Source organism: Bos grunniens, chromosome 4 (genome assembly GCF_055505025.1).
Source record: "Bos grunniens cultivar Pamir isolate PY7600 chromosome 4, Bosgru_T2T1.0, whole genome shotgun sequence".
NCBI lineage: Eukaryota > Metazoa > Chordata > Mammalia > Artiodactyla > Bovidae > Bos > Bos grunniens.
The window spans coordinates 10,775,144-10,847,232 of NC_141168.1; the positions used below are offsets into that span (position 1 = coordinate 10,775,144).

At 37.5% G+C, this 72,089-nt stretch overlaps 2 long non-coding RNA genes across 3 annotated transcripts; one reads left to right on the forward strand and one right to left on the reverse strand.

The window, feature by feature from the left end:
- The first annotated feature begins 19,551 nt into the window (after positions 1-19,551).
- Positions 19,552-40,726, forward strand: LOC147373534 (uncharacterized). 2 transcript variants are annotated; one of them, XR_015163096.1, is made up of 3 exons: positions 19,552-20,978; positions 37,987-38,611; positions 40,312-40,726. It is a non-coding gene; the product is annotated as an uncharacterized LOC147373534 (long non-coding RNA). The 2 variants fall into 2 exon arrangements; XR_015163097.1 differs by lacking the exon at positions 37,987-38,611 and adding an exon at positions 27,908-27,994 and having other exon boundaries at positions 19,608-20,978.
- Positions 40,727-43,867: 3,141 nt separating this feature from the next.
- On the reverse strand, positions 43,868-50,630 carry LOC147373535 (uncharacterized). The gene is made up of 3 exons (XR_015163051.1): positions 49,993-50,630; positions 46,273-46,312; positions 43,868-44,676 (listed from the first exon to the last, which is right to left on the reverse strand). It is a non-coding gene; the product is annotated as an uncharacterized LOC147373535 (long non-coding RNA).
- Between the last annotated feature and the right edge of the window lie 21,459 nt (positions 50,631-72,089).

Below are 72,089 nucleotides of genomic sequence, written 5' to 3' on the forward strand. Positions count from 1 at the left end.
GTCTTCTCCAACACCACAGTACAAAAGCATCAATTCTTCAGCACTCAGCCTTCTTCACAGTCCAACTCTCACATCCATACATGACCACAGGAAAAACCATAGCCTTGACTAGATGGACCTTTGTTGGCAAAGTCAACAAAATGTGCTTTTGAATATGCTATCTAGGTTGGACATAACTTTCCTTCCAAGGAGTAAGCGTCTTTTAATTTCATGGCTGCAGTCACCATCTGCAATGATTTTGGAGCCCCCCAAAATAAAGTCTGACACTGCTTCCATTGTTTCCCCGTCTATTTCCCATAAAGTGATGGGACTGGATGCCATGATCTTCATTTTCTGAACGTTGAGCTTTAAGCCAACTTTTTCACTCTCCACTTTCACTTTATACTACTACTAATACTAATAGTAGGTTTGTTTAACAACTGGCTCACTAAATCCCTGAATTTTTAACAGTTGACTCTTGCAAGTTGGGACAAGAAGTTTTTAACCCAGCACTGGATCACAAAGAAAGTCATTCTGGTTGATTGAAAGGTTTTCAACATATCTCCTCTCCTTAATTTTCTCTTGTTGTTGTGTATGTGTGTGTATGTAATATGTCATGAAATTGTTCTATGCCGGTCTCAAATCTGAGACAAGTGATGGCATAAACTGCAAAACTATTGATGTTAAAATGCATATCATTGCATAAAATTCCTGAAAGATCACCATTTTCTTAACAATATTTTAGCTCCTGTGCTTAAAAAACTAAATATAATATTCCTTCCTCTTGACTCTGGAAATTTCCAATCCTGCTTACTGCAGATAAACATCTGCTAAGAGTGAACCCTAGATTTTTCATGTGAAACGTTTTTGCCAATTAAACATAATACTTGCAACACAGAATTATTGCCCTACTAGCATGTACAAGAAAACTTGATTATGTTTAATAGCAAATCTGTAACCATATTGTCATTGTACTAGCTACGTATTAATGCTGCTTCATGTTATGAGCTGCATTGCTTTTCTAGATTCTATTTTGTTGTGACCATTTTGTGTTGAGTGAAAACATTTATTATATGGGCTGAGGTTTGATTTACATGGTTGAAAATTCATAATAGGTAAATTGATAATGGTAGAAACGATTGAATACATGCTTCTGACACCAAAGTGGAAAAAAAAAATTTGGAGTGATGAAAAAAGACCCTTAGAATGATAGCAACAACAAAGCCACCGATTAAAGACAGGTCTTCAGTACAGGTACGTAGAAAGGACTTTTACATAGGATGTGGCAATGGTGTGAGAGCTGGACAATAAAAATGGCTGAGCGCCGGAGAATTGATGTTTTTTGACTATGGTGGTGGAGAAGACTCTTGAAAGTCCCTGGACTGCAAGGAGATCCAACAAGTCAATCCTGAAGAAAGCCAGTCCTGAATATTCACTTGAAGGACTTATGCTGACGCTGATGCTCCAATACTTTGGCCGCCTGATACAAACAGCCAACTGATTGGAAACAATCCTGATACTGGGAAAGACTGAAGGCAGGAGGAGAAGGGGACCACAGAGGATGAGATGGTTGGATGGCATCACCAACTCAATGGACATGAGTTTGGGCAAGCTCTGGGAGTTGGTGAAGGACAGGGAAGCCAGGCGTGCTGCAGTCTATGGGATTGCAGAGTTGGACACAACTGAGCAACTGAACAACAAGAAGATACTTCTAGTAACTCTTCTCTGCTTAGTATGGAATGGTTGAGGGGATCACTAGAGAACTATGTGTAAGTATGCATCATGAATCTGGCTGGTTCATGAGCTAAGTACAACAATGTAGAGATAGTTTAATTAGTCATCAGATGGAGGGTTGGGAATTCCCAGGCGGTGCTAATGGTAAAGAAATCTGCCTGCCAGTGCCTGAGATGTGAGAGACTCGGGTTTGAACCCTGAGTCGGGAAGATCCCCTAGAGAAGGAAATGGCAACCCACTCCAGTATTCTTGCCTTGAAAATTCCATGGACAGAAGAACTTGGTGGACTATGGTCCATGAGGTTGCAAACAGGTGGACATGACTGAACAACTCAGCACACAGATAGGGGGTTATTGAGGAGACAAGTACATCAACCATTCTTGAAACTCTGGTAGCAAACACTAAACCTTTTAGAATCTGCTATAATTCTCCAACTCTAATTTCACTATATGGCTATTGGGATGATGATTACTATCTGGGGAGGCACTCCTAACGGGCCAGATGGTAAAACGAAACTGCATGCCCATGACTATGTGTGTGTGCGCGCATGTGTGCTCAGTCGGGTCCGACTCTTTAGCATTATGAAAAGGCAGATTGACAGCTCTCTCAGGGTCTCACAGGATTCTGCAAGGCCTGGAAAATCTAACAGCTGCACTTGGTGTGCTATCAAGTTTAAATTCCAAACATGAGAGATTTCTTTGTTTTGGCCTTGAAAGTGTATCCTAATAAAGATGCGGTAGAGAGGGGCAGAAAAGGAAAAGAGAAAGCTACATTAGTTATTCTCAACTAATAGCAGAGGGGAACTTTCCCTCCAAACCAGACAGTTATAGCAAAGAGAGCAAATCTCTTAACCCCTCAGCCTATATGGGTACTGGGTAGAAATGTGATGAATGGCCCAGCATAGACAATGCATTTTAAGTGGATCCAGGGATTGTCAGTCACTCCGTCATGTACAACTCTTTGAGACCCCATGGACTGCAGCACACGAGGCTTCCTCATCCTTCACCATTCCCCAGAGTTTCTCAAACTCATGTCCATTGAGTCAGTGATGCCATCCAACCATCTCATCCTCTGTCGTCCCTTCTCCTCCTGCCTTCAATCTTTCCTAGCATCAGGGTCTTTTCCAGTGAGGCAGCTATTCACATCAGGTGGCTAAAGTATTGGAGCTTCAGCTTCAGCATTAGTCCTTCCAATGAATGTTCAGGGCTGATTTCCTTCAAGATCGACTGGTTTGATCTTCTTGCTGTCCAAATGATTCTTAAGAGTCTTCTCAGCACCACAGTTCAAAAGCCTCAGTTCTTTGGTGCTCAGCCTTCTTTGTGGTTCAACTCTCACATCCATACATGACTACTGGAAAACCCATAGCTTGGACTAGATGGGACTTTATCAGCAAAGTTATGTCTCTGCTTTTTACTATGTTACCTAGGTTTGTTATAGCTTTTCTTCCAAGGAGAAGGCATATTTTAATTTTATGGCTTCAGTCACCATCTGCAGTGACTTTTGAGCCCAAGAAAATAAAGTCTGTCACTGTTTCCATTTTTTCCCCATCTATTTGCCATGAAGTCATGGGACTGGATGCCATGATCTTCGTGTTTTGAATGTTGAGTTTTAAGCCAGCTCTTTCACTCTAGTGGTAGATAATGGTCATATGGAATAAGGACTCATGATGCAGACTTTGACAAAGGGCTGGTCCTTTTTACAGGCGTTGATTAATTTGGTATCGCCAAAGAGATTTTCTTTAAATTTGTTCAGAGGAGTTTTTTGTGTGTCTCACAAAGTATTCAGATGGCAAAATGCATCTAGAAACTTTCTGACTACAGTATCAATAAGCACAAACAGTGTACACTTTATATTATGAAATGTAATGGATGATTTACATCCTTTGCAGAACAGATTCATACAAAATAAAAAGGAAAATTATACTAAATGTCCACGAGGTGGCGAGTTTGCTATGTAGTGTTCAGAGCACCTAGTTAAGGTGAAGCTGTTTCATCTCACACATCAAGGGGATCCTATCAGATTGTTTTGGGGCCAAACAGATGTCTGAAGTAGATTTTAGAAGCCAGATAAGAGTTTCCAATTATTATAGAGTAACTTGCTTTGTGAATTAAATGTCTTCCCTAAGCACTAAGCTGCATGAAGGGGCTGCTTCTTAGATCCTAGGTGTTTTAATACCATTGGTCACTACTAAGATGCTTTTGTATCTGAATTCTCTGTTCCAGTTACTCTCCTAATACCGTGAAATCAAGGGTTAAGAACTCCTTCCTGGGCTGCGGTTTCTTTCCTGCAATTTGCTATGTGATAAGCATTGTTAATCAACCAAATAGACCTGAGAGCCTCTTCCTCCAGCACTTTACAAGTCTTTGTTCTCTCTTTATAGCCTTCTTCTGTGAAGGACCACAATTTAAACACTACACACTGAGGATTAATAATTGCAGGGTTGGAAGAGAAGATGAAATGATCTGGGGAAGTGCAATAATCAAGGTTACTCTACAGTGAGGCTTCTCTCTCAGAAAACCTCTCGTTTATGAACCCTTTCTTGTGAAGGGGGAGTGATTTGCATTAAGTTGATAAGCCAATACAGGTCAATCTTTAGACTTTCTAAAGTGCATTTTCTTCCAATTTGACTGGCCTAACAAAAGTTGTTTTCTTCCCATCTTACAATGAACTCTAATAATGAATCTTATATCCTTTATTTTTTATGTCTGATTTATTATTGTTTAATTATAGAAAAAATACACAAATATCATAATTCTCATCTAATAGTGCTGAACTCTTTTTTCAAATGTTTCGACTGTACTATTGATCTTGATTCAAGTTATTCATATCTCCCTTTCTAAAGTTCATTAGGATTTTGCGTATTTGTGATTTCTAATACAAACTTTAATTTGTATCAAGCATTACATAAAAGTCAAAACATGAAAAATAAAAGATCATTTGGAAAATCAAGGTAGAAAAATAGCCACAATCTTACATAAGTCAATTATTAACTTAAATTTATGTCTGCATACATTTCATGAACCATGAATAGATAAAAATAATTTTTAGTCTTAAATCAGTTTTTCTAAACGTCAATTCTTCCTTGTAATTGGCTCTTATTTACTGGCCTTTTCTTCTCCGATAATATTTCCACTTTACGAGGATAGTGATGAATTCTTTCAGTTCGAAAGTAATGTGATAATCTACATTAATTTATTAATAGCTCATAATCTCATATTATTGCCCTTAATAATATCTACTTAAGAATAAAGAAAACACCTTAGTCCCCTAAATTTTTTTTCATCCATTGCATCTCTGACAACAATTAGAATATTCTTTCACAGCTTGATCGGTCTTACCATCCCAGCAAGTCAAGATGCAAGCAAGCTCTTTTAGTGATAGATTTTCTCCGGTGGCTCAGTAGTAAAGAATCTGCCTGCAAAGCCGAAGACCTGGGTTCAAGCCCTGGGTTGGGAAGATCCCCTGGAGAAGGGCATGGCAACTCAGTTTCTTGCCTGCAGAATCCCATGGACAGAGGAGCCTGGTGGGCTACAGTCCATGGGGTCACAAAGAGTCGGCCATGACTGAAGCAACTTAGCACGCATGCACAGGAGGCTTAGACCAGTGTGATAAAGTTGATTAGTTAGAATCTTTGTGCCATTATTTATTAGCTGAGTGATTTTGTACAAGATCCTTAATCTCTCTGAACCTCTGCTTCCTACTCTATTAAAACACAGATGACGAAGGGGGAGATAATAATGACTAATACATAGGATTGTATATGTATTAGTATATGTATGTATATGTTGGGGTTTGAAATGAGATAATACTTGCATTTAATACTTTGTTTGGTACAGAATAAGTTCTGAAGCAACAGTTGCATGACGCATTTTTCCTCCAGTGATGGAAGATGGCTCAGATGAAATGCTAAGAGGCAGGTTTATTATCATTGTGATTTAAAAAATTGATATTTATTCATTATTTGTTTGGCTGTGCTGGGTCTTATTTGCTACATGTGAGCTCTTAATTGTGGCATGTGGGATCTATTAACAATTCCCTGACCAGGGATGGAACCCAGGCCCCCCTGGATTAGGAGCTCATAGTCTTAGCCACTGTACCACCAGGGAAGTCCCAACATTGTAATTTGTTTACCAAATTTTCAAGGAAAATACATTTAAAACACTTCTAAACCTGTATTTTTTTAATTACTTACCTTGCAATGTAGACACGATGTACACAGTTTTTGTGATATTTTCATCTCAATTGAGCAGAGAGTCTTGTTATCAAACCACTGGATAACTAAAGACTGCCCTTTAGGCCTCATTTAGAGATATTAATTTCCCCAATATTCCCCACCACATCCCTTTATAGTCATTTAAGGCTTCTCTAAATATATCAAAAGCAATATGAAGAAAGTCTAATTTAAATAGTAACTGAATATATTTCAAGAAATGTATAATTTAACATTATATCTGAAAAACACAGAAAATGTTTTCATTATTGTGGATGATAAACTAATTCTGTACATTTTTTAAGAAGTTATAATCTAATAACATTGAATATGTTATTGAAAATAAACTTTATGTTTTAATAATACATATTGTCAAAAGTTTAATATTTTTAAGTAATATTTATTAGAAAGTAAACATACATCTAAAAATACATTCTAGAGATAAATAAATTATAGGCAATAAAGTCATCATGAAATTCATTATATAAATAAGTGTGCTGAATGATTATAAATTTTAAAATACTTGAGATTTATTTGGATTTGCCTTCCTGGACTTAGCAACAGTTTGCTTAATGAATGCTACTTAAACAACATGTCATGTTTTGATTTTAAAGTTTTTTCAGTGATATTTTCATACTTTAATAATATTTCACTTTTGAAAAAGACCACAAATTATTATGGAAATAATTTGTTAAAAAATATGTTGTTCAAATATCCATACAAATATAATGGCTTATTGAACTTCGTATTTTTATGAAATTATTATTGAAAAATTTGTGATTATTACAAAGAAACATTATCTGGTATACATGTTCAGAATTAAAAATAAGAAACTTCAGCTTACATATCTGATCCATCTCTCTCTACTTTATCTCCTAGGCTCTGTTTAAGCATTTGCCTCTCTCTGTTTCTCCCTAGGGACAAGAGTATCCTGTCATGTGATCTCCATGACAAATCACATGCATCTGCTGTGATCCAGATACATAGCCATCGGACCCCAGCAAAATGCCATGCAAACAAAATGCTGATGGCTGCAATCAAAAAGCTTGGCCTTTCAGAAATGCACCCACATACACACATAGTTCAATGTGAAATGACGTGGGATGATTCTCGAACTGTGATGATTGTTCTGTGTGCAAAGATAAGAAGCAAAAACCAGTGTGCTAGGAGAAAAAAGTGAAGGTGAGACAGAAGTCCAAAAATAAAAACGTTTACAGTCTTATTTCCAGGCTTTCTGAAGCTTGTGTAGTCCCCTTTTCCTTTGACTCCATGAGTACTCAGTATATTCCAATAGCAAATTTCTCTATTTTTGCTTTAGCTAACTCAAAGTGGGTTTCTTGTATATATACATTAGCAAATAATATTTCTTAGGAGTACATTGTCGCATTGGAAGTGCACAACATCCCTAAAATAAACTATATAAAAATATATTTTACTAAGCTAATCATACATGAAACTCCTTTAAAAATGATGCTACAACATGACTAAAGTACTGAAAATAAATTTTCTTAGATGTCAAAACTGTACAGATATAACTTTTTTTTCCCCAAGTAATTACGTACCACAAAATGGTAAAGTACAAATCATTGCTGAAGGAATTGTTTAATGAATATAATCAAATTAACCCAAGAATATCGTTTGTTTCAGATTTTTCTGTGTAATTAGGTACTCATTTTATATAAATAGGGACTAGCTTTTCTTAAATTTGTATCAGAAAAAAGACTTATGAAAGGCTAACGCTTAATATACCCTCTTAAATGATGGATGATTTTATTGATCATGCTGAATATTGAGATCCATATGCATTAATTATTATAGAATAGGAACTAAAATCGGAATTAAATAATCAACATTAAATAATATTTTACATGCTTCCTGGATCAAAGAAATTCATTTTCACCTAGTAGGTGTAGCCAATAATTTTGGCAACAAAGTGGAAGAATCATAAAAACAAAAAGGAAAACTAAACCCCGAAGAAATTTTGGATATATCGCAGATAAGAAAAAAATTGTAGAACATGAGGACATAATGTACCAAAGAAGTCAGCAATAGTACAATATTTTTTTGTACATAGTTTTGTGTTTTCTCAGTCACACAAAGTTCAGAAATTTTGGAAGTGGACTTCACTTTTTAAGACTTCTGGAGTTAACATTTCAGCATTTACTTACCAAATTCCATCTCGAGACAATTTTCTTCTGTGGTTAAGCTGTGACTTTGAAAAATATGCTGTTACACAAGTAAATTTGAACAAATAAGAAAATATGTTAATTTGAAATGCCTGAAAATGTGGCTTAAGCCATAAGAAATCGCCATTTCTTATTGATATATGTATGATAATAACATCATGCATGACTATGAACTAGATCTGAAAGTCAATTTGAAAAAACAAACATGTTTAAGAAGTAGAAGCAGCAGTGATTTTAAAAACTCCTTTCAAAGTTTATTTTAACTTTATAGACATGTCACATATATCTTTTAACAGCATACATTTTAGTTGAAATTATGGATAAATTTTTATGTTCAATTATTCTTCTAAAGAGCTTCATCCTGTTACTTGAAAATCTATTATTATGAAGCCAACACAAAGTTCTCCCATTCAGAATAGACAGTGACTTTTATATATAAGTGACTGTGTTCTTGCATAGCATTATTTTCATGGAATCTAGATTATTTTATAAAGAACAAATGTAATCTTGCTTATAGGTTATTCAGAGCTATGAGGTTAGCCTATATTTATTTAAATGAGTACCATTCGTTTTTTAAAGTTCTAGCAAAATCCTTTAGAAGCTTGAAACATTTCTTTGAGACAAGCCAGAGAAGCTACAGCTGGTATAAGTGATTACTAGTGGCTGACATAAATGCATTATTAATTCAGTGGATCGTACTTTTCAATATTAATTATCCATGGCGTGGGTTTTCAGATCCAGTCTTATTAATCACAGGCCCTGAGCCAGTATGTTAATTTGAAGACTATGTAAGAATTAGTACATATTTGTTCCTTGCTAATACAGTGATAAAACTGTGAACTAGAATATATCATATCTGAGAATTCTCTAGGGCCATATACTCAATAACCCTAATTAACTTGAAAAACCTTTCTTTTTCTGTAAAGCCTATAAACACCTTAATAGTTTGGAACAGATTATGAATTTGAATCAGAGAGTGATCTCCAGTTTCTTGCTTGTTTGGAAGTTTTCTTTCTTCCTTATTTGTTTTATAGCTTGGCAATTTCATTCAGTTAATTATCAATTAATTGACAGTTTGAAATATGAAATGTAATAAACTATATATGAGCCAGGACCTTTGTTAAGGAAGAATCACTCTCTTAATTACCAAGAAAAATATATAGGGAAAATGTCCTGACCTGTTCAATTGACTGTCATGTTTTATAAATAGCTGACACATTCCTGAGAAATTACTAAAGACTATAGGCAAGGAACTGGTTCTTGAGACATGGATTTGAAGACTTTCAGGTCATCATTCTTCTTGAATACTCTTCCCATATAAATTTGAATGTGTTTCTCAGGGAACTGCTTTTCTGTTCTTCCTTGAATTACATGTTGTCTACTCTGAGAGCCAAATACTTATAGAGTTTTGCTCTGGTTGAGCTGTTGCTGTTCAATCACTAAGTCATGTCTACTCTTTGTGACCCGATGGACTGAATCACGCCAGGCTTCAATGTCCTTCACTATCTCCTGGAGCTTGCTCAAACTCATGTCCATTGAGTTGAGGATGCCGTCCAACCATCTCATCTTCTGTAGTCCCCTTCTCCTCCTGCCCTCAATCTTTTCCAGCATCAGGGTCATTTCCAATGAGTTAGTTCTTCACATCAGGGGGCCAAACTATTGGAGCTTCAGCTTCAGCATCAGTCCTTCCAATGAATATTCAGGGTTGATTTCATTTAGGATTGACGGGTTTGATCTCCTTGCTGTCCAAGGGGCTCTCAAGAGTCTTCTCCAGCATCACAATTTGAAAGTGTTGATTCTTCAGTGCTCAGACTTCTTTATGGTCCAACTGTCACATATGTACATGACTAATGGAAAAACCATACCTTTGAATATATGGGCTTTTGTTGGCAAAATGATGTCTCTGCTTTTTAATATGCTGTTTAGGTTTGTTCTGGTTGAGTGGCTTCCTGTTAGCTTGGCAGACTAAACTGTGCCAGTGGATAGGAGTAGGTTAATATACTATTTCTCCAAGATGACTTATTTGCAAGTTAGTTGTGCTATAACTCAAAAAAGTGATTCTGGTAGAGAATATTTTACGTTGGCAAGTGGGGTATTTTTAGATAAGTGAGCCCATCAAAGATTTTATATAACATTGAACCTTCACTGTACTTTTTGATTCTTCAGTTGGTTTTGACTACATTTAATTTCTCAAATAATTGAGTCATATCATTGTGAAAGAAAGTGAAAGTGAAGTCGCTCGCTCAGTCATGTCTGACTCTTTGCGACCCCATGGACTGTAGCCTACCAGGCTCCTCTGTCCATGGGATTTTCCAGGCAAGAGTACTGCAGTGGATTGCCATTCTATTATTCCCTTTGAGTATGTTTTCATGTCTACATTTCTGAGTCCCATTTCTTTCATTTATAAAAATGGTCATTGTTGGTTTGTTTGTGCATTTGTTTATTTTTGATTTACACCTAACAGGAATTGTTACCAAACCAAACTTGGGTCAACTCACCCAACATGCAGGGAATCTGAGCTACTGACACCAGGTTGTGATGAAGGAAATTACAGCCTTCATTTCAAGGCAGCCAGCGTGGTGCCAAGCAAAGAGAATGGGCAGCTCATGCTCAAAATTACCAAATTCTCCTACGGCTTCGAAGGAAGGGCTTTCAGAGGCAACATGAGGAATAAGGGTTGCAAGGTTGTAACTGGCTGTGATTGGTTGGTGGTGAGGTAGCAGGGTAATGTTTGGGGAATGTCAATGATCAGTTCCCTGGCTTCAGAGAGTCTGAGGACTAAGAGCTGGTGATCAGCACCCAGTTAACTTCTTTCATCTGGTGGGGTTTTCATGTCCTCAAAACAATTCAAGTATATGGCTCAGAATATTTCCTATAGCCCTTGAGGAAGAACTAAAGGCCCTTGACTTTACTGGTAGCAAAACAATTATTATTTTGTCTGACTGTATTCCTTTGTATCTGCATTTCTTTGATTAAGTTTGCTCTTTGGAAGTCTGGAAGGCCTAGGAGGCTAAAGCTTTCTTATTAATATAAACAAGAGGTGAACACTGAGAGGTCTGTTCCTGGGAAGGTGGGGTTCTATTGGGTTTCAGGATTAGAAGGCCCATGGCACCCATTCCCTGCACTGCTTGCTAATGCTTTAATTTTCTGATCCCCTAAGAATTTCTTCTTGAAAATTTAGGCTTAGATAATGGCTTTGACAATTTAGCTCTCTCTCTTTGATGTCTAAATCTTAATTTTCCCAACGATTGATAATTCAAAAATGATCAAGGCACTTTATCAGCTCTCTTTGTTTATACTTCCAATCCTCCCAATTTTTTTTTCTTTTTCTTTTATTTTCCCTCATGTTAGAATCAGTTTTGGAAGAGGAACCAAGTAAACCTTTGTTGGATCTCCCCTGGTGGCTCAGATGGTAAAGAATCTGTTGGCAATGCAGGAGACCTGGGTTCAGTCCCTGGGTCGGGAAGATGCTCTGGAGAAGGGAATGGCTACTCACTCCAGTATTCTTGCCTGGAGAATTCCATGGACAGACTCAGGCTACAATCCACAGGGTCACAAAGAGTCAGACACAACTGAGCAACTAATACACTTTCAAACTTCTGTTATGTCCTGGCCTCAGTGACTTTGTAGAAATTATTTAGCATTTGTAAGCTTCAGATTATCCATTGATAAAATATGGTATATAGCCTAATCCCACAGAATTGTTGTGCCAAATAGAGTCATGAAGATACACAATTCTTTTCACAAAGTGACTCCGCAATTTTTGTTTTCTTTCTTATGAGGCTATTGCCATTGCTGACATTTGATAAATACATCACCAAAATACGGCTAGTTGTTACTCAGATGCTTTCTCACTAAAACACAGCTTAGCAAAGATCCTAGTTTTAGTTTATCTTAATAATGATTCCACTTCTTCCTGTTACAGATGATCGTTCAATCTACATACGACCACAACAAATCCTCAAGCTTTTGTGCTCTAAATTTTGCTCTCCCCCACTTAATTCTCCACATATTAGCTGAGGTGAATATAAATGTATGATATAATCATGTGTATAATTACATAAACAGAATCACAATAATGGTTTAACAGGTTTTTATTATTCATACATGATAAGACATATGCATATTAAAAATCTATTAAGCCGTCTATTTAAATAATTAAAAAATTTATAGTAAGCATTTTTTAAAAACTTAACAAAATAAGAAAAGAAATCACTGAGGAAAAAATCTTTTAAGAATAATTGATATCCCTTAATGTCTACTGCTGTCTTTAAAGTAAATGAGGAAGATGAACAATGCAATAGCTAAATGGAAAAAAAAATGAACTCAGCCAGATGTATGTGGTCAATGACATTATCACACAATATTTATTCTAGTCACAATTTAATAAAATTTAAATTAGAAAGGAATAAATTTAAAAAAATTTTTACATGTGAATTTGTGTGCTGTACTCAGTTGTGTTCAACTCTTTGTAATCACATGGACTGTAGCCCAGGGTCCTCTCTGTCCATGGCATTTTCCAGGCAAGAATACTGGAGTGGGTTGCCATTTTGAGGGGATCTTCTTGACCCAGAGATTGAACCTGCATTTTACATCTCCTGCATTGGTAGGAAGATTCTTTATCACTGCACCATCTGGGAATCCCAATACAATTTTACTAAAAACTAAGTGTTAGCAATCCCCAATATGCTGAGGACATGGAGTATGCTATCATAAACCATAAAGTCTGCATTCTTTGGCTTGGTTTATAAGTCCCTCTGACCTGGACACTTCCTGTCCCATCAGTGTGTTTCCAGCATTCTCTGTCATACACCGATCACAGGAACTTTATTACTTTTACCTAAGAAGATACAAGAGCTACAGGAGACACAGGTTCTATCCCTGGGTCAGGAAGATCCCCTAGAGAAGGGCATGGCAACCCACTCCAGTATTCTTGCCTGGAAAATCCCATGGACAGAGGATCCTGGTAGGCTATAGTCCATGAGGTCACAAAAAGTCAGACATGACTGAAGTGACTTAACATGCAAGAAGATACAATATCACCAATCTTCAGACAGGTTTTTGGTTTTTTTTTTCTTTTTCTCCTACGAAAAACATGCTTTCTCTTTAAATTCAATTTGTCAATATATCCTTCCTTTATGTTTCATTGATTCAATATTTCACTTGGAAGAGCCCGCTGTATTCCATAAACCCTGGTTGGATGGCCTTGCCACATCTTTCTATAGTATTTCTCACCTCTCACTCATATGCTGTAATGTTTAAATTTAATTGCTTGTTCAATTTTAACCAACCCTGATAGACCTCTTGATGAAAGTGAATGAGGAGAGTGAAAAAGTTGACTTAAAGTTCAACATTCAGAAAACTAAGATCATGACATCTGGTCCGTCAATTGATGGCAAATAGATGGGGAAACAATGGAAACAGTGATAGACTTTATTTTCTTGGGCTACAAAATCACTGCAGCCATGAAATTACAAGACGCTTACTCCTTGGAAGAAAAGCTATGACCAACCTAGGCAGCATATTAAAAATCAGAGACATTACTTTGCCAACAAACGTCCACCTAGTCAAGGCTATGGTTTTTCCAGCAATCCTGTATGGATGTGAGAGTTGGACTATAAAGAGAGCTAAGAGCCAAAGAATTGGTGCTTTTGAACCGTGGTGTTGGAGAAGACTCTTGACAGCAAAGAGAAGACCCTTGGACAGCAAAGAGATCCAACCAGTCCATCCTAAAGGAAATCAGTGCTGAATATTCATTGGAAGGACTGATGATGAAGCAGAAACTCCAATGCTTTGGCCACCTGATGCAAAGAGCTGATTCATTTGAAAAGACCCTGATGCTGGGAAAGACTGAAGGCAGGAGAAGGGGACGACAGAGGATGAGATGGTTGGATGTCATCAACGACTCAATGGACATGAGTTTGAGTAAACTCCAGGAGTTGCTGATGGACAGGGAGGCCTGGCGTGCTGCAGTCCTTGGGGTTCCAGAGAGTTGGACGTGACTGAACGACTGAACTAAATTGAACTGAGACCATAGGCTTTCTTGAATACTTTCTTATCCCTACCATCTAAAAAAATGCCTTAAATATAGTGGGTACTCAATAAATAAATAATTTGTTAACTGCTAATATTTCAATGTTTTCACGAATGTGTGTTTGTACTAAGTCACATTAGTTGTGTCCAACTCTTTGCAATCCTATGGACTGTAGTGGCCCTCCAGGCTTCTCTGTCCATGGGATACTCCAGGCAAGAATATTGGAGTGGGTTGCCATGACTTCTTCCAGGGATCTTCCTGACCCAGGGACAGAACTCGCATCTCTCAGGTCTCCTGCATTGACAGGCAGGTTCTTTACCACTAGCGCCACCTGGGAAGCTCAAAAGTAAAGGCATATTAGCTTATTCATAGACCAATAGACTTCTCACACATATCCTAAATGTTATAGAGAATCAAATCATTCATCCCATCCATAAACTTTGTTCTAAAATTGCAGTGCTCTTTACTAAATAATATAAATATTTAATCCACCTATTTTATTGTTAAAATGAAGACATCAGCAAGATTGAAATGCATGGCTTAGATATGTGAAGCCACAAACTGCTGGTGTTTAAAGCATCATATTAACATAAACTTAGGAACCAGTTTAATTTTTTTTCAGAGCATATGAATTGGGTCTGCTATGAGCAGAGAGAACAGGATGTGTCTGTATTAAATAAGATTTTAGTGGGTACCAGTAACAGAGTCGGAGAAGGCAATGGCAACCCACTCCAGTACTCTTGCCTGGCAAATCCCATGGATGGAGGAGCCTGGTAGGCTGGGGTCCATGGGGTTGCTAGGAGTCGGACAGGACTGAGCGACTTCACTTTCACTTTCATGCACTGGAGAAGGAAATGGCAACCCACTCCAGTGTTCTTGCCTGGAGGATCCCAGGGACGGGGGAGCCTGGTGGGCTGCCATCTCTGGGGTCGCACAGAGTCAGACACGACTGAAGCGACTTAGCAGCAGCAGCAGCAGTAACAGAGTAAGAGAGGGAGAGAAAGATGGGCTACCCAGGTGGCGCTAGTGGTGAAGAGAATGAAAGTGAAAGTCGCTCAGTCATAGCGGACTCTTAGCGACCTCATGGACTACACAGTCCATGGAATTCTCCAGGTAAGAACACTGGAGTGGGTAACCTTTCCCTTCTCTAGGGGATCTTCCCAACTTAGGGATGGAACTCACCTCCCCCTCATTGCAGGCAGATTCTTTACCAGGTGAGCCACAAGGGAAGCCCATGTGGTAAAGAACCCGCTGGCTACTGCAGGAGATATAAGCAACACGGGTTCCATCGCTGGGTTGGGAAGATCCCCTGGGGGAGGAAAAGGCAACCCACTCCAATATTCTTGCCTGGAGAATCCCATGGGCAGAGGAGCCTGGCAGGCTATATAGTCCATAAGATCTCAAAGACTCGGACATGACTGAAGCAACTGAGGGCTTATGCAGAAAAGGAAAGAGAAAGGGAGGGAGCCAGTTGGTACATACTGAGTCTGTCTCGAATGAGGAAGTTAGATTCAAGTGTTCTTGTTCAATAACAAAGAGCTATTCAAATTATAAAATTATTAGCATACAAGTTCCCTAGCACTAACAAGAACCAGGGCTCTTTAAATTGTGCCACACAATAATACATTTCTTTGGGACTTTGTGGGTTTTCTGATATAAAAGTATTAAATTAGAAGCTGAGTGGCATTTTTGGTGTTTTTAGGAAAAGAACTATTGCCATAGATGAGAAGTTACACTCTAGTCCCTCAAATCTCTCAAATCCTCAGAGTAATGAGTCCAGGGCTAGGTGTAGGCACTCTACTCAGTTTGCTGTGATCACAAATGTTATACAAGCAGAATTCCATCTCAGGCTCATAAAAGTTTTAGTTGCCTTGTAATGAAGATCTAGCTGATAGGATGAACTATATACTCAGTGCCCAAAATGACAACTGACCAGAGGATGAGCAATCACAGACCAAAGTCTCTTACACTTCCTATAAAAACACAAACTGGAATACTTTAAAGCTCTTGATGTATGTTTATGAGGAAAGATGTTCTGAACTAGTGTGAATCCATCGTATGCAATCTTCATTAGAAATGGTGTGTTTATCTGCACTTTAATCTTATTTTAAAATTTAATAACAAGGATATATATTTAAGATCTTTTGTAGTTATAAGTTAAAGCATTATAGAATAATCAGCCATAATAAATACTGAAAATACCAATGGAATTAGAATCGCTGCTGCTGCTGCTGCTAAGTCGCTTCAGTCGTGTCTAATTCTGTGCAACCCCATAGAATCGCTACCAGATTACATAAAAATTTCATTGTGTTTACTACTGCAGACATGCGAAATTTCTGGGTGGATTTTTCACTGAATGTAGAGGGGTCATTCAAGATAATCGCCTACGAAATATAGACTGTGTGCCATGTGCTAAATTCACTTCTGAGGATCCTGGAGTCCTCCTCAGCAGCAGTTCAAGTAGGGAAACAGAAGATTGTCCATTTAGCTGCCCATCAGGAGAGACATTCATGTATGAACGTATTATAGAAAATAACCGTTGTTTTAAATAGAAACTTTAAATAATACTACAAAGGCAGCTGCTCTCAATTGTGAACAATGTTTTGCCATTGAGGTGTTTTTCAATGACAACTTTTATGCATCAGGCACAGCTGGGTGTGGTGGGGAGAAGGGAATAGCCATATAGGGATTTTTAAATTTAAAATTGGTGAATGATTGTAAACAATAATGCTGCTGCTGCTGCTAAGTCACTTCAGTCGTGTCCGACTCTGTGCGACCCCATAGATGGTAGCCCACCAGGCTCCCCCGTCCCTGGGATTCTCCAGGCAAGAATACTGGAGTGGGTTGCCATTTCCTTCTCCAATGCATGTAAGTGAGAAGTGAAAGTGAATTCGCTCAGTCGTATCCGAATCTTAGCGACCCCATGGACTGCAGCCCACCAGGCTCCTCCGTCCATGGGATTTTCCAGGCAAGAGCACTGAAGTGGGGTGCCATTGCCTTCTCCCTCTAAACAATAAGGATGAGATTATTTAGCAGTGAGTAAATGGAGTTCACTTTTCAATGAACCATTCAAAGGCACAGAATCCATTGCTGTGACCAGAATTGGCAATGTCCCCGCTTGTCTGTGTGTTTACTCTGTAGGATATTTGGAAGTACATGTGTTTTTGTACTGCTAGAATGCAATTTTGTTCTCATAGAAAGGTTAGTTCTTTAATCATCAGGGAAAACTTTAAAGGAATTTTTTATTTGAAATATAGTTGATTTACAAAGTTACTTTAGTTTCAAGCGTACAACACAGTGATTTGATATTTTTATAGATTATACTCTATTAAAGTTATTATGGGCTTCCCTGGTGTCTCAGATGGTAAAGAACCTGCCTGAAATGCAGGAGACCTGGGTATGATCCCTGAGTCAGGAAGATTCCCTGGAGAAGAGAAAGGCAACCCACTCTAGTATCCTTGCCTGGAAAATCCCATGGGCAGAGGACATTGGTGGGCTACAGCCCATGGGGTCCTAAAGAGTCAGACATGACTGAGCAACTAACACGTTCAAAGTTATTATGAAATATTGGTTATATGTCCCATGCTGTGCATTACATCCTTGTATCTTGTTTATTTTATACCTGAGAATTTGTACCTCAATTTCCTTCCCCTATCGTGCCCCGCCCCACCTTCTTCTCACTGGAAACCTAGTTTGTTCTCTGTATCTATGAATGACTCTGTCTCTGGTTTCTTATATTCATTCTTTTATTTTTTAAGATTCCACATATAAGTTAAAACATAGTGTTTGTATTTCTTCATCTGACTTGCTTCTTTCAGTAAGCAGGTTACTCTCCATTTGCATCCATATTGTTGCAAATGACAAAATTCCATTCTTTTTAAGACTAATATTCCATCATTTTTCTATCTGCTTATCTACCACATCTTCCTTAACCACTCATCTGCTGATGGACGTTTAGGTTGCTTCCATATACGGCTAGTGTGAAAAGGTGGCTATGAATGTTGAGGTACATATATCATTTTGAATTAGTGTTTTTATTTCCTTAAGATATAAACTCAGAATTGATCGTGAAGCTTTTAAAAGTTGTACCTTCAAGAACTACTTGTATTAGGACAATCTAATGTATATGAAGTTATTATCTATAAAAATCTTTTGGTGTCAGCATTACAGATTGATAACGAGTTATTTCTGGAAGTCATCAAAAGGCTTTGTAGATACAGGTTTCGACAATTAATTTTAAGGTAAAAACTTGGTTGCTCATCAACTGAGTTTGTCCAATTTAAGAGGCTTATATCATAGATAATAGGTTTTAGTACTGCCAAGTATTAAATGGTACATGCTTGATAAACATACACAGAGGAAATGTCAGCCAAGTGAATTTCCTTTGAGAAGATGGACTGTTTCATGAACTCTTCACTTGTGTATACCTAGGTGATGATGGGAAAGCAGGACTGTTAGGATGTCTCTCCTGCACTTCCCCTCTTACCAACATTCTCTCTCTATCCAAGTCCCTCCTAATTTCTATGCCTAAATCATAGAAATGATTAAACAGGTTAAATCGCCAGAGCAGATTCAGAGGAATCAAGCTATTACCTGGTACCAATCTTCACTAATGATTCAGATTCCGGCAAACAGAAGGTGCAGATAAAACAACCTTTTCCAGAAAAAAGACTGAAACTGTCAGACAACATCAAAAATGTCCTCTATCTTCTTAGGACATCTTTTTTATTTTTTTTTCGTTTCATACATGATATTATACATGTTTCAGTGCTATTCTCCCAAATCTCCCCACCCTCTCCCTCTCCCACAGAGTCCATAAGACTGATCTATATATCAGTGTCTCTTTTGCAGTCTCATACACAGGGTTATTGTTACCATCTTTCTAAATTCCATAGGACATCTTTTTTAGAAAAATAATTTTATTTATTTATTTCTGGATTGCAAGGAGATACAACCAGTCAATCCTAAAGGAAATCAGTCCTGAATATTCACTGGAAGGACTGATGATGTAGCTGAAACTCTAATACTTTGGCCACCTGATGCAACAAGATGACTCATTTGAAAAGACCCTGATGCCGGGAAAGATTGAAGGCGGGAGGAGAAGGGGATGATGGAGGATGAGATGGTTGGATGGCATCACCGTCTCAATGGACATGAGTTTGAGTACACTCCGAGAGTTGGTGATGGACAGGGAGGCCTGGTGTGCTGTAGTCCATGGAGTTGTAAAGAGTCGGACACGACTGAGCGACTGAACTGAACTGAACCGTGCTGGGTCTTCTTTGCCGCACGGGCTTTTCTCTAGTTGCCAGAAGTGGGGGCTACTTGTTAGTTGCGGTACGAAGGCTTCTCACTGTGGTGGCTTCTCTTGCTGCAGAGCAGAAGCTCTAGGGTGCCTAGGCTTCAGCAGTGTGGCACGTGGGCTCAGTATTTCCAGCTCCTGGGCTCTAGAGCACAGGCTCAATAGTTGTGGTCCCTGCAGATTTAGTTACTCTGTAGCAGGTGGGTTCCTTCCTGATTAGGGATCAAAGCCCTGTCCCCTGCATTGGCAGGCAGGTTCTATACCACTGGGCTTCTAGGGAAGCCGCTTGTGCAGTGCTTAGTTGCTCAGCCGTGTCAGACCCTTTGAGACCCCACGGACTGTAGCCCACCAAGCTCCTCTGTCTCTGGGGATTGTCCAAGCAAGAATACTGGAGTGGGTCACCACGCCCTCCTCCAGGGGATCTTCCTGACCTGGGGATTGAGTCCAGGTCTCCAGCATTGCAGGAGGATTCTTTACCATCTGAGCCATCAAGGCAAGCCTCAGGGAAGCCCCTTAGGACATCTTTATTCACGGAGAAACCCACTTCAATTTGGGGAGAAATTTCTTTTGTATACACTGTTAATTAATTACATTACTTATTAGCCCAAATTCTCCAGGTAGTACTGCAGCACAAATCAACAATGCCAGGTTAATTCACAATATTGCAATTTATATGGTTTAATTATATCCTGATATTGCCGTTTAACAGAAGGGACTTCCTTTTTCTGTGTAAATACCATATCATGTTCATGAGGGAGACTGAGTCAAGGTCAATATTATATTTACAAGGAGATCTGAGTGAAGCTGTTCATTTGAGAGTGAGAATTCAGTGAGGCCTGAACTCTCTCAATGTGAAAGTAACTAGTTCCAGGCCCTTCCCTTTTTAAGTTTCAGCACAGTTATTTTTCTTCTGTTGATGTATCTGTTTTCCTGTGAATTCCCACAAGGATAGCAGCATTGTACCATTTTTTTGAAATATTGTTCTCCTAGGAATGAATCGAGAAGGAAATAGCAACCCACGTCAGTGTTCTTGCCTGGAGAATCCCAGGGACGGGGAGCCTGGTGGGCTGCCGTCTATGGGGTATGGGATCGCACAGAGTCAGACACGACTGAAGCGACTTAGCAGCAGCAGCAGCAGCACAGTTATATAACAGCTGAGCTCATTTATAGCACTCTGCATGCATGTCACGAGGTACTTGCTTGGCCACGGGCTACTTTGTGGGGTACGCCTATATGAGCTCCACCTGTAAAGCCTTAGAGCCGTGTGTGGCTGCATTATGGCTGTGTCCATTGGGTCAACCACGAGAGGAGAGAACACAGTGTGTCTGCTGATACAGCTGCTGCGCCAGCCGGAAGAGAACAAACGCGTCTGCAGTTCCTATGGCTCCTCGGATTTTCTTCCAGCCTCTTCGCTCGCGCCTTGCCTACCATGGGTTCCGGGAAGCGAGTGCACAGTGAGACGTAGTGAGACACCCGGCACTGCAAACAGGATCAGCAAGGCACCACCCGTCTAGATCATCACGGATTACCAACCAGGTAAAGTTTTTATTTTACTCTCCGCCATGAACACTGTTAGGCAAGGCTTCATCATCTCTTAATGGAACATGAGAATCAGCTGGTCAGAGAAGACAGATGAAAAGACTCAGTGCCTTCCAAGAAACCCAGTTGCATAGGTGGTTTATCAGTAACACTCCTTATTATCCAGGTGATATACATATATAGCCATTATAATCGGAACATCACTGCTGTGTTCTATTTGATTTTGGAATTGTATACCTACCATCTTCAGCTTACTTCCAAATTTTCTCCCTGTTCCCTTCAACTTCCCCACTGTTTTCTTAGGATGAGTTAAAAATCCATTGATATCAACTGTTCCTATTTGGCATCACTTTGCTCTTGATTGTTTTTGTTGTCTAATCACTAAGTCATGTGCAACTCTTTGCAACCCCATGGACTGTAGCCTTCCAGGCTCCTCTGTCCATGGAATTTCTCAGGCAAGAACACTGGAGTGGGTTGCCATTTCTTTCGCCAGGGGATCTTCCTGACTCAGGGATTGAACCTGCATCTCTTGCACTGGCATGCAGAGTCCCTATGTATTGCTGAGCCACCAGGGAAGCCCTTGCTCTTGCTACAAATACCTTTTGGGACTAGAAGTCTAAGATCTTCATGATTACTCTTTGTGATGAAAAAGTTCTATTATATTCCTTGTATATAGATTTATAAGTTTATTAAGTGCACAACTTAATAAACTTTGATAATCTTTTGCTTTTTATTATTTGTTAAAATCTTCTTGTAAAATAGCGGTCTCATCCATCATCTTTGGCTGAGTAGATTCTCTTAACTAACACATAGGGTATTTATAATCAATTCGGATCTTTCTTTTATCTCCTAACTCCTTGATCTTACTGGTACTGTGAAAATTCAACTCTCAGAGTCTGCTGTCTGCATGTCCGACAGTTTTGACAAAATTTATGCCTTTAATCATGGCGTTGCCTCTGCCTGGAATTGCCTTCATCCTTATTTCTATTCAACTACTTTGGCCACCTGATGCAAAGAGCTGACTCATTGGAAAAGACCCTGATGCTGGGAAAGATTGAGGGCAGGAGAAGGGGACAATAGAGGATGAGATGGTTGGATGGCATCACTGACTTGATGGATATGAGTTTGAGCAAGCTCTGGGAGATAGTGAAGGACAGGGAAGCCTGGCGTGTTGCAGTTCTTGGGGTTGCAAAGAGTCAGACAGGACTTAGTGACTAAACAACAACTACTTAATTCTATGAATAACATGACTTCAAATAATGATTGGGTGACACACTTTAAATGATTTCAAAGAGATTAAAGTTATTAGCAATTCAGCTAGGACATTTGTCACTTTTACAGGACAGTAATGCCTCTGGGCTTCCCAAGTGGCTCAGCTGTAGAAAAATTCTGACTGCAGCTCAGGAGACTCAGGAGATGTGGGATCGATCCTTGGGCTGGGAAGATCCCCTGGAGGAGGAAATGGCATCCCACTCCAGTATTTTTGCCTGGAAAATCCCATGGACAGAGGAGCCTGGAGGGCTATAGTCCAAAGGGTCAAAAGAGTCAAACACAACTGAGCATGCATCCATGCATGCACAATGCCTCTAAGTTTGTAAATTTGTCCACTGATTTGTGAATCTGCCCTTGCTTGGGTGCCTGGTGATACGGTGGGAGGAGGAAAATTCACTGCTTTCAGTGCTTACTCAGTCCTGAGAAAAAGCCCCATATATTCCAAATGGCCCCACCAGAATATCCTTTTCTGGAGGAATCCTGGGAATTAACTGGAATTTTCTTCTAAAGACAAATATTTGTAACCTTCTCTTAACATGTGTATGCTGGGTCTTCTCCCTCCACAGGCAGTGGGTGATGTATGTTTTTCTTGCTCCGTTGTTATACAATTTGCTTCAATCTGTTCAGTTGTTAACTTTTGCCTTCCTGATATGATTAAACTCATGTGAAGTCACTTAGATGTGTCTGACTCTTTGTGAACCCATGGACTGTAGCCTACCAGGCTCCTCTGTCCATGAGATTTTCCAGGCAAGAGTACTGGAGTGGGTTGCCATTTCCTTCTCCTGGGGATCTTCCCGACCCAGGGATGGAACCCAGGTCTCCTGCATTGTAGGCAGACGCTTTACCGTCTGAGCCACCAGGGAAGTTAGATGATTAAACTCATAGATCTCTTTAATAGCAAGACAAGTTTACATATTGACCAAAACAGGGCAAGGAAGCCCAAAAGGGTTGTCTCACAGCTTGATAACCACTGAACCAAGTTACCCTTTCATTAAGGTTCAGCGTAAGTCACAGAACATGTGGGGGCCTCATTCTCCTCTTTAAATTCCAATAAATCTTCTTTTCTATACCATTTATTTTTTTCATTTGGCCTCATTTGGTTTGTGTTGTCCCTGTTTTCCTTCAAATCAGGGTCCATTTCCTCTAATCTTCACACAGAAAATTAAGATATTTAAGCTCATCATTGCTGTAGATTCACTTTCTCCTTACTGTTAGAGTATAAGAAATGCTGACATTTTCTCTTCCTTAATCATTCATGCTTACAATTATAAGAGTATTTCAGAAAAAGCTGGGGTAGAAATAAGCAAATGATATTTAAAGGAATGAAAGCTATAAATCCCTTTGTATACAAAAGTGAGAAGGAATATTTTGTGGGCTCCATGTTTTTGTAGTTTCTGAAATAGGATATATTTTGTCATCTTTAAATGTACTTCATGAAGCAATATTGTCCTGTGTAAAAAAAAATCAACCTCCCCAGGTCATGCTTTTCCTGGCCACTTTATCATTAATTGGAACTTACACAGTTGGTTATATTTATATTCTATATAATTTTAGAAAATATTTCCCATTCATATTTTATATAATTATATACATAACAATGTATATAATACAATTATATTAATATAAAATATATTATATTTATGTTTTATATAATTATATATATTGAAAATAAATATTAAAAACTGAAAAATTGGCCATTTTATGCTAGTACAAACTAATAAAACTGACAAATGTATATATTTAAAAGGTGGAATTGTGTTGAGTTGCAATTATCTGGAAAGTTTCAAGGAAAAGGAAACTTCTCATCAGAAAAGAGAAGGGGTTCTAAGAGCAGAGAAGAGAAAAATGCAAGTCAACAATAATGCAGCAAAGATATATTCATGGAATATGATGAGAGCATTTTGGAGAAGAGCTATATGGGAACACTAAGGGTAAAGAGATTATTTAGACATTAAAATGTGAGCTAAAGAACTTGAATTTATCTTCTGTTGTATTTGCCAAAGGAATTTTTTGTCTCCTGCTGTGGTCTGATTACTGATCAGAAATTTCACATTCTTAGGGGCACATTAGAGGTAACATATGACTTTTCAAGAGTTTCAAAGGGAACTATCCAATCATATGTAATTCAGTGCATAGGTAATACAGTTATAGAAAATCAGGGGTCATCTCTGTCTTTTTGTCTCTCCATATTGCTTGATTTTTATTTTGTATTAGTAAATGACATACCAAGGAAATGAGAGACTTTAAAGATCTGAATCCCTTTTTCTCATCCTATATGTATATACAAGCTCCAACGCTACCAATTAATTAAACTCCATATAACGTGTTCCTCATTATAATATTTCATAACATGCCATGTTACTGTTAATGAAAGTGGGGTCTGGTTGCTTGCTATTCCAAAGCCAACAAAGAGGCAAGCTTGGTGGAAAGGAAAGTTTGATTTATTTTGAACACTGGCAATAGGGGAGGAGGGTAGGGGAAGGGTGGACTCTTGCCCAAAGGCCAACTCCCCGCAACCCCTAACAATCAATGGGCAAGAGTTTTTAAAGGAAAGTTTCAAGGATACATGTCTCTTTTGTTGGCAGGTGGGTTCTTTACCACTAGGTCTTCCCAGGTGGCACAGTGGTAAAGAATCTGTCTGCCAATGCAGGAGACTCAAGAAATGCTGATTCAGTCCCTGGATTGGGAAGATCCCCTGGAGTAGGAAATGGCAACCCACTCCAGTGTTTATACCTGGAAAATCCCACGGATGGAGGAGCATGGTGGCCTACAGTCCTTGGGGTCACAAAGAGTCAGATATGACTGAGTACACATGTGCGGGTGTATTTAGATCTTTACCCCTAGCGCCACCTGAGAAGCCTCCAGTATTCTTGCCTAGAGAATCCCATGGAGACAGGACCCTGGTGGGCTTATGGTCCATAGTGTCGCAAATTGTCGGAAATGACTAGAGCAACTTATGCATGCATTCAAGGATATATAGGTGGAGGGAGGGGGCTACTTGCATAAACAGCACAGTCATCTTGAAACTGGTCATTGGTGGTCTGATTAGTGCTATCTTGATTATTTTAAGTACGATTAGTCTTTAGTTCCAGAGTAGCTTTGTTCCCGTTTCCTTGAGGTCTGTTCTCAGAATAGCAGCACCTTACATCGTGTCTACAGTCTGGTTATCATGTAGTTAACTTCTTCCACATGGTGTGGATTTCAGTATCTACAGGCAGCTCCCCAGATATGGTGATAAACACTACTGATAGTCCTTGAGGAGGAACAAAAAATCCTTGACTTTGTTTAATGACTAAACACTTTTATTATTTGTTCTTGCTTGACTGTTTTCCTTTATCCTGCATTTTCTCACTTCCCTGATTAAACTTATCCTTTGTCTAAAGTTTTTCTACAGACAAACTTCAGGCAGAGGACAGGAGGGGTAAGAACATAGGGTCCTGCTCCATTTTATTACCTCATGTTATGAGCTAGTTTGATGAATGACACATCACACAAGATTAGAGGGGGGAAAAAAGCAACATTTAAAAGTCATTCATCTGTTATTGGTTCAGGGTTCCAATTGCATTCAAGCCTATTAAGATTAGATTTCTCTTTTCTTTTTGCAAAAAACTACAACTTACTTATAAATGTATCCTTGTAAAACGTGTACTTTAAAGGTTGTAAAGAGTTGGGATTGGAGGGGTTACTAAATTTACTTAAAACATTATATTAAAAATTTAGCCAAATGAAAGTAATTTTAGGAATTTTAAATCTAATTTTTTTTAAATGCACACAAAAGGATATGAGAGAAACTCAGAATTTATGTAAATTTATTTATGGTAACTCTAGTGGACTCAGTAAATCTTAACACATGTATCTAATTCTCCGTGTGTATGTTGCTGTTTTTAGAATGTCAGTTTTTCAAAAATCTGTTTATTTTTATGTATTTAATAATATCAGTTATTACTATTTATGTCTCCTGATAGCAAGAATAAATATACCTGGTTCTTGAATTCCGGAAATTTAAAGTTGTTTAAAATTAGAACTCTAATGATAAAATAAGTGTTTTATGATAATAATAGCTATAACTTATTATATGCATGTTATGTCATCTTTCCTCAAAGTAAGGACTTTGAATAATGACAGCTCTCTTAAGTATAATAAAATAGTTATATGCCAGCCACTGTGATACACTTTATATAAATTAGTTCAGTTAATAGCTCAGTTAATCTTTTAATTCTGGACAGGTATTATAAAGCCCCATTTTACAGATGCAAAAAGGAAAGATTAACTTGCTAAATTGTAGACACCTAGAAAAAGTCAGAAACCAAATTTGCAATCAACTAGTAGTTGCTTTGGGACCTGTCCTTTTCTTCCTATGCCACCAAGTCCCCTAAGGTGTTTCTCTGAGCATGGTTTTAAAATTTTACCACAAATATGTTTCAATCACAGTTTATAATTCACAGTTTTCTCTCTTGCTGCAGTGTCCTCTGCCCCTTCATTCAGTGACTATTTCTATCCTCCTAATGATGTTCATGCCCTTAATCTTTTGTTGTCTTCCTGGGTCACATTTTTTTCCACATTCATCTCATTTGCGACAGCATGATAGTTTCAAGGGCATATAACCTTCCTCTGTATTATAAGGCATAAGGAGGCTTCATTCTGTCTATTGAATGCCTGGCTATTGTAGTAATTGTTCCACTATTTTGTTTAATTTTGTGTCTCATTTATTCTATATCAGCAAACCATAAGAGCCTTGACAACTTTAACAATGAGGTGGAAAAAGATGATTCTCCCTAAAATGCAAAATGACCACTTCCTCCATAGGTTGGTAAGGATTACTTGTTCACCTCTGATGAGGGCACATTTTTACAAGAGAAATAAGTTCCCGGAGGTAAACTCTCTTCCATTTCCCTATTTTTTCTTATAAAACTTTTCTGTTTTCCAATTCAGAACATAACTCTTGCCTATTGTACATAAATGACACAAAGAAAACACATATTCCTGGTCTGTGACTCTCAGCACTGTTAAGACTCTTTTGGAAACTTTGTACAAATTATATGTGTACAATGATAAGTCTGGAGCAGTGAAATACGGAGAGGGGTGTGGGAAGTGGTAAAACCAAACACTTCCTTTGCCCTTGAGCCCCTTATCCTCTGGTTTAGGAGAAAAGGCAGTATAACCAGTCATAAATGGAAGCCAGACTACAATATTCATGAAACCACCAAATGTTTTAGAATTTAAAGGCATAGAATACACACACACTTACATACATATATATACACCCACACATATATAACTCATACATATATACTTATCACATACTTATATACACATCTCATATATATATATATATACATCCTTACATATATATGGTATATATTTTACTATTACATATTAATTCTGACATATTTTAGGACTAGTAAGGAAATAGGTCTTGAGCTAGATCATCCTCAAAAGAAATCCAAGTTTAAGTACATGCCTCAACCAAGAGCATTTGCCACCAGTTGTGCTGTGGGGGAAATAGGATGACATTATTTCCCATTTGTTCAATTCCCTCATGTGTCTTTTTTTTCTTTATTTTCCTCATGTGTTCACATATGTTTGAACTATTTCTTGCTATGTTTGTACTGAAGTATTTTATTTCTCTCTATTGTCTTTGTACACCTCCCAAGGATGCGTGGGTCATTGGTGATTGGCCACATCCACTCTTACTCTGCATTGTGGGGGCAACTTTGCAACTAGCTTTGGTGAAGATGCTTGTGAGTATGCTTTTTATTTTTTCAAGTTGCTTAGCTTTTTTTTTTTTTTTTAATAATGATATCTGTAGAAGTTCAAAAGCTTTGCTGACCTTATGGTCTTGCCCTGACCAGAAACCTGCTCTTTGTTGGTTTTTTATTGAAATATATTTGACATATAACATTACATAAGTTTAAAGTATGCAACATGTTGGTTTGATCTATTTATATATTGCAATAATTTTCATTGTAGCATTAGCTAGGACTTCTATATCATCACATAACTATAATTTTTTTTTATTTACAATATCCAAGATATAGAAACAATCTAAGTGCTCATCAGTGAATGAATGGATAAAGAAATATTCTTTGATTATTATTGGTAATCCCCTTGTTTTGGGAGAGTTGCTTGTACTTTAAATAAAACAAGAATGAACCTTGGTTTCACAATAATTTCCAGTAATTGATAAGAAATGGTTTGTTCAGTCTATTGATATTTTTATCTAAAATGATCAATTATTAATTGAAAAATAAAATACCTATAGTGACAAAATTGCAAAAGCATATTGATGTGTAGCTAAAATATATATAGATATGTTTATAAGTATCAAGGGCTTACATTGATCATATTTTTAAGTTCAAGAATCATGCTTCCAGGTAGCTATTAAAAAATAAAAAGTTAAGAATGAAGATGGTAGTTTATCAACAGGATTATTTCTTATAATTTACAATAGTATACAGACATGCCAAAACCAGAAAAACTATTAAATAAATTGTAGTATACTATAGAGTAATAACAGACATCTACTGTTGGTTAGAGCTGAAATTCATATTAATCTGGTGGAGTTCTTGGGGTGAAAAATTGAACCATACTTCTAATTAGCTTTGAGATATGTAGAGAAGCGCCTAGTAGACTGGGCAGAGGAAAAATTGGTCAACAGAAGCCCCCAGTGACAATGATTTGCTAAAAATCAAGTATAGAAATCATCATAAGGGAAGAATTTTGCAATTCCAAATGAAACAGTACAAGGCTCCTGAGTCAAATGAGGGTAGTGGTTCCAAATATAGTACAGATTTGAACCTTTCTGATACAGACATCCTGCTGGAAGACGCTCTCTTGGGGAAATGATACTGTATCTTTTCTGATTCAGCTAGATGAATGAAAACAGCTTCCCATAGCTGATTTGAATATACACATTTTTTAAAAGCCTGATTAAATAGTCACATGCCTACCTGTTATGTTTAATTTAAATTGAGTTGCATATATATTTTAAAATATTATATTAAGTAATATATTACTATAAAAAGATGGTTTTCTGCTTTCACAATTTTTTTTTTTTTGAGAAAGTCTATTACAAAGAATAATTTGTTTGGGGAGATTACAGAAAATGTCCAGAACTTCTTAATAGAACCAAATATCCTGAAGATCATACCTTGCTCCTTAGAAAAGAAACTCAACCACACAGTGGTTTCGAATTATCACAGCATCTATTAAAAGCTTGCTCCTGTATTTCTCAAAGTAAATTCAAATGTACAATATCTAATATATTTTAACAATAGAACTTCATCTCTATTTAAATATATTTAGACCAACCAGCAAATCATCTAGAGGATTTCTTATTTCCATGTTTTCATGCTTTCACAATTTATAAGTTAATTTTATTCAGACTCTTTAAATTTTGACATCAGTATTTCTGTCATCATTACAGCCAATTTTTGTCATCTATCACAGCTTTCAATAGCGCATTATCCTCAATTCTCATCCAAGTTGTTTTAAGTACTGCACTCTTTCAATCTGTATGTGGTACTGTTTCTGGAAAATTTATCCCAATTGCCTAAACGACAGGCAATGATTTGCATAGCGTCACAATTTAATTTTTTTAGCAATCTTGTTGATACTTACCCCTGATTTACACGGAGTGATTAATTTTAAACCAATCATATTTATAGTACTATCCGACATTTGTAAGTAAAGGCTAAAAAATATCACCAAGTATCTTTCCCAACTTTTTACCTGCCTTATGACTGAGATGAGGGAAATATCTATGACACTGAGAAACAAAATGAATGTATGCTTCTGTCAATTCAAAGTGAATGTAAACCGATCCTACTTGTCTGATAGGGATTGAAAATAACTCAATAGCTAAACATCAGTTATCCAATGTGCATGATGAAGAACCCACAATGCAGCACAAGAGCCTATGGCTGGGGCACCACTTGGCTGGTTTCATGGTCGTTCACCATAATCTAACACATTCCATCTGAGTTTTTCAATGGCCAGACTGGCGAAACCAATGCAGACACGATGGGGACCACAACTCCTGCATCTTTTTTGACTTTGAAGGAGACACTAATATCTGCTGTTCCACCCAAGATACACTTTTGTTTCTGGTTTAGTGTTTTGGCTGAGGAAGAGTACAATATCAGGGTCTTCTCTTGGCCTGCATTACCACCATGTATCTTACTCTGCAGGTCAGGAAATCAATGTGAGGACACTGCAGAAGAATTTGTCTTCCCTATGATCATAGTGCAGAGCAGTCTCTCAGAGCTATCTGAGGTGCTGCCTCCCAACTTGCAACTCTCAAGTTGGGCATCGTTTTTAGTTGACAGTTATGGTGACCAATGAAGCGATCCAGGGTGGATTAACTTCCTTCAAGGAACCGGAGCTTTGGTACCAGCTGCAGCCCCTTTCGTCCATCCACCTCCTTGCGGAATGCAGACGAATTTGGCTAAGTCTCTCCTGGTTCTCGAATCTCCCATATTGGTTGAGATTCTGAGTTTTATTTGGCGGTGGAGCAGGTTACCTACCTCCTTCCAGTTGGAAAGCTACTGGTGGGGTGGGGGATGGGCGAAACATCCAGGGCATCCCCACTCACGGTCTAGACCCTGATTGGGGCTCAGTTGAAAGATACTGAGATATTCCCACCCAGTCCAAAGGTACTGGGTTGACGGGCTGGCTGAAAGATGCCAGGGAATACCCATCTAGTGGAAATATACTGGGGTCGGGGGGGAGGGGTCGATTGAAAAAAAATTAAGGAATACTTGGCTGAAAGATGCCAAGGTCACTCCATTGTAGGTGGTTATATGGTCTTGGCTGAGTGGTTAAGTAAGAGGTCAGTCTGATACTTCCTCAATTCCACTGCCTTTATAGAATTTGTCGGGATAAAAGGAGAATATATTGGATCTTTGCTCTGGAAAAAAGGGACAAGAAACCACCCTGCTGGTTTTGGTTTTTCTGAGATGACTGAGAAATTTACAGGAGTGGTGGAGGCCTAGCCCTCATACTGTGCAGTGGTCCCATGGGGAAACCCACTCATTAATTAGAATACTTGCTTGTCCGGGGGGGTCACACAGAAGAACTGGCCATTCAGCGATCTGAGTAGAAACAGTGGCCTTAGATTGTTGTAGGCAGAACCTGTGACATGTAAGATGGGGTGAAACGACTCTGGGGTGACTCCTGGAGGAGTTAAGCTCAAAAGCAGCACACAGGCCCACTATAAAATTTCACTAGTGATTTTTATCCCTGACAAATTCAACTTAAAATGGGAAACAGAATCTCAAAAACAGAAGCAAAGGGGTGTCAGAAAGCCAGCCTCTGACTAAGACTCCAGCCAGATTCATGTGCAATATGTATACAGCTCATATTTTCAAGTACCTTGTTAATTGGAGAAATTATACTAAGAGAGCTCTCAACCTAAAATGGCCAAATTGGGGCTCTTCTGATATTCCAAAATTGATATTTTTGCATGCACAATTAGAAAAGGCCAGCCATGCTTGCTTTGATTGGTATCTAGAAACTTATAAAAGAGGAAATGATAGAGTAATTTCTTTGCAGGAAACCAACAAGAAATTGCTTGACACTATCTTCCCTGGTAGCTCAGCTGGTAAAGAATATGCCTGCAATGCAGGAGACCCCAGCTTGTGGAGAAGGGATAGGCTACCTACTCCAGTATTCTTAGGCTTCCCTGGAGGCTCAGATGGTAAAGGATCCATTTGCAATGTGGGAGACCTGGGTTTGATCCCTGGGTTGGGAAGATCCCCTGGAGGAGAGCATGGCAACCCACTCCAGTATTCTTGGCTGGAGAATCTGCATGGGCAGAGGAGCCTGGCAGGCTACAGTCTACAGGGTTGCAAAGAGTCGGACATGACTGAGCAACTAAGCACAGCACAGCACGTGATCACATTGTGATAAGTGGGCCACAATTAATTTGTGGGACACCAGGTGTCAATGTTGGCTCAGACCCTTTATCCAGTAGGTCTTTTTTTAAGTTTTTATTGAATTTGTTACAATATTGCTTCTGTTTTACGTATTGGTTTTTTGGCCAGGAGTCCTGTGGGATTTTTTTTTTAAATTTATTTATTTTAATTAGAGGCTAATTACTTTACAATATTCTATTGGTTTTGGGATTTTAGCTCCACATCCAGGGATCAAACCCACACCCCTTGTTTTGGAAGGTGAAGTCTTAACCACAGGAACACCCAGGAAGTCCCCATGCAATAGGTCTTGAGACAACTATTTTCCTTTTTTATTTCAGTTGATATATATTTGACAATTATGAATTGTATCTATTTAGGGTGTACAGTTTGATGATTTTATATACATTGTGAAATAAAATAACCACATTCAACACAATTTAAAATATCTTTTACCTCAGTTATCAATTCTGTGTGCATATGTATAATGAGAACAGTTGCGATCTACCATCTTAGCAAATTTCAAGTACAGTCTTGTTAACTGTGGTCACACTGCAGTAATTAGATCTCCAGAGCTGATACTTACATAACTAAAATTTTGTACCTTAACCGTCACCTTTCTATTCCTCTCCATAGCATTGTTATCTCCACTTCTAAGAGTTTGATCATTTTAGACTCTGTATATAAGTGAGATTATATAGCATCTGTCTTTCTGCATTTGGTTTACTTCATTTAGTGTAATGTTCTCCAAGGTCATCCATGTTGTTGCTGATGACAGAATTTCCTTGTCCATAAAAGTTGAATAACAATGAAATGTATTATGTATAATGTGTAATTATTATACTTACTTTATCTATTTGTCCATGGATATTTATGTTGTTTGCATATTATAAATAAAGATGAAATGAACATAAGAGTGCAGATACCTCTTTGAGATGATTTCAATTTGTTTTTGGATATATATCCAAAAATGACTCTTTTCTTCAATGTACTAATATTGGGGAATCCATTCTGCATATATCAGAGGGATTTATTGTTTTCATTCTTTTAAATATCATATGCTTATTTCTTCTTAAACTTCCTCTAAAATACTCTTGTATTATAATTTTAACTATGAAGGTTTAAGCAAGAGGAGCAAATGTCAATATTTTCCCCTCTAATAGAGTAAGAAGAAAGTGGATATAAAGCAATGATGAGCTTAAACATCTTAATCTGACTTTTCTCAGAAGCCTGACTCCATGTGAAGGCTAGAATAAATGGTCCCTGATTTGAAGGAAAAGCAATGACAGCACAAACCAGAAAGGGCCAAATGAACACATGAAGTAAGACTTTTTGGAATTTAAGAGAATGAGACCAGAGTAGGAAAAGGGGGTCAGGGGGAGGGAACTTGGTTTATCAAGGTTTATGAAGAATAGGAATATTCAAAAACTTTTGACCAGTGCAAAATTTTTATTCTTGCTATTTTATCCTAGAAGTGCTGTTTACAGAAAACAAAACAAAAATTTGCTCTTCTTTCCTTATCTTCCAAGGTAGAATCAGTATGTTGTTCTGTGAAAAGTTACCTATTCGTACACCAAATTCTCTAAACTATGTGAGTCTAGACAAATATTGGGAGACGTGGCATATGATTTGAAGCTTCTCATGATAAGATTTTGATGACCCTAAAGGAGAGGAAACTAGATCTTCCAATGGTATATGCAGTCCCTTTATTTGTTGTTCAGTCACGAAGTTATGCCCAACTCTTTGCGACCCTATGAACTGCAGCATGATGGGCTTCCCTGTCCTTTGCTATTTCCTGGAATTTGCTCATACTCATGTCCATTGAGTCAGTGATGCCATCCAACCATCTCATCCTCTGTTTCCCCTTCTCCTCCTGCTCTCAATGTTTCCCAGCATCAGGGTCTTTTCTAATGATTTGGCTCTTTGCATCAGTCGGCCAAAATATTGGAGCTTCAACATCAGCATCAGTCCTTTCAATGAATGTTCAGGGTTGATTTCCTTTAGGATTGACTGGTTTCCAAGGGAATTTCAAGAGTCTTCACCGGCACCATAATTCAAAAGCATCAAAGTCCCTTTATAGATAGGTTGAAATAGAAGCAGATCAATCCTAAATCATAAAAGTAGTAGTTAATCTTATGTGATGTAGTGGATACTTAAGTAACTATTAAAGCCTAGATCATCTTATTGATCAGTGCAGTTATAGTGAAATATAAGTACAAGTTGGTACATTTATAGATGACCTATATAGGAAAAATAGAAATTTTGTGTTGCTGCATTTTTACTGGTCTGAAGAAGAAAATGACAACCAACTCCAGTATTCTTGCCTGGAGAATTCCATGGACAGAGGAGCCTGGCAGGCTATAGTCCATGGGGTTGCAAAGAGTCAGATATGACTTAGTAACTGAACAACAACAACATATTTTTGCTAGAGTGATATGCTTGAAGTTCCGTCACCATGATTTGAAGACCTCACCCTGACTGACCACTTTATTGCATCATTTGTGATGGCTGTAGGTGATTTGTTATTGTGAGAATTATTTTTAATAGTATTGAAATCATACTGTTAAACTATCTTGAGTAATATTTCGAGCATGAAATCAGTCAGAACACCACAGGGAATTCTTCTATTTGTGATGGATGTGCTAAAAAACAAAGCAGCAGATGGTGAGCAAACCAGAATTTAGAAACAGCAGGTATCTTCAAAGCTCCCCAGCTGGGTGAAACAAAGGATGAATTCCCAGGGTCAGAAGTCCCTTCTGGAACTATGATGGGCTTGTCTAGCAGAAACTGGGGATGTAGAAATATGCAGTTATGGCTGGACACTCCACATAGGTGAAGAGGAGGCAGAGAAACAACCTAGCTTCTTCATTGCTTCCTGTTCCCAATTTCCCAGCTTCCAGTTCTCCACCAGCACTTCCCAATGGACAAACTAGCAAGAAGCCAGCTGACATGGCTGCCTAGGAACTATAGTTCACAGAGCAGCAGAGAGGAGAGAGAGGCAAAAACCAAAACTGAAAGCAAAGGACTGGCCTGAGAAAGGTGTGATTCCAATCAAAAGAAATAAATATATTTTTGGATATGCTATATATCTTAGGAGATTTCTGTAGAGCAAAAAATAACAGAAGGAATGGCTGAAGGGTCAGCTTTACCACCAAGAGAAGTATGCGGTTATGTCCAAAACTAAAGGACTTTTTTCTGGGTGCTGCTTGAGAACACTGGCAATAAGAGAAGTGATTGGCATGGACAATTAAGAAAGCTGCCATGGTCACAGAAGAGCACACAGGATACTGCCAATAATAAAATCCCGGGTCCCTTTTGTTTTGGTGGTTGGCAACTTGGACCAAACTTCAGTGCCCTTGTGAATTCAAGATGCCAAGACCAGAAGTACTCTTTATGTTAAGTGAATAAAAATTGGAAGGGAATGAAGTTTAATTTTGTGAGTATGATAAAATATAATAACAGATAATACAAGAGGAAATTATCTTTCCTTCAACATTAGAATCTCTACCATCAGAAATTAGCATCTTAAAATCACAATGATTAACATTTTACCAGTGGTGAAATTGTGCATTGGAATCAGAAAGTTATTTAGAAACAGAATATTTTCTTACAATTTACACTTTTAAACAAAAGTATGCTATCATCCTTGAAATTATTAGAAATTTTGATAAAATGTATTACTGTCCCCCAAAAGTTTTCTGCCTCTCCCTGTAGAGGGGTTATTGGTGAGGTGGTTCTCTCTGGTCAATCAGCGTGAGTAGTAACATTTTATATCGCTTCTAGGCAGAAGATTTAAGGGCCAACGCTTGGGTCTGCTGGTGTTGGTACAGATGACCTGTGAAAGATATTTAATCTGATTGCAAAATAAAAAATAGTAAGCCCTGGTTGTTACAAAACACTAAGTTCATGGAGTTATGGAGATTTGGGGTTATTGCAGCTGGCATGCATGCTCAGTCTCTCAGTCATATCCCACTCTTTATGACCCCACGGATTGTAGCCCATCAGGCTCCTCTGTCTGTGGGGGATATGTACGGCTGAATCCCTTTGCTGTCCACCTGAAACTGTCATAACATTGTTAATTGGCTATATGCCAATACAAAACAAAAAGTTTAAAAAAAATGCTCCCACCATAAACATGCATGTATTTTGAGAATTTAAAGGCACATGACACAATCATCTGTTATCTACAACACAGCTATTATGTCACACATATGATCCTTCCTGCATTTTTAAAAATGTATCTGCAGTTGTGCCTATTATGTTCCTAAAATTGTCCTTTATCAAATATTTCTTGGTATTGAGGTTTAATTAACACACAGCATTATAATAGCTTCAGATGTACAGTTAATGATTCAATATTTTATATATTGTGGGATGATCACCACAAATAAGTCTAGTTAACCTTTGTCATCCCACATAGTAACAGCATTTTTTCCTTGTGATAATAGGTACTTTTAAGGTTTATTCTCTTAGCAACTTTCAAATATGCAATACCATTTTATTAACTATAGTTGGCCATGTTGTATGTTACATGCCCATGTTATTAATTTTAAATGTATATAAAGGTCTTTAATTCAAATTATCTTAAAATATATATGATTTTTTTATTTGCTACTGAGATAAATAATTCCAAACCAATTATTTTTCAAAATTTAAGATTCTCCTATGTCTTCATCTATATAGCACTAGCACATATTGTGAAATATTTGATTTGTACTATTTCATTTCAGCTGACCTAAGGTCCACAGAGTTGCACTTATTGATTTAATTTAGAGAGTGTCAGGTGTCTGGAGACCTCTAAATTTATCTCATGCCAATCTTACGCCTTTATCCCTCTCCTGTTGCTTCAAATTTTCATTTTTAGGGATGATATATTTTAAAGTTTGATCAATTTATATTCCAAATAATTAGTGGTTTGTGTTAAAGAGACACTCTTAAATCATAAGTGACATTAAAATAAAATGAAAATAGCTTAAGTCCTCATATCTTCAGCTGTTTATATAAAGACAGTATTTTTTGGAATCTTGTTGTGTGCAGAGATAATTTCAGCGATTTTTTTTTCTCTCTCATCTGGACTGGAAAGAAGGAGAGAGAGGAAGAGAAGGAATACTATAAACAACTTGGTTTTAGGTAGCAGTCGATTAACTGAAAGCTTAATGGTATTTTTCATAAAAGTACTAGATTTCACTATTTTTCTCCATCCAATTATTACTTTTAACTATCTCCATTAATTGTGACTATTAATGACATCACATACAATGTGTTTTATCTAATGACAAAATAAGAAATGAAGAAGCAGAAAAATCAAACTGTTTCACTTTACTTACTCGTAAGGGTTGGGAGTGATATTATTTAAACCTAAACTAAGATTTCCCTTCCCTATAGTGCCCAAATGTTCACATAAATACATGTTATAAAAGTATGTGTTTCTTTAATACAAAAATCATTGTATTTTTACATACCAGCCATGAAAAAGCAGAATTAAAAAAATTTAAAAGCTATAAAGCCATTTGCATCAACACTCAGTTCAGTTCAGTCACTCAGTCGTGTCCAACACTTTGTGACTCCATGGACTCTAGCTCTCCAGGCTTCCCTGTCCATCACCAACTCCTGGAGCTTACTCAAACTCATGTCCATCAAGTTGGTGATGCCATCCAGCCATCTTATCCTCTGTCATCCCCTTCTCCTCCTGCCTTCAATCTTTCCCAGCATCAGGGTCTTTTCCAGTGAGTCAGTTCTTTGCATCAGGTGGCCAAAGTATTGGAGCTTCAGCTTCAGCATCGGTCCTTCCAATGAATATTCAAGACTGATTTTTTTTTTAGGATTGACTGGTTTGATCTCCTTGCTGTCCAAGGGACTCTCAAGAGTCGCCTTCAACACCACATTCCAAAACAAATTCTTTGGTGCTCATCAATTCTTCAGTTGGATTTAGAAAAGGCAGAGGAAACAGAGATCAATATGCCAACATCTGCTGGATCATAGAAAAAGCAAGAGAGTTCCAGAAAAACATCTATTTCTGCTTTATTGACTACATCAAAGCCTTTGTGTGGATCACAAGAAACTGGAAAATTCTTCAACAGATGGGAATACCAGACCACCTGACCTGCCTCCTGAGAAATCTGTATGCAGGTCAAGAAGCAACAGTTAGAACTGGACTAGTTTCAAATCAGGAAAGGAGTACGTCAAGGCTGTATATTGTCACCTTGCTTATTTAACTTACGTGCAGAGTACATCATGCAAAATGCCAGGCTGGATGAAGCAAAAGCTGAAATCAAGATTGCGGGGAGAAATATCAATATCCTCAGATATGCAGATGACACCACCCTATGGCAGAAAGTGAAGAACTAAAGACCCTCTTGATAAAAGTGAAAGAGGAGAGTGAAGAAGTTGGCTTAAACTAAACATTTAGAAAACTAAGATCATGGCATCTGGTCCCATCACTTCATGGTAAGTAGATGGGGAAACAATGGAAACAGTGACAGACTTTATTTTGGGGGGCTCCAAAATCACTGCAGATGGTGACTTTAGCCATGAAATTGAAAGACGCTTGCTCCTTGGGAAAAAAGCTATGACCAACCTAGACAGCATATTAAAAAACAGAGACATTACTTTGCCAACAAAGGTCTGTCTAGTCAAAGCATCAGCACTACAAATGTATATATTCTTAGGTGTAAATCCTCCACAACAAAGGTATATGCTAAAACCTGCAAGCTTCTGATGAAAGAAATCAGTAAACATGGAAATAAGTGGAGAGAGACATGGCATTCATAGATTAGAAGACAGAGCCTGGTTGAGATGTCCATTCTCCCTTTAGAACTATAGATTCAATGTGACCCCAATTAAATTCTTAGTAGGCTTTGTTCATAGGTGAATTGCTAATAGATGATTCAATATGGCAGGTTCTCTCACTCCTTACCATTACTTTCACTGTCTTTATAAAGTTTCAAGTTAAGAAATGCTGTTAGATAAAATACCACTGATCTGGGTACAACTGCCTCTGAATTTGGTAGAAGATTCTCTTGTTTGAGTTTCATTGACGTAATTATAGATACTATCATTATGAGAGTGTTTCCTTTTTTCTGTATAATCTATTGGACATTTAGAAAGACTTTCTTATAGTCATCTTGAAGAAATTGGAAGAAATAAAAGTTTTAAAAAAACTCCGAAAAACTCCAAAGTTAGTGTTAAACAGAAATTTAAATCAGTATATTGAGATGGCTATAAAGAGAAAAAAGAGAAGCAGATCATCATATACTCTTATTTTATACAAATAAATTCAGTTTCCTAAGGGAATAGAAGTTGGTGAAAGATGTAAGTGTGTAGGCATCAAATATGGCATATAAGCATCTGTAGTGAGTTATTTGTCAGTAAAATGTAACACTAAATGTTTCGTATATATTACATTGCCATTTTAAGAGCCATGTATATATAACAAAAGTTAAAACAATTTGCATAAATATTTTGAGCTATTTCTAAATGAGAAGAGAAAATTGTAGGATTCGTTTCTATTCTATGACTACTAATGTATTAATATGTGTGCATTATTAAAGAGCATAAAAATAACCCCATTTAGTGCATATATGTTTTAACATTACGCTTCTGAACATAGGAATAACAAAGCCTTCATATAATCACTAAGAGGGTGATTCATATGTTAACAGTAATAAGTATTGAAAATAAGCTTAATCACTTTGGATCAGGTATTGAAAAGACAGTGGGGAAAGTGACAAGACATCTATCCAGGCGGCAAGAAATTTCTTACTCACTCAGCAATGCTTTAATTTCAAGCCCCCCATTCAGTTCACGGACATGAACTTGAGCAAATTCTGGGAGATAGTGAAGGACAGGGAAGCCCTCGGTGCTGCAGTCCATGGGGTCACAAAGAGTCAGACACTACTTACCTGCTGAACAACAATTCTTTCTAACACCAGAAGACGTATGAGTCAATTTTCGGTTAATTGATTTATAGGTGTAAGCTCGGTCTTTGCAGAGTTCTCCAATGCTATCCCCACCCCACTGTACAGGCTTCTTCCTGGAATGTCGTTCTAGAATAATAATGTTGGGAGTTAGGATGGTTGGGACAGTATTTCATCCTTGATCTGCCCTTGTCTGTCTAAGTTGGCTTCTGTGTGTTTTGCCCCATCCAGTTCTCAGAATGATCCATTTGAACACCGGTGTCTGCTGAGATACTTGATTTTTATTCCTGCTCTGCTGGTGTAGGTCACACAGTATCCAATGCTACATCTCCCTGTTTCAGATCAAACCCTTCTTCAGTTCTGCTAACCCTCATGCCCTTCTTTCTGGCACAAAGAAGCTCTGAAGCTCTTCCATCCTTCCCCGAAGCCAGATGTCACCTAATGTTTCCTTACCCAGTGGATCTCCTTATCCCACTGTCTCACCTTATCACTGCTGTCCTCCAGCTAGCATGCCTTGATGTTTGCAGTGAGGTAGCCACTGACTAAATTGTTTTTATTAAAATCATAATTAAAAAATAAAAAACTTGAGTCTTTAAATAAATCTTTTTAAATGTTTTAAAATATTAAAAAAAATGTTCTTTCCAAATGCAGCCCAAGTTCATTATTTTAGAATATACAGTTTCCCCAATATCTGAATTCTTTGCATATCTACATCCTGTATACTGAGAAACGCTTCTTCTGCCAAGTCCTCTTTGTGGCTCCCTACCCCATTTTTTTAAACTTCATGCATGCTGTCAGGAATCAAAGCAACCTCTTAAGTGCTTCCTTGGTGATCAGCTTCAGAGACACTGAATTAAACTTCTAGCTGCCAAGAACCACAGCGGTGGTCCTGGATGATACTGTGAAAACCAGATTAATCTTTTGAGAGTTCAGCACTAGGAGCATGCTTGCATAGATTCTCACCAAAAACACACATTGGAACTCAACTATCACTGTTCAGAAAATGAGACCGTTTTATTTTTCTGAGCAGACATTTCTTAAGAATATAAACCAGTCTCTTGGATGCAAAGGAATGTACATAAGAATTGTTTATTTTGAAAGAAAAAAATTTAAAAGTGACAGGGGAGATACATGGGAAGAACTAGATTACTATTATTTTGCAGTATTTGCTTAGTGACTTTGGGCATGAAAATATTTTCACAATGAGATAAAGAGTACTCTTATGAAAGAGACCAAAGAAAAATGTTATAAATTTATCAGAAACCTTAAGAAAAATAGTCACTAAAAGTTGAAAGTATGTACATGTATTATTGAATGTCTCAAGGCTTCAAAAGCTGCAAATGTGCAAAAGAACTGGTGGTCATGGGGATATGTTTTCAGTCAGTTCAGTTCAGTCGCTCAGTTGTGTCCAACTCTTTGCAGCCCCCTGCACTGCAGCATGCCAGGCCTCCGTGTCCATCACCAACTCCCAGAGTTTACTCAAACTCATCCACTGAGTTGGTGATGCCATCCAACCATCTCATCCTCTGCCGTCCCCTTCTCCTTCAATCCTTCCCAGCATCAGGGTCTTTTCCAATGAGTCAGTACTTCGCATCAGGTGGCCAAAGTATTGGAGTTTCAGCTTCACCATCAGTCCTTCCAATGAATATCCGGGACTGATTTCCTTTAGGATGGATATATTTTAGTTGCCTCCTGTTCACTCCATTGCTGAAGACAGAGTCCCTTCCTAGGATTAAACTGATGGTTGTAACCAGATAGATGAGATTGACAGCAGCATATTAGTCACACAGAATCACAGCTCGGGGATGAAAGATACCATACACCATGCTGGACCACATGGAGTTGCCTTTGGAAACAAAGTGAATGACAATGCCTGTGTATGACAGGCTTCATATAGTCAAGTTGGGGAGGTGGCTCTTGGTTCCTGTGGTATGGTTGACTAATTCTATAGCTGGCAGGGAGCTAAAACCTACTGCTCAGGGATAATCAGGCACTGGGCCTGGACCCTATAAGAGGGAAGGTCATTTGTTTGGTTAGAGGACTTCCTCCATAGGAGGGAGTGGGGAACTTGTAGTTAAGCCACTGGAGGCTATTCTAGATTTTTCCAAATGTCAAGGAATACATATTATTGGGCCTGAATTTTTAAGGCTTTATCAGTTCAGTTCAGTTGAGCTCAGTTCAGTCACTCAGTCGTGTCCGACTCTTTGTGACCCCATGAATCGCAGCACGCCAGGACTCCCTGTCCATAATGAACTCCAGAGTTTGCTCAAACTCACATCCATTGAGTCGGTGATGCCATCCAGCCATCTCATCCTCTGTCATCCCCTTCTCCTCCTGCCCCCAATCCCTCCCAGCATCAGGGTCTTTTCCAATGAGTCAACTCTTCGCATGAGGTGGCCAAATACTGTAGTTTCAGCTTCAACATCAGTCCTTCCAAGGAATACACAGGACTGATCTCCTTTAGGATGGACTGGTTGGACCTCCTTGCAGTCCAAGGGACTCTCAAGAGTCTTCTCCAACACCACAGTTCAAAAGCATCAATTCTTCGGCACTCAGCTTTCTTCACCATCCAACTCTCACATCCATACATGACCACTGGAAAAATCATAGCCTTGACTAGATGGAACTTTGTTGGCAAAGTAATATCTCTGCTTTTTAACATGCTATCTAGGTTGGTCATAACTTTCCTTCCAAGGAGTAAGCGTCTTTTAATTTCATGGCTGCAGTCACCATCATAGTGTACTCTATGCCATGCTGGTGCTGCTAAGTCGCTTCAGTCGTGTCCGACTCTGTGTGATGCCATAGATGGAAGTCCACCAGGCTCCCCCATCCCCAGGATTCTCCAGGCAAGAACACTGGAGTGGGTTGCCATTTCCTTCTCCAATGCATGAAAGTGAAAAGTGAAAGGGAAGTCGCTCAGTCATGTCCAACTCTTAGCGACCCCATGGACTGCAGCCTACCAGGCTCCTCCGTCCATGGGATTTTCCAGGCAAGAGTACTGGAGTAGGGTAGTGTACTCTAAATCTCCAAATCTGACATTACAATTTCAAAATTTTCAAAGAAATTTGGAAAATCTCCATAAAAAGTAATGTGTCCTAAGCAACAATTTGAAAAAGATTTACTGTAAAACAGAGCATGTATTATAGAATGAGTGATTCATAAACAATTAAGTACAACCATAGAATTATAGCCTATATATATAAAAATAATGCTGTTGAAGGCAAAAATGAATATACATGAGCATCAGGAAAAATACATAAGCATATTCTCTCTGTCAACTCTGCTTAACAACAAAAAAAAAGAATATCCACTCTTTGGGTTAAGTATCATTTTTTTTGCATGAGCTGGTTATCTTTTTCTATAATCTGCCAGGTTGCAAATATTTTAGGGCCAGAAGATCTGTTAAAACTACTGAACCCTGTTGAAGCATGAAAGCAACCATAGGTAGTACACAAATAAATGGTTGTGGCTATGTTCCAATAAAGTTATAAAAATAGCCAGTGGACCAGATTCAGCCCACGGTGGTAGTTTGACCATTAATGATCAATATATTGATCAATTGTTCATTAATGTTATAAAAATATTGACAACATTAAATATATAATCAGAAATTCTAGGCTTATATAGTCTTATCAGGAGGCAAAATAAGTATGACTAAAGCTTTTTTTCTAATAAAAAGAAAGTTTTATATTAATATACATTATTTATATTAATGAAAATTTTTGAATACAAATTAAAAGATTTAAAAAGAATATTTATCTGAGTACTTTTAATTTTATTAACTTTATTGATTTCAGTTATTAATGGGCCATATCATTACATATTTAAAATGCTTTTTTTCTGTACTTTGAGATTTAAACAGTGGTTTCAAATACAGAATTCTTTAGTTTCCTTGTGTGTTTTTAAGATTAAGTGTTTCATCCTCTCAGTTTGTTCTCTACTTTTATCTTTTTATTAGTTAGAAATCATAACATATATTCTATAGTTGAAATTATACCCAGAGAATCCAAACAAAAAATGAAAATGAGGAATTAAACATATTTTTAAAGGACAAGAAATATATATCTATCTGATTTAGCCTTTGTCTTAGTACTATGAGCTATAATGAAATATAATTTCTTTCTCCTTCATAAAAATAAATGAGATAGACTAAAAATACCCATTTCTTTTAGATGATAAGATTAGCAAAGTGTGAAGAAATTGACTGTGCCATTTTTCATCTTCTTTCAGAATGATAAAGAATTATAATACGAAGTTTTCAAATTTTAAGACTATTTAGCAGTGGCAATAAGTTTACATAAGTTAAACATTTTCTTTTTTTTAATTAAAGATATTATTTTCACTCATGTCAACATGTCTATACCATCCCTAACAATCAATAGTGGAAATTAAGGATACATGCATGCTCAGTTGTGTTCCAGTCTTTGTGATTCCATGGACTGTAGTCCACAAATCTCTTCTGTCCATGGAAGTTTCTAGGCAAGAATAGTGGAGTGGATTGCCATTTCCTATGCCAGGGATCTTCCCAACCCAGGACTGAACCCTCGTCTTCTGTGTCTCCTGCATCGGCCTGCAGATTCTTTACCACTGTGCCACCTGATTTGCACATAATTAAAGGTCATGTTAGAGGATTATCAAACATCTTTCAAAGACAATTGTCATGGACAGAATTGTGTTCCCCCAAATTCACCTTGAATCCCTAACCCCACTGTGATGGCATCTGGAGAGGGGGCCTTTGGAAGATAAACTGGTCCTGATGAGATCATGAGGGTGGTGCTCTCATGAAGGTATTAACATGCTTTTAAAAGAAGGTCCCAGAAAGCTTACTTCTTCTCTCCCTTTCCCTCCCAGTTGTTTGGACAGAAAGAGAAGATAGATGTCTGCAAGTTAGGAAGAGAGTCATCAATGATGACTCAGATCTCTTGGCACTGTTATCTTGGACTTCCTATCCTCCAGAACTGTGAGAAAATAAATTTTTCTTATTTAAGTTTCTGGTATTTTGTTATGGCTGCCTTAGCAGATTAACACATCAATAATTTGGCTTCAATAAATAATTCCATAGACTATAAGTATATTTTGCTTGTATTCGGATCAAAATCCCTGAGCTTAAGTCAATGCTGTAATAACTTTCTTTAAGGAATTTACTTATATAAAATTTTAGTTATGTTTCTCTTAAATCCTCTGCCCGTTCCCTCCTTATTCAGCAGTACTCACTAGAGTTAGTGTGGTCCATCACCATGCTTTAGAAATAGCTAAAGTGCTACATTTTAGTCCTGAAGTTATTTTAGACAGCACATTGAAAATTCAAACCAAAAGCCTGAAGCAATTCTATTAGATTTTGAACACTTAAAATATCTTATTAGAGAGACTAGGGCAGAGAAATTCAACTAGAATTTTTCAGTAGTTCAACTATATCTATTTTTAGATGTATGGATTTTCAGGTGTCAATGTATTAAATCTCCTTGTACCAAAAATACCTATTATAGGCTAATGAAGATATGATTATTAAAATTTAACTTAATTGAATACTTTCATTTATCTATTTGGCATTTTCCATGTGTTCAAATATTGGTAAATGTTTAATTCAATGATTCTCATGTATTGTGAGTGTTCTGAACTGAAAACAGCATTTTGTTTATTTAGTATTATAAACTACCAATTAGAACATAATAAAAGAAGAAATGATAAAGAAAATATCAATGTGAAACTTACTGATATTGGATACAAAAATATCTTCAGCAGAACTTGAAGTTTTTCCAGAATTGGCATAGAATGATTATAAAGGTTTGAAAGCATTTCTTAACTTCCTAGCATTGTGAAAATGTCACCCAAAATAAAACAGAGGTGAAATTATTAATTTATCACTGGTTCTATATCATATGATATGTAATTTTAAAAAGATATGCCCACTAAATCTACATGTGTAATAAAGAGAAAAAATGACAAAGTCTCTTATTTCAAAGCTCTAAAATCTTAGAACTATGAATTTTAAAAAACTCAATAAAAATACTCAGAGAATTTATAAGACATGGTCTTTGCCCTTAGCTCCTTCTGTTCCATAAAAACTGAAAGTAAAACTTGTATGCATTTTATTATTCATAAAACAAGCCACTGTTGAATGCTTAGCAAATAGAATGACAAAGGGCAGGAAAAACATACTGTGAGAAAAGCAAGATCCACCCACGAACTCACCAAAGCAAACTCTGTGATTTTGGATAGATCTTCATTTCCACTGGATAAAAAAAAGAATACATGTTGGTAAGGCATTCAGAAAATACATCAGTGAAATAAACGTAGTAACAGATTTTGAGCTCAGAGATCTTTACTAGGGTTATTCTATTTTGATGAAAATAATATGTTGCTATTCAAAGTTCTATCTGTATTCTTTAATTTTTGATTTGGACATAACTTTAGACTTACAGAAAATTTTCAAAAATAAAATTCGAACAAAGAGCATCCATGTTTCCTTTCCCTAGATTTACCCATTTGCTGGCGTTTTACATCATTTGTTTATTGTTCTCAGTCTCTATTTACATACACACACACACACACACACATATATAATTTACACACATGCACACACACATTTTCCTGAATCCTTTGAGGAATGTTTCATATATCATGGCTTCTTACCCCTAAATACTTCAGTATTTCCTAAATATAGTGACGTTTTCATATAACCACAGTACAATTACAGTATTAACCTCAAAAGCCTTAAGATGAATATAACAACACATGAAAATATTTTAATTGAATTTATCATTCACACTCCAGTTTTGTCAGATAACACAATATTATTCTTTATAGATTTTTTTTTCCCAATACAGGACCCAGTCTAGAGTCAGTAATTGTATTTAGTTTTCACACCTCTTCTGATTTCCTTAATTTGGAATACTTACACAGGCTTTCTCAGTTTTTATGACATTAATCTATTGAAGAATTCAGCTGCCTTCTTCTTCGGTATTTGAGAGAAATATGTTCATTTTGTACTTATCTGGTATATACTTGTGGTTAAATTAGATGTCTTCATTCTGAGCAGTATTTATTGCCCAAGTGATGTGTCCTCAAGGTCATGAAATCCATCTGTTTCTTAGTATTGAAATTTTTTTGGTCACTTGAATAATTATCTTTATGTATAATTACTTTATTTTTCCTTGTAATTAGTAAGTAATCAATTGGGAAAAATTTTAAGACCATGCAGATATTCTGCTTCTCATTGAAAGTCTTCCCAGATCTAACATTCAATGATGGGTTTTGGCTGATCCAATCCCTACTATGAAGATGACAATGATTTCCCCACTTGATCTGCACCTACCCATTTTATAAGGTGGTGATCCCCCTTCTACTTAAGCAAAAGGCCTCCCTTCTCCTTTGTTTATGTCTCTTTGTATGCATGCAAACATGTATATATTCATTTGTCTACTCACTAGCAATATTAAATCACGTATTTCAGTTTTTTCAATGGCTTATAATTCATTATTGTACTTAATTTTAATAATATTCCAGTTTTGACTAATGTCAACCCCTTTTCACTGGCTTCTGCAGCCATATGAAATGATCCTGCTTTTTTTTCTTAAGCACTTTGAGACTTTCTGGAACAAGGAGATATTCCAGGCTCACCCTGTAACTAACTCTTTCTCAACCTTGGAAGCAGCCAATATATGAGGAATTCTCTTTTAAGAGGTCAGTTTGGCCAATCAGACTGAGTTTCAGGCCATTGTTAACATTTTTCTGACACTTTGCTCAAATGAAACCTTAGAGGTTAGTTAAAATGACAAATATTAATTGTGCATTTATTTATTATGTTCCAGGCATTGCAACTGGATTGATATAGAAACTGAATTTTATATATATATATATATATATATAAATTCAAATATGTAAGTGAAACAGGATTTTATATATATATGTATACACATACATAAAATTAACCTAAAAAGTAAGTGTTGCTATCACTATTCTACAATGATAAAATGATACCCTCTATAATTAATTAGTCCAAGTTCATTTAAGAAATAATTTCCAGAGCTAGGTCTGAGCTTACTTTTCTTTACCAGCAAATCAAGTCCTTAATCTATTTGTTACACCAAGTTCTAGTGCTATGGTGAAAGTGAAAATGCAGGTTGCTCAGTGGTGTCCGACTGTTTGTGACCCCATGGACCTTACAGTCCATGTAATTCTCCAGACCAGAATACTGGAATGAATAGCCTATCCCTTCTCCAGGAGATCTTTCCAATGAATCGAACTGGAGTCTCCTGTGTTGCAGGTGGATTCTTTACCAGCTGAGCTATCAGGTAACAATGTGTATTAAATGAAGCAGAGTGTAATCTAAAAGCAAAATTTAAGAGGATAAGACATGCAAGTTGCACTGGATTTATTGTGTTGGGCATTTTCCTGAGTAAGTCTGTGGTTTGTTTTATAAAATAGTCAATAGACTTGCAGTGGTAACATGAGTTATTTTCTTTAAGCAAATAGAAGACACATAATACTTACAAGTACTTTCCAATGATTATTGCTAGAAAGAAAAAAATGATGTTGAGTTAGAAGGAGCCTATCCAGAATACATTAGGGTAAACTTGTGTGGGTGTCCAATCCCCCTAAATATGGTTCTTACAAAACTCATGTGATATTTCAGCATTTTTTTTTTTAGTTTGACAGCATCTCTAACCTATTGTGGATTGATAGATGCTGACTTTTGCTCATGTGTGCTCCCCTTTTTATTGATCTATTATGCCAGAGTAATTTCTCTTTTTTTTTCTATTTTTTTCTTTTTCTTAAATGCAGACTTGATCACAAAATTTCTCTCTTAAAACTGTGCTATATGGAATATTAGGAGTTAAAAGTCTCAACTAACAGAAGTCCTGGGCACTTTCTACAAGGCTCAACTAGCCAGCTTTGCTTTCATCTGATGCATAATTGGTAATTACAGGTGAACTTCATCAGGAGGAAACCCTGAGTATACTACGGGAAAGCACGTGCTTTGGGTCACCATTTGTTAATAGAAGACAAACCGGGTTCCCTCAGTGGGCTTATTTAGTCTTTGAGATGTAGGATGGGTACGTTAAAATTTACCCTGCCTGCATCATAGAGCTTTTGCTGTGATGGAATGAGATAATTCACATGAAAACATTTTGGAAATTGTGAATCTTTAGGCAGACATAAAGAATTATTTTATTGTTTGTGGAATTATCATTGTTAATATCCAGGGCTAAAGAAAAAAGCCTCATCAAATGAATACACATAACAATCATTGCAGAATATTTACAAGTGTTGTATCTGGAGGTGAACAGTTCCATGCATTCCTCCTAAAATCCTTTTCTGTCTACCCTCAAAGCCCTCCTAGTACAAATACTGCCAAAAATCATTTGATAAACAAATTATTAGGAAATGACAATATTTTGTTCTGTGCCTGAAACAGTCTCATCTACCAACTGTTAGCAAGGAATACCAGCAATCGGTTTCACAAACATTTTCTTTCGGAAGGCCTCCCTGCAACATTTAATGATGATGAATTGCTTCCAACCGGGCAAATAAAAATGGTGATTGTGGACAATTTAATGAATAGAACCTTTGAAGATCTGATCTGCTGGCAGCTACTGCCAAAATTGCATTTAACATACTAAAAGGAAATTTCGCTTAGTCACCACAGCAAATCGACGTCTTTAAAAAAAAGAAGAAGCCTCTGACACAGGAAAGTCTTGAGAAACAAGCAGCCTATATATCTGACGAAGCAGTTGGAGGCAGAGGTGTCGAGCTGAAACTTAGTATATTAACCGGGCCCCGCAGGGCCACATCGGGGGTTAAGGTTGGAGTTGTTAGCGGGAGGCAGTTAGTGAAGTGTAGGCGCTAGGGTTGATTTGCAGAGCAATCAGATAAAGCAGAACACTGTCCTTTTAAACGGGGAAGACTTACCATTCAGACAAGGTCAAGTGGCTCTAGAACTGGGAAAGTGAGAAGAAAAAAAGAATCTGAGATGCAGGCAGAAGTTCCGGCGACAGTTTGTTAAGACTTCCGGAACAAAAGACCAGATCAAAGCTCTTAGCAAGAAGAAATCAGAATCCAACGGGGATTTTGTGTTATGGCACGGATATCTCCCAGCAAATACGGGCTTTGATACGGAAATAGCCATCTTTTGAGACACATTAAAAAAAAAAAAAAAAAAATCCCTCATTCCCAAGATAACATTTTTGTTTAAAAGTCTGGGCAATTTAATACTCATAGGATTGTGGAAGATCGAGATAAATTACATAGAATGCAAGAATTCATCAGAATCACTCCTCAAATTTCCTCAATATACCCCATTCTGCAAGAGCATAGCTCTAAACATCTAAATACTTAGACCAGCTAGGTGCCATGGCAAAGCACTGAGCATGATTCCAGAACAGTCATCCTTGCCCTAAATTGCTGGGTTAGGATTGTGTTTTTTTGACTTCAACTTTAGTTGAAACCACAAAACAAGTCTAATTAAAAAAAAAAAAAGTTGAAATGGGTTATTGACCTCTATATTAAAGAGACCCAAATCCTCTCCTCAGAATTCTGGAGTTGCAACTGAATCCCTGTCTAAGTTCTTTAGGAGTTTCAAAACATTTTTACCCGCTAAGGATACACACACATCCACTTTTGCAGCAATGCTGTGGTCTCCCTTCATGGTAAAGAGATAACAGGAGAGAGACATCTATAACAGGTAGGGTATATAATTCCTTAAAATGGTCTTAACATAAGGTTCTATCAGTGTGCAAATGGTATCTGAAAAGTATGTTATTTTCTGAGTTTAACCACAGGATTACTTGTGACAGCTTTCCATGTTGCTTGGTGGTAAAATATCCGCCTACCAATGCAGGTTTGATCTCTAGTCCTGGAAGACTGAAGATCCCCTGGAGAAGGAAATGGCAACCCACTCTAGTATTCTTGCCTGGAAAATTCCCATGGACGGAGGAACCTGGTGGACTACAGTCCATACACAGAGTTGGACACAACTGAGCGACTTCACTTTCACTTTTCACTTTGTGTCACTAAAGTATGAAAGTATATGACAGTATAACTTGATAAGCTAATGAAAATGTAAATTACCCAGAGATTGGTATGAAGGTCTGGTTATAGTTGAAAATCAAAGTTCTAGCAAATACCTCTCGTGATTCCAATAATGATCGGACTGTACTAGGGTCTTTAAATTTAATCCCCATGAAAATTAAAGCATCAGTCCCTTTCTTTAGAGCTTCACTCCATCTGGAAATTACTTCATGGAAATATTTTAATGTTAACCATTTCACATGCTAATTATGTATTTCTTGAATGCTTGTGATATACGAGATACTGTACCTTGTGAAGGAAGAAAAGAGACATGAAGTGCATAATCATTTTCCACAAAGCAGATTCTCAAAGTGAGCACTGTGGGCTGTCTGTATATAAATTGTGTCAGGTATTTTTATTTCAAAAAAATTCACAGTAACAACCCCCGCCCCATCCCCCACCCCCGTCCCTCTGCACAGAACCAATCACACAAGTCTGTCGTAAAGGATCCCAGATGTCTTCGATTTCTCAAGACCTATTCAGGTGATTGATTGTGACCCACTCTGAGCTTGAGAACCACCTGTTTGCTTAGATCGTTTGGCAGTAAGGTGCTGACTGCGCAGGTTAAATGAAGAGGAATGTTTAGAATCACCAAGGGCCAGAAGAGGTTTGTTGGCTTACTTCGGAGAAAGAAAATGGTAAGGATTAAGAATTAAAATTATCAATATGTTTGGATATCAAATGTGGAGTGAGAATGGCCAGAGGGGGAGAGTGTTAATGGGAGGGAAGAATCTATTTATGCTAACTCAGGTTTCTGGTCTGAGATCTGGGTTGGGATCCAAGGGTTCAGAAAAATGGGCATGTTTCTGGAAGCAAAACTGATAAAAGGTATGTATGAGTACATATTATTTATGGTCAGGAAGCAGGACTGAAGTCGCTGCTCAAAGAACTAATAAAATTAACTTTCTGGATCCTTTCAAATCCTAGGTGAACACGTGGACATATTCTTGTAAATGTCCCAAATTTGAGATTTAATTTTTTCTTATTTGTAAAGAGAATTCTCCCAGTTTTATAGGCTTCATGCGTCATAGACCTTCAGCGGAGAGCTGGGAAATAATTGTGTTGAAGGGTCCAATGCCTGAGTGACTTCCCACTAATGCTGTCATGTAGGAAATTTTACATATTTCTCTAAAAATTACAGATGATATTTTCTTATAAGCTGGCCATTCAAAAATAAGCAATATATTGATACAAACATTAAAATAATTATATTTTACTCCAAGATATTGTCAAATATATTATGCAGTGTGGTTTAGGTGTGTATTTAGAAATTAATTATTCATGGAATTATCTGTCAAGAAACTGATATTTACAGAAAAGCTCATTTATTTCCTTGTATCACAAGTGAATGAATATTAAATAAACTAGTTATTTTTTCTTTTGTCTGTCATTAAGCCCAAATTTGCTTAGCTCTAAATTGCAGAAGTTATTTAATTTATGGTAGTTGGTACATTTTAGTATATCTTAGTTTTTCATGATTGTAATACACTTTTGATCCTTTTAATGTGTACTTTTTATTTTTCAGTTTAAGCATCTTTATATTTGGTGGGATGGGATATAAATTATACATATATGTACTCACACATCCCCTTCACAAATGTTACAAACTAATTTTTAAATTTCATGTTGTTTAAATATAAATGGAAAAGGCTTATAAAAACACTTTTCTCATTAGTTATCATGATTCTCTACTTTAAATATTTAAAAATGTGTGCCCAGTATATACGTCTTCAGGAGACTAAAAATACATGGCCTCCTATTCACCACACTTTTTGCATTTGTCACTTCATTTAAAAGTATTTATAATTTTTGTCACCTTATGAATACATATTATAATTTAGATACTGTTTATTGATGACAAAGCATAAACACTGCTTTGGGGTAAAAATAATCACTGAGTATAATTTTGGGTAATAGGAGGTTCTTTCTAGACTATCTGGTTGGAAATATAATGGATGAAATTAATACTGCAAGTACAAGTATCTTGAAAATTAGAGGAATATAGGATGATATACAGGAGAAGGCAATGGCACCCCACTCCAGTACTTTTGCCTGGAGAATCCCAGGGATGGAGGAGCCTGGTGGGCTGCAGTCCATGGGGTCTCTGAGTTGGACACGACTGAACGACTTCACTTTCACTTTTCACTTTCATGCACTGGAGAAGGAAATGGCAACCCACTCCAGTGTTCTTGCCCGGAGGATCCCAGGGACGGGGGAGCCTGGTGGGCTGCCGTCTATGGGGTCACACAGAGTCGGACACAACTGAAGTGACTTAGCAGCAGGATGATATACATTTTTTTCTGGGGAATATTCACAACACTAAAAATAATCTTATAAATCAGTTTTAAGAAAAATAGCTTGCCTTTGCTAACTGCACATCCTGTACACATGAATGTTGAACACCAGACCAAAGATCCTCCAGTTGCAGTGTTACTTCCCATGTTTAATAGCAGTCATCCAAGCGGTCATCCAAGCTGTCATCCAATAGCAGTTTGGTGTCCATGTCAATACATACATAATGATTATGCCATTGAGTCATTTTCCTAACATTATACAACCCATATCTTAGCAGTTTTTTCTTTCTTTTTTTTTTAATGTCAGAAAAGTCCATCCCCAGGCAGGTTTCAGCATGAATGTTTCTGTGTGTCATAATCCAAAAGTGTCCCAAGGTCCTTAGAAGCCAGCCATAAAACTGAGTCTGGAGACACTGAGCAGAAAGCAGCTTGGCAGCTACATCCAAAGTGACAAAATCTATACAGCAAGACTGTAAATAGGAGGTTTAAGGAGAATGCATTTCATATGATGTGCGCTGTAGACATCGTCACCCATAAGCAGCAGGACATCTGAGGCAACTCTTCCAGATCTGATCCTGCAGAACTGCTATGTAAGTTGATTTCTCAGTCTCTTTCAAAGAGTCCAGACAGTCGTGGGGTAGCTCCAATGTACTGCACACCGCAGAAATTCTGAACCAAAAGGTGCCTTGAGAGAGAGAGGGAGAACATTGGTGTTTTTGGTGTTTAACAAGTAACTCTCAGTTCAGGATCAAAAGCCTCACTTTGTTTTTCTCTGCTAAATAAGGGATCCTCTTACTATAAAGACAAAGTTAGCCTGGGGACTTTTGCTTTCCTAGCAAACTCTGAGTGACTTTATAAAATGTCTCACATCAACTCTGCACATAGTCGAGGGTGGGAAATGAAAGAGCAACAGGGAATCACAATGAAATGCAGTAAGTGCTGCCACAGATTTGAGCAAAGAGATCGACAGACCACCAGGCTGGCTGTAGGTGATAGACAAGACGCCCAGGGATAAAGTTACAGTTGGCTTTTAAGGATGAATGCAGTGAACATGGCAAGGAGCTAGAGGACTTTGGAGTACAGCCTGTATTAAAACAGCAGTCATCAGTCTGCTAAGACTCCTTTATGAAAACGGTTTTAGATGCCTAACTGAAATTGTGGTGCTAGAAAGATTCTTGAGACTCGCTTGAACGACAAGGAAATCAAACCAGTCAATCCAAAAGGATTTCAACCCTGAATATTCATTGGAAGGGACTGATGCTAAAGCTGAAGCCCCAATTCTTTGGCCACCTGATGCAAAGACCTGACTCACTGGAAAAAAAAAAACCCTGATGCTGGGAAAGATTGAGGGCAGGAGGAGAAGAGGGAGACAGAGGATGAGATGTTTGGATGGCTTCCTCAAAACAACTGACAGGAGTTTGAGGAAACTCCAGGAGATAGAGAAGAACAGGGAAGCCTGGCTAGTTGCAGTCCATGGGGTCACCAAGAGCAGCGTGTGACTTAGTGACTGAACATCAATCAATCAATTGGATATTCACATGTCCCTCTAGTTTTGTTCTATTTAACAATCAAACATTGGCAGATATATGGAAGAGATTTCATGTCATACAAGACTGTTATAAGCACAGATCAGACATTTAATATTTTTGGAAACATGTTCCAATTATTTTACCTTCCTGGCTTTCAATTTTCCAATAAAGTTAGAATCATAATAGTGTCATTACTATTTAGATGTAAATTACATGTAATATGTTTAATGCAATGTGATCATGTATTTGGTGCATGATATACCTTTCCTGTAATTAATTATACAATAATTGCCACAAACATTTAATAACCAAAAAAATCATCAATGTGATAAAGATAGTGTATCATCTGTTTAAGATAATATGAATGATTCATATATATGTATATACATGTGTGTTTAAGCTTCTGATATAAATTATGTTTAAACAACTTCTTCCTATTTCCTCCTTACACAGTAGAGACTACCTCATCTTTTTATTACTAACTCCTTCCTTTCTTTTGTATATTTCTTTATAAAATGATAATATTTAGTTGGGTATATGTCAATACATTACTAATGATCTTTAAATTATCTGTCAGATATGGTAATTCAGTTCATGCTAAAATCCCATTGTTTATACACAGAGGTGGCTCACATAAAAAATAAGTAATCTAATCATGAAAGCCGTGTTATAATTAACAATAATGAGAGACAATATTTCATGTGTAATAGCTATTTCTGCATGACAGCATTGGTCTATAAAAGGATGCATTTATTTTTATATGCCACATAAGAGATGATATCTAGAAATTCTGGTTCTGAAATGGATGCCATGAGTTTTTGCTGCAGTAGTCTCCTCTGACTACTCTAGACAGAAATAGACCATCTGCCTAGGCTTGTTAATATAGCATCATCTCATTGATTCTTTTCAGGCGCACATGCTTTCAATTACAATTCATCCCCAAATTGTAGAGCCTCTTGTCATCTGGATTGCCTTTGTTGCTAATATTCAGCCCTTTTATCAATGTTGGCTCCTACCTTTTCACGTTGGAGTGATCTTTTCTGAAAGATCAAGACAACAATTCTGATAAATAATGCAGTGCTTTAGAGTATAGAAAACATTTTAATATGTATTTTTGCACCTCACTATAAACATATCAAACATGTTTGAGTATTCGAAAATAATGGAAAATTTGTGTTTCATGGTACAAGTAGGCATTTAATGATGTGATGCCTCAAAGCCAAAGTCAGTGATGTAGGGGTAAGCTGATCTGTAAGGTAAGGGCTTATCAATTTTTTAACACAGAAGAAATAATTATTTTTAATGGCCACTTTGGATATTATAGTCAATTTGAACAAGAACTCTAAAATGTCTAAGACAATTTTTAATTCCTAACTAAACAACTTTACTTTTTTTTTTTTAACTTAATGGATAATAAGAAAAATACATAGTAAAAAGTTGTTTCAGTTTGATAAAAATACTGAACAGCTGTATTCCTCAAACGTAAAGTTATGCTTTTCACTCATGATTCATGTATATTGAGTTTAGGCAGGGAAGCAATTCAGTTAGCTTGGTTTGAATTACTGACAAAATTACAATAAAATATTAATAATAGCTATAATTTATTGAGCATTTACTGTGCTTCAAACATTATACCATATTTTAATATGCATTAACTAATTTACAAAACAGACTAATGATTTGAATGTTTAATTTTCCTTACTTTGCACCTAAGGTGTATGACCATTGAGTTAGGTGACTTTCCAAGTTTCATGTTGCTTACTAGTAACTGTGGTAATTGTCAAGGATAGAATTTACCATCAGAATTCCAAACTACAAAATCTGTATTCTTAACTGCTATACTACCTAAGACTGATAGGATAATCCCCAATTGCAAAATTTGTCAAAATCAGAGTTCGATTCTGGGTCAAATTTCTTATTATTGATGCTGCAGCAGCAATGTGCCAACATCATGTGGGTGCATGTTCAGTTGCTAAGTCTTGCCTTCGACGCCTCTTTCCATAGGTTTTTCTGGGCAAGACTACTGGAGTGGGTTGCCACTACCTTCTCCAGGGGATCTTCCAGACCCAGGGATAGAATCTGTGTCTCTTACTTCTCCTGTCAACAGGTGGATTTTTTACCACTGAGCCACATAGGAAACCCCTTAGTTACCTGACCTGAGATCAAACCGAAGTCCCCTGCATTGCAAGGTGGATTCCTAGCCACTGGATGACCAGGGAAATCCCAAACTTTGATTATTTTTAGTTTCTAGTTTTCCTAACCCTTTATTAGAAAAAATGTACGTAATTTGAAATTTGCTTAATTGTGATTAAAACTAAATTTCCTATTTCAGCTTAAAGCTAGCCTCATTCTAAAAACTTTCTTTTTGTCCCTTTTATCAGTCTTTCTAAAACCCAGCTGTGAAAACTTGCAGTGGATTGTCAGAAGTGGGACACAGTGAAAAAGTATACTTTGAATTTAAAGATGATATCAGTTCAGTTCAGTTCAGTCACTCAGTCGTGTCCGACTCTTCGCGACCCCATGAATCGCAGCACGCCAGGCCTCCCTGTCCATCACCAACTCCCAGAATTCATGCACACTCATGTCCATTGAGTCAGTGATGCCATCCAGCCATCTCATCCTCTGTCGTCCCCTTCTCCTCCTGCCTCCAATCCCTCCCAGCATCAGGGTCTTTTCCAATGAGTCAACTCTTCACATGAGACGGCCAAAGTATTGGAGTTTCAGCTTTAGCATCATTCCTTTCAATGAACACCCAGGACTGATCTCCTTTAGGAGGGACGGGTTGGATCTCCTTGCAGTCCAAGGGACTCTCAAGAGTCTTCTCCAACACCACAGTTCAAAAGCATTAATTCTTTGGTGCTCAGCTTTCTTCACAGTCCAACTCTCACATCCATACATGACCACTGGGAAAACCATAGCCTTGACTAGACGGATCTTTGCTGGCAAAGTAATATCTCTGCTATTTAATATGCTATCTAGGTTGGTCATAACTTTCCTTCCAAAGATGATATAGCTTTTCTCAAAGGACCAAAGGAGATGAAATGAAAATGAACAGGTAAATATAGAAGAAGTTGAAGTTGAACAGTTCTATGAAGACCTACAAGACCTTTTAGAACTAACACCCCAAAAATATGTCCTTTTCATTATAGGGGACTGGAATGCAAAAGTAGGAAGTCAAGAACACCTGGAGTAACAGGCAAATTTGGTCTTGGAATACAGAATGAAGCAGGGCAAAGACTAACAGAGTTTTGCCAAGAAAATGCACTGGTCATAGCAAACACCCTCTTCCAACAACACAAGAGAAGAGTCTACACATGGACATCACCAGATAGTCAACACTGAAATCAGATTGATTATATTCTTTGCAGCCAAAGATGGAGAAGCTTTATACAATCAACAAAAACAAGACTAGGAGCTTACTGTGGCTCAGATCATGAACTTCTTATTGCCAAATTCATACTGAAATTGAAGAAAGTAGGGAAAACCACTAGACCATTCAGGTATGACCTAAATCAAATCCCTTATGATTATACAGTTGAAGTGAGAAATAAATTTAAGGGACTAGATCTGATAGATAGAGTGCCTGATGCACTATGGACTGAGGTTCGTGACATTGTACAGGAGACAGGGATCAAGACCATCCCCATGGAAAAGAAATGCAAAAAAAGCAAAATGGCTGTCTGAGGAGGCCTTACAAATAGCTGTGAAAAGAAGAGAAGCGAAAAGCAAAGGAGAAAAGGAAAGATATAAACATCTGAATGCAGAGTTCCAAAGAATAGCAAGGAGAGATAAGAAAGCTTTCCACAGTGATCAAAGCAAAGAAATAGATGAAAACAACAGAATGAGAAAGACTAGAAAGCTCTTCAAGAAAATTAGAGATAGCAAGGGAACATTTCATGCAAAGATGGGCTCTATAAAGGAAAGAAATGGTATGGACCTAACAGAAGCAGAAGATATTAAGAAGAGGTGGCAAGAATACACAGAAGAACTGTACAAAAAAGATCTTCATGACCCAGATAATCATGATGGTGTGATCACTCACCTAGAGCCAGATATCCTGGAATGTGAAGTCAAGTGGGCCTTAGAAGCCATCACTACGAACAGAGCTAGTGGAGGTGATGGAATTCCAGTTGAACTATTTCAAATCCTGAAAGATGATGCTGTGAAAGTGCTGCATTCAATATGCCAGCAAATTTGGAAAACTCAGCAGTGGCCTCAGGACTGGAAAAGGTCAGTTTTCATTCCAATCCCAAAGAAAGGCAATGCCAAAGAATGCTCAAACTACCACACAGTTGCACTCATCTCACATGCTAATAAAGTAATGCTCAAAATTCTCCAAGCCAGACTTCAGCAATACGTGAACCATGAACTTCCAGATGTTCAAGCTGGTTTTAGAAAAGGCAGAGGAACCAGAGATCAAATTGTGAACATCTACTGGATTATCAAAAAAGCAAGAGAGTTCCAGAAAAACATCTATTTCTGCTTTATTGATTATGCTAAAGCCTTTGACTGTGTGGATCACAATAAACTGTGGAAAATTCTGAAAGAGATGGGAATGCCAGACCACCTGACCTGCCTCTTGAAAAACCTGTATACAGGTCAGGAAGCAACAGTTATAACTGGACATGGAACAACAGACTAGTTCCAAATAGGAAAAGGAGTATGTCAAGGCCGCATATTGTCATCCTACTTATTTAACTTATATGCAGAGTACATTATGAGAAATGCTGGGCTGGAAGAAGCACAAGCTGGAATCAAGATTGCCGGGAGAAATATCAGTCACCTCAGATATGCAGATGATACCATCCTTATAGCAGAAAGTGAAGAGGAACTAAAAAGCCTCTTGATGAAGGTGAAAGAGGAGAGTAAAAAAGTTGGCTTAAAATTCAGCATTCAGAAAATGAAGATCATGGCATCTGGTCCCGTCACTTCATGGGAAATAGATGGGGAAACAGTGGAAACAGTGTCAGACTTTATTTTGGGGGGCTCCAAATTCACTGCAGATGGTGACTACAGCCATGAAATTAAAAGACACTTACTCCTTGAAAGAAAAGTTATGACCAACCGAGATAGCATATTGAAAAGCCAAGGCGTTACTTTGCCAACAAAGGTCCGTCTAGTCAAGGCTATGGTTTTTCCAGTGGTCATGTATGGATGTGAGAGTTGGACTGTGAAGAAAGCTGAGTGCTGAAGAATTGATGCTTTTGAACTGTGGCATTGGAGAAGACTCTTGAGAGTCCCTTGGACTGCAAGGATTCCAACCAGTCCATTCTGAAGGAGATCAGCCCTGGGATTTCTTTGGAAGGAATGATGCTAAAGCTGAAACTCCAGTACTTTGGCCACCTCATATAAGAGTTGACTCACTGGAAAAGACTCTGATGCTGGGAGGGATTGGGGGCAGGAGGAGAAGGGGACGACAGAGGATGAGATGGCTGGATGGTATCCCTGACTCAATGGACGTGAGTCTGCGTGAACTCCGGGAGTTGGTGATGGACAGGAAGGCCTGGTGTGCTGTGATTCATGGGGTCGCAAAGAGTTGGACACAACTGGTGACTGAATTGAACTGAACAGAAATATAGATGACATTTGGAAATGGTAATGGACATTTAGGAAAATCATGATCTTAACTTTTCTCAGAAAATTTGGAGCATGGCTCTACAGTGATATGCAGAACTATAGGTTTGGCTAGTCATGTGGCATGTGAAAATGGATATGACCAGGTTCATGTAAAATAGCATCATAGTAGTGCCAAGACCCAGCTGAGCTTGGAGACCATGACTGTGGATTGGCCCTAGTTCTTGACTGATGGTGTTCTCTTATTCAGCCATAGTGAGTAGCTAGTTATTAGGAGCAGAGAGGGAATTTGGGTAGATTAATCCAAGGTTGGGGATTTATAAGGTAAGGACAATGGAAGGAAAATGGACCTAGGCATTGAAGGTGCTAACAATAAGTGGTTGAAAATGATGGACCATGAACCCCCTGAACTATAGGTTCTAGGATGTGTAAGAGCCTAGAATTGTAGAGAGAAGTAGTGTTTGGTAGAAAAGGGTCTGCATTTCTCAACAGCATGAGAGAAAGTGTAAGAGAGTGAGATTTCTATGATGGAAATTGAGATTCAAAGTTGCTACAGTTTAGGGAAATGACAAGATCTGAGTTCTGCTAATTAGAGCTTGTAGCTGAAGTGAGCACTGGTCAAAGAGCTGGGTGAACTACAGTCCATGGTGTTGTAAGAGTCAGGCTGGATTTAGCAACTAAAACCAACAGCACCAAGAAAGATTTGACTCAGAGCTATGTGTTTGGTTGATCACAGGGTGCTGAAGCTGTTCAGGGTGGTATGCAGCCATGCACTGAGAGGACTTCAGTGAAACAGATAATCAGTGTCTGAGAGGAAGTGACCAGAAAGGCTTTTAATTATTAGAGTGGATATGGGAGAACACACAGAGAGAAAGACTTGGGCATAAAAGTAAGTGTGTAACGGTCAAGGTTCCTAGAAGAATATCAGTGTTCTTTCTCCCAAATTCTATGATGTGTAGGGCTTCCCTTTGTGGCTCTGTTGGTAAGAATCCCCCTGTAATGCAGGAGACCTGGGTTCGATTCCTGGGTCAGGAAGATCCCCTGGAGAAGGGATAGGGTACCTAATCCAGTATTCTTGGGCTTCCCTTGTGGCTCAGCTGGTAAAGAATCCACCTGCGATGTGGGAGACCTGGGTTCGATCCGTGGGTTGAGAAGGTCCCTTGGAGAAGGGAATGGCTACCCACTCCAGTATTCTGGCCTGAAGAATTCCACAGATTGTGTAGTCGATGGGGTTGCAAAGAGTCAGACATGACTGAGTGACTTTCACTTTCACTTTCATGATGTATAGAGCAACTAGCTCCTTGCAACTTCCAATAAGGCAGTCCTTGAGTAAGAATTTGATTTCAGTAAAGATCAGGGTGTAGAAGGAGCATTGTTCCCAAAGCTACAGTGTGGACTTTTTTTTTTTTTTTAATTTCTAATGCAAAGAGAGTTTTAGCAAGTTCTGTAGAGAATTTTGTAAAAAACATTGAAAAGGAGATATGAAAATTAGCAAGGATGAGTAGCTGAGTAAATATTATTTGAGTCTTGAATTTAGGTCATGGTAAAAAAAAAAAGTGAGGAGATGTATATTTTATCTCAAATTCTATAGTAAAATCTTACTCAACTCTTCGGCTCATAAACAATCTCTAGGATTTGTGAGTTTATAATGTTTAGAGTCTTATTCATTCATTTGGCTTTTAATTACATCATAATGATTCAGAAACCATAAAGATGAAAGCATAAATTTTCTAATGTTGCCCTGGAGATTATTCAAATAAAAAAAACAAGCCAAAAAACCTTGTGTATTTAGTTAGATATGGTTAACTGATAATTTTTTCAAATTTCCAATAAAAATTTAACAAATTTCCAAATACACTACAAAAATGGGAAAACATTGTCTTTCACTTAATTGTCAGGATTGCTATGTTTCGTTTTTCTTTCATTAAAGAATCATAATCATTGAGCACAAATATGTCTTTCTGCATGCCCTTAATATAACTCCAATACTTTGGCCTGATGTGAAGAACTGACTCTTTTAAAAAGACCCCTATGCTGGGAAAGATTGAACGTGGGGGGAGAAGGAGACAACAGAGGATTAGATGGTTGAATGGCATCACTGACTCAATGGACATGAGTTTGAGTAAACTCCAGGAGTTGGTGGTGGACAGGGAGGCCTGGCGTGCTGCAGTCCGTAGGGTTGCAAAGAGTCAGACACGACTGAGTGACTGAACTGAATTGAACTGAATATTCATTCTTAATCATGTGAAAAAATGGCTAAAACACTAATCCCCTAAATTCTTTTTTTTTTAAATTTTTTTTAATCCCCTAAATTCTTGTCATTTATAATATCAACAGTCAACTCGACTGGCTCCTATTGTAAGATATATATATATATAAAATAAATTATACCGGGCTCAGGTTTGGATAAGTCTATTTCCTCTGGGCCTGATCTTTTTCCTAATTTCTATTGTGTAAGGGCACAGAGAAAATGTTTTAACACAGCTAGAGTGACCCCACCCCCATCTTTCTATATCAGCCCCATGGGTGGAAAATATGAAATGAGTTCAAGAAGCACTGATACCTCGTATAGACAATATATTTTCCTCTAATTTTTTTATTATGAAAAAATCTTTACACCTCTAGCAAAGTTGGAAAACTTTTACAATGAGCTGACAGTCATCACCTAGATTCCAAAATTAGCATTTTCCTATAAATATTTTATCAAGGAAACATTATTCCATTTCTATCTCCCATTACAAAGCCATCTTATTTTTGGTGCACTTCAAACTAAATTGCAGACATCAGTAAATTTCTTCCAAATTTCTCAGCATGTGCATGATTAACTAAATCTCCTTGTCTCAAGTGATTTCTTGGTTCATATTAAAGTTATTATTTTTTAAAATTTATTATTGAGCCAAAAATATGTGTGTATCCCCAAAAATGTTATACTGTCTTTATGTTATAAACACCACATGGATAAAACAACCTGAAATACCAATTTAAAAGGGATTTGAACCAATGTTCCTCAAAACTTCTTTTTTAAAATTAAACTTATTTTGATTACCTTACATAGGGTTTCATATTTTTCATTGAAGTATAGTTATGTACAATAATGTGTTAGTTTCAAGTATATGGCATAGTGGTCAATATTTTTATAAAATATTAATTCTATTATAGGTTATTATAAGATAAAGGCTATAATTTTGTTATACAGTATATCCTCGTTGTGGCCAAGTCGCTTCATTGTGTCTGACTCTGTGCGACCCCAGAGACCGCAGCCCACCAGGCTCCGCTGTCCCTGGGATTATCCAGGCAAGAACACTGGAGTGGGTTGCCATTTCCTTCTCCAATGCATGAAAGTGAAAAGTGAAAGTGAAGTCGCTCAGTCCTGTCCGACTCTTAGTGACCCCATGGACCACAGCCTCCCAAGCTCCTCCGTCCATGGGATTTTCCAGGCAAGAGTACTGGAGTGGAATGCCATTGCCTTCTCCATATCCTTGTTACTGAGCTATTTTATACATAGTAGTTTGTATCATTTAATTCCATTTCCATAATTGGTCCCTCCCCCTCTTTGGTGACGGAGAAGGCAATGGCACCCCACTCCAGTACTCTTGCCTGGAAAATCCCATTGATGGAGGAGCCTGGTAGGCTGCAGTCCATGGAGTCTCTAAGAGTTGGACACGACTGAGTGACTTCCCTTTCACTTTTCACTTTCCTGCATTGAAGAAGGAAATGGCAACCCACCCCAGTGTTCTTGCCTGGAGAATCCCAGGGACGGGGGAGCCTGGTGGGCTGCCGTCTATGGGGTCGCACAGGGTTGGACACGACTGAGTGACTTAGCAGTAGCAGCCTCTTTGGTGTCCACAAGTTCATTTTATAGATCTGTTAATCTGTTTCTGTTTTGTATATGTATATTCATTTGCATTATTTTTTAATTTATATATAAATTATATCATATAGTACATGTCATTATCTATTTGACTTTTCACTAAGCAAAATTATTCTCTAGGTCTATGTACATTGCTGCAAATGGCAGTATTTCATTCTTTTTTATGGCTGAGTAATATTCCATTGTGTGCATGTGTATTTGTATCTGCACATATGCATACCATATCTTAATCCAATCATGTGTTGATTGGCACTTGGATTTCGGCCAAGTCTGGGCTCTTATAAATAGTCCTGCTATGAACATTGGAGAAGGAAATGGCAACCCACTCCAGTGTTCTTGCCTGGAGAATCCCAGGGACGGGGGAGCTTGGTGGGCTGGCGTCTGTGGGGTCGCACAGAGTCGGACAGGACTGAAGCAACTTAGCAGCAGCAGCATGAACATTGGAATGCCTGTGTCTTTTCAAGTTAGTGTTTTCATTTTTTTCCAAATGTCTACCAAGGAGTGAAATTGTTGGATTATATGGTAGTCCTATTTGCAATTTTTTAAGGCACTATCATACTATTTTCCATAGTAACTACATCAATTTACATTCCTTTCACCAATTTACAAGGGTTCCATTTTCTCCACATCCTCTCTAACATTTATTGTTTGTAGACTTTTTGATGATGGCCATTCTGACCAATGTGATGTGATACTTCATTATGATTTTGATTTGCATTTCTCTTAACAGTTAGCAATGGTGAGCATTCTTTCATGTGCTTGTTGGCCATTTTTATGCCTTCTTTGGAACAATGTCTATTGAAGTCTTCAGTTACTAATTGAACTATTTGGTGGGTTTTCTTGTTGTTGTTATTGAATTGCGTGAGCTGTTTGTGTATTTTGGATATTAACCCCTTGTCAGTTGCATCATTTGCAAAAGTTTTCTCCCATTCCACAAGTTGTCTTTTCAAATTTTCCATTGCCGTGCAAAAGCTTGTAAGTTTACTTAGCTTCCATTTATTTATTTTTGCTTTTATTTCTTTTTCCTTAAGAGACTGAGGCAATAACATATGGTTATGATTTATGGTTTTTTTTTTAACAAATGGAACATACATTTCTTAAATGCTCAAGTATATTATTCCTATAAATATTCCTCATTGATAAGTAGAGACATATTAACTCTGCATCACACTCTCGGCAAAGAATTGACTTTATACATGAAAGTTTTTGAAAGGAGATTTAAAACATTCAGGCAAAATGGTGAGAAAAGGTGAAACCCTACTCCCAATTGATGTAAGACGGAAACAGACGTAAGCTAAGCAGCCCAGGCAGAGAAGGGACGGTTCTTCAGTTCCTGACACATTCATACTGTATGTTATTTGCTGGAAGTCACCTCTGTGTCATGGTAGCCCGGCCAGTTTCTCTCTACATTTCTGTAAGTATTGAAACAATATGGACACGATTTTATTTTATTTTATTTTTTTTTTACCATGAGGTACTTTAGTTATTTTCAGTATTCATCCCACTTGCATAATATCTAAGACAGAACTATGTCATACCATATTCTTTTTTTTTTTCTGAAAAATTTCACAATATAATGTTGATAGTTTACCATGAAGAAATTAAGAAAAGAGAATAGTTTCTAATGTTTATCCATGTATTGACTGTTCGTAGTGCTCTTTACTCCTTCCTGTATTTCCCAGTTTTGTTTTGATATTATCATCATTCATAAAGGACTTTATCATTTTTTATAGCTCGTGCATGCTTCCTTAGCTTTCATTTCTCTGAAGGTGTTTTCACCCCCATTTCAAAAGATACTTTCAATGAATATCTATTACAGAATTGACAGCTTTAATTTTTCAGCACTTTATTTTTTTTTTATTTGATAAATTTAATGCCTTTTATTGCCATACCTCATTTTACTGTGCTTTGCTTTAGTGAGCTTTATAGATACATGTTTTTTTTTTTTTTTCCTTGTTAATTTTCTGTTTAGTTGATCTATCCATAAGTGTGAGTGGGGTATTAAAGTCTCCCACTATTATTGTGTTATTGTTAATTTCTCCTTTCATACTTGTTAGGATTTGTCTTACATACTGCGGTGCTCCCATGTTGGGTGGATATATATTTATAATTGTTATATCTTCTTCTTGGATTGATCCTTTGATCATTATGTAGTGACCTTCTTTGTCTCTTTTCACAGCCTTTGTTTTAAAGTCTAATTTATCTGATACGAGTATTGTGACTCCTGCTTTCTTTTGGTCCCAATTTGCATGGAAAATCTTTTTCCAGCCCTTCACTTTCAGTCTGTATGTGTCCCCTGTTTTGAGGTGGGTCTCTTGTAGACAACATATGTAGGGGTCTTGTTTTTGTATCCATTCACCCAGTCTTTGTCTTTTGGTTGGGGCATTCAACCCATTTACGTTTAAGGTAATTACTGATAAGTATGATCCCGTTGCCATTTACTTTATTGTTTTGGGTTCGAGTTTATACACCATTTTTGTGTTTCCTGTCTAGAGAATATCCTTTAGTATTTGTTGGAGAGCTGGTTTGGTGGTGCAGAATTCTCTCAGCTGTTATGATTTATGTTAAGGAGCATTCTGCCTATGTTCTTTTCTGGAAGGTTCATAGTTTTAGTATTTATATTTGAGTCTTGTTATTTATTCTCTTTCATTTCTTATTTTATTTTATTTGAATCCTCTCTCTTTTCTTCTTGTTGAGCCTGGCTAAAGTTTATTAACTTTGTGTATCTTTTCAAAAAGCTCTTGGATTAATTGAAAATTAATTGAAATTAATTAATTAATTGAAAATAATTGATATTTTCTACTGTTTTTAGATCTCTATTTTATTTCCTTTACAATCTTTATTATGTCCTTCCTTCTGCTGACTTTGGATCTTGTCTATTCTCTTTTTCCTAATTGTTTTAGGTGATAGGTTAGGTTTATGAGGTACTCTCCTCATTTCTTGAGCAAGGTGTGTATCACTATGAACTTCCCTCTTAGAATCACTTTCACTACATCTCATTTATTTTAGACAGTTGTATTTTCATTTTTCTTGATGTATTTTCTGATCTCCTCTTTGATTGCATTATTGACTCACTGGGTTTTAGTAGCATAATTTTAGTCTGTTTCCCCATTTTTATTTCAGTAGTTGATTTCTAGTTTCACACTGTTGTTGGAAAATATATCTGATATAAACGTTTAAATTTGTTGAGGCTTTTTATGTGACCTTATAAGTGATCTATCCTGGAGAATATCCCAAGCACACTTTAAAAGACAGTATATTCTGCCTTTTTTTGGATATAGTGTCCTGTAGATATTGATTAAATCTAACTAGTTTATTGTGTCATTTAGCACCTCTGTTACCTTATTGGTTTTCTGTCTAGATGATCCATTCATTGATGTTAGTAGAGTGTTAAAGTCCCCTACTCTCATAGTATTACTGTGTTTTTCCCTTTATGTTTGTTAGTAATTTGCTTTGTATATTTAGAGGCTCTTATATGGGTCTGTATGTTAATGAGTGTAATATCCTGTTCTTATATTGATTCCTTTATTGTTATATAATGATAATGCCCTTTGTCTTTTGTTATAGCCTTTGTTTTAAAGTCTGTTTTATCTAAGCATTACTACTGTTGATTTCTTGTCATTTCTGTTAGCATAAACTATCTTTTATCTATCCTTTCACTTTCAGTCTGTGTGTGTCTTTTGCCCTGAAGTGAGTTTCTTGTAGGCAGCATATTGAAGGGTCTTACTTTTCCTTCAAAAATTTTTACTGGAGTATAGTTGGTTTATAATGTTGTGCCAGTTTCTGCACCACAGCAAAATCATATGCATACATATATCCCCTCTTTTTTAGATTTCCTTCCCATTGAGATCACCAGAAGACATTGAGTAGAGTTCTCTGTGCTATGGAGTCAGTTCTCATTAGTTATTTGCTTTATACATGGTAGTGTATATGTGTCAGTTACAATCTCCCAATCCAGTCCACCCATCCTCTTCCCCCTTGGTATTCATACATTTTTTTTTTTTAAGTGCAGCATAACACAGCATTTTATTCTTTATATTCAGAATGGTATTTTTTTCTTAATATCCTTTTTGGGATAGTTCATTGCTTTTATATAATGACTTCTATATGCTGATTTTAGGTCCTACAACTTTACTAAATTCATTTATGAATTCTAATGGTTTCTGTTGCTGTTGTCACTGCTGTTTTTGAAACTTTAGAATTTTCTACATATATGATCATGTCATCTGCAAATGGAGGTAATTTGACTTCTTCCTTTCTGACTTTAATGCATTTTATTTCTTCGTCTTGCCTTAAGTCCTCTGGCTTGGACTTTCAGTGCTATGTTGAATAAACGTGGTGGGTGTGGGCATTTTTGCCTTCTTCCTGATATTAGAGCCAAAGCTTTCAGTTTTTCACTGTTGAGTAATATGTTTGCTGTGATCTTTTCATATATTCCATTATTGTGTTGAGGTACAATCCTTCTATACCCAATTTGCTGAAAGTTTTTGCCATGAAAGACTGTTGAATATTGCCAAGTCCTTTCCTGCATCTATTGAGATGATCATGAGTTTTTCCCCATTTTGTTAATGTAGTGTATTATGTTGATTGATTGGTGTGTGTTGAATCATCCTTGCATCCCATGAATAAATCCCACTTAATCATGGAGTAGGATCCTTCTAATTAATTCTTTTTTTTATTGGCCTCATATTTTTTTTAATTTAATTTAATTTTTTTTTTTACTTTACAATATTGTATTGGTTTTGCCATACATCAACATGCATCCGCCACGGGTGTACACGTGTTCCCCATCCTGAATTCCCCTCTCACCTCCCTCCCCATACCATCCCTCTGGGTCATCCCAGTGCACCAGCCCCAAGCTTCCTGTATCCTGCATCAAACCTGGACTGGTCATTCGTTTCTTATATGATATTATACATGTTTTAATGCCATTCTTCATACATTTTATTCTCTAGGTGCATGTCTCTATTTCTGCTTTGCAAATAAGTTAATCAATACCATTTTTTTAGATTCCACATGTATGTGTTAATATATGATATTTGTTTTTCTCTTTCTGACTTCTTTCACTCAGTATGACAGTCTCTAGGTCCATCCACAACTTTGAAAATGGCATTATTTCATTAATTTTTATGGGTGAGTAGTATCCCATCTTTATCTATTCCTCTGTTGATGGACATTTAGGAAGAATCTAATTTTTTAATCCAGTCAGTTACTCTGTGTTTGACTAGCACATTTAGTCTGTTGACATTTAGAGTAATTATTGCTAAGTATGTATTAATACTTATTGCCATTTTATTCCTTATCTTCTAATTGTTTTTGAGGTTCTTTGTTCATTTCTTTATTTTGTTTCTCTTTTATGGTTTGATGATTTTATTTTTTAGTATGCTTGAGTTTCTTTCTTTTTTTGTGTGTATCTATGTTTTTGATTTGTGGTTACCATGGGGTTCATAAGGGTTTCCCTCATAGTTTAGTTGGTAAATAATCCTCCTGCAATGCAGGAGACCCTGGTTCAATTCCTGGGTCGGGAAGATCCCCTGGAGAAGGGAAAGCCTACCCACTCCAGTATTCTGGCCTGGAGAATTCCATGGACTATATAGTCCATGAGGCCTCAAAGAGTCAGACATGACTGAGTGACTTTCATTTTCACTTTGGGGTTCATATATATTGACCCATTATTATATCTATTTCCTTTATTTATTTATATCTATTTCTTTAAACTGATTATTATTTAAGTTCAAGCACATTCTAAAGGATTTATATTTTTAATCTCTATTGAGATGATCATGAGTTTTTCCCCATTTTGTTAATGTAGTGTATTATGTTGATTGATTGGTGTGTGTTGAATCATCCTTGCATCCCATGAATAACATTTTGATAACATGTTTTACATCTTCATCTTTATCCCTTTACAGTTTTATTGTAATTATAGTTGCTTTTATAACTTTTTTTTTTTTAATTTTTAACCCGCCTACTGGCTTATTTAAGAGATCTTCAATCCTTACTGTATATTTGCCTTTCCTATAAAATCTTGGAGAAGGCAATGGCACCCCACTCCAGTCCTCTTGCCTGGAAAATCCCATGGACGGAGGAGCCTGGTAGGCTGCAGTCCATGGGGTCACACAGAGTCGAACACGACTGAGAGACTTCACTTTCACTTTTCACTTTCATGCATTGGAGAAGGAAATGGCAACCCACTCCAGTGTTCTTGCCTGGAGAATCCCAGGGATGGGGGAGCCTGGTGAGCTGCCGTCTATGGAGTCACACAGAGTCAGACATGACTGAAGCGACTTAGCAGCAGCAGCATAAAATCTTAGTTCTTTCCCATTTAGAGAAGACCTTTTAACATTTCTTTTAGGCTTAAGATAAGACTAGTATTGATGAATTCTTTTAGTCTTTGCTTATCTGAAAAGTTCTTTATTTCTCCTTTTATTGTAAATGATTGCAGGATAGAGTATTTTAGGTTGCAGAACTTTCCCTTTCAGGACTTTGAGTATATTATGTCAATCCCTTCTGGCCTGCAATATTTCTGCAGAGAAATCAGCTGATATTCTTTTGTGACTTCTCTTTTAACTGACTATTTTTCTCTTGCTGCCTTTGGAATTCTGTCTTCATCTTTAATGTCTGTCATTTTAATTATGATGTGTATTCGTGTGAGTCTGTTTGGTTTCATATTTTGGGGGACCCTCTGTGATCCTGTACCTGAATATCTGTTACTTTCCTTAGGTTTGGGAGGTATTCAACTATAATTTCTTAAAATATGTTTTTGACCTCTCTTCTCAGTGAACATCACTCAGTTGTGCCCAACTCTTTGCTACCCCATGGACTGACTGTACAGTCCATGGAATTCTCTAAGCCAGAATACTGGAGTGGGTAGCCATTCCCTTCTCCAGGGGATCTTCCCAACCCAAGGATTGAACTGAGGTCTCTCACATTGTGGGAGGATTCTTTACCAGCTAAGCCATAAGGGAAGCCCAAGAATACTGGAGTGGGTAGCTGATCCCTTCTCCAGGGGATCTTCCCAACCCAGGAATTGAACCAGGGTCTCCTGCTTTGCAGGCGGATTCTTTACCAACTGAGCTATCAGGAAAGCCCCTTCTCCTTTTCCGGAAACCCTAGAATATATATGTTGGCACACCACTGAAGAATTGATGCTTTTGAACTGTGGTGTTGGAGAAGACTCTTGAGAGTCCCTTGGACTGCAAGGAGATCCAACCAGTCCCTCCTAAAGGAGATCAGTCCTGGGTGTTCATTGGAAGGACTGATGCTAAAGCTGAAACTCCAGTACTTTGGCCACCTCATATGAAGAGTTGACTCATTGGAAAAGACTCTGATGCTGGGAGAGATTGGGGGCAGGAGGAGAAGGGGATGACAGAGGATGAGATGGCTGGATGGCATCACTGACTCGATGGACATGAGTCTGAGTGAACTCCACGAGTTGGTGATGGACAGGGAGGCCTGGCGTGCTGCGATTCATGGGGTTGCAAAAAGTCGGACACGACTGATTGAACTGAACTGAACACCTTATATTACTCCCATAAAACTTGTATGTTGCTTTTATTTAAAAAATTTGTCTTGCCGTCTACTGCTCTAATTGGGTGATTTTCATTATTCTATCTTCAAGATCCCTTAGGCACCCCCTGTGTCATTTAGCTGGCTATTTATTGCTCCTGG